This window comes from Cajanus cajan, chromosome 2 (assembly GCF_000230855.2).
Source record: "Cajanus cajan strain Asha chromosome 2, NIPB_CcT2T_4, whole genome shotgun sequence".
NCBI lineage: Eukaryota > Viridiplantae > Streptophyta > Magnoliopsida > Fabales > Fabaceae > Cajanus > Cajanus cajan.
In genome coordinates this window covers 13,678,624-13,741,632 of record NC_138518.1, presented here as the reverse complement: position 1 = coordinate 13,741,632, position 63,009 = coordinate 13,678,624, and the positions used below count along the sequence as shown (strand labels likewise).

Sequence of the window (63,009 nt, the reverse complement as noted above, 5' to 3'; positions counted from 1 at the left end):
TGTGTATATTATTTTTATTATATCATATAGATAAATAATTTCATCTATCATATTTAGTGGATCTTTTATAAATTTAAATTTGATTTTTTAAAATAAATACATTTTTAAAAAAACTTAAAATTAATTTTTTTTTATTAAATAAGTCATGTCATATCTACCTTTAAATAAATCAAATTATAGAACTTTATTTAAGAGTTAAGCTATTTTCATCCGCGGCCAGGAATGTTCGTGGCTTCGACAATCAGGTGTCTGGTTTATATGAAAGAGTTGATCCATCAATACTCGATAGAGTGTGTCTAACAAATTTTAGATATAAAGTAAACAATTTTATTTGAGTTCTACTCTCATTTAATTAAATATTTTTATTTTTATTTTTATTAGTAAAATTTTTAATTAAATTTAATAATTAAGAAGTTTCATCATTTCACTCAATAATAACTCATTCAATTACTATTTTGTGACGTATTTTATAAACATACAAGTGCACACATTTAAGAAATTAGTTTTTTAAATATATTTAATACTTCTAATAGAACACTAATTTATTTTGTTAGTGATTTTTAAAATTTTCAAATTAGAGAAAGAAATTCATGATCACTAATTTAAAATTAAGTCAAATGAGTTTTAAATTCTTTTAAAATTTGTAGATTTAACTTATGTATTAAGAACTTTAAATTCAACAGTTAAATCATTAAAATTTAATATAAAACATGAGTTATTAAACAAAGTAAATATAAATAGATTTACTCCTAAAATAAATGAATCCATTATATATATATATATGAACTTGGAACAAGGGACCTAAGGCAATGGCCTCATTGGCCTTGCCTTAGCCATAACCCTGATACCCTACTCTTATATTTTTATTCAAAACTCATTCCCCTTTATTCCTCAATGTGGTTTTGGGTGAAGTTGGGTTACTCTCCTATGTAAGTGGAGGAGGCCAATGGGCATTCAGGTGCCATTTGGGTGTTGGTGGAGACAGGGTGTGTTTACTATCTTTTCTATTATGAGGGAAAATTCCATGGCTAAATGCATTAATCTTCAGGTAAACCTTGTTATTTGACATATGTTATAGAGTTCTCTACAAGACTTTGGAGGAGGATTAGTGGCTCTTGTATATTAGTTGGGTTTTAAGGATATCCTTCTACCCTCCAAACAACATAGTGGGGTATTATCTCGTTTTTGTGTCTCCAGTTTTGCTAACTATTTGGATGCATGTTAACTCATGTCCAATAATCAACTAAACACAACCTTGTTAGATTTGAGTTTAAATGTCATGTCTCATGAGGCCAAGATGAGTCTCCTCAAGCTTGTTATTAAGGATAAGGTCTAACAAGCATTGATGGCGATGCGATCTTACTTTACTCTAGGATAGGATAGGTTCCAACTTATCTAATAAGATGAGTTGATCATTCACACAATAAAAGGGTTTGCATGTCTTAAGGGAAATCACTATTATAAAATTGCAAAATAGCGACCGAAATTAGCAATCGAAATTTATCAGTCGCCATTTAGCGACTGATTATGAATAATCAAAATAGTGACTGATTTAGCGACCAAAATAAGTCGTCGCTAGAAAATCGGTCGCTAAATAAGAAATTTTGATTTTTTAGCGACAGAATTAAATTCGGTCGTTATTTCGATCGCTAAATTATAAATTTTAATTTTTTAGCGACAGAATTAAATTTGGTCGCTATTTTAGTCGCTAAATTATAAATTTTGATTTTTTTAGCGACAGAATTTAATTCGATCGCTAAATATTAGTTAAAATTAGCGACAAAATTGAATTCGGTCGCTAAACAGTAGTTAAATTTAGCGATAGAATTGAATTCGGTCGCTAAATTATAAATTTTGATTTTTTTTAGCAACAAAATTTAATTCGATCGCTAAATAGTAGTTAAATTTAGTAACAGAATTGAATTTGGTCGCTATTTCGGTCGCTAAATTATAAATTTTGATTTTTTTTAGTGACTGAATTTAATTCGATCGCTAAATATTAGTTAAAATTAGCGATGAAATTTAATTCGGGTGCTAAATAGTAGTGAAATTTAGCGACAGAATTGAATTCGGTCGCTAAGTATTAGTTAAAATTAGCGACGAAATTGAATTCGGTCGCTAAATTCGAAATTTGATTTTTTTAGCGACGGAATTTAGTTCGGTCGCTAAATATTAGTTAAAATTAGCGACAGAATTGAATTTGGTCGCTAAATAGTAGTTAAATTTAGCGACAGAATTGAATTCGGTCGCTGAATATTAGTTAAATTTAGCGATCGAATTGAATTCGGTCGCTAAATATAACTAATATTTAGCGACGAAATTAAATTCGGTCGCTAAATCAGAAATTTTGATTTTTTTAGCAACAGAATTAAATTTGGTTGCTAAATATTAGTTAAAATTAGTGACAGAATTGAATTCAGTCTCTAAATCAAAAATTTTGATTTTTTTAGCGACAGAATTATATTCGATCGCTATATATTAGTTACAATTAGCGATGTAATTCTATTCGGTCGCTAAATATTAATTAAAATTAGCAACGAAATTCTATTCGGTCGCTAAATATTAGTTAAAATTAGCGACAAAATTATATTCGGTCACTAAGTAAAACTTAAAAAAAATTATAAATTGCTTAAAAGTGATGATAATATTGTTGTTGAGTATCAATCCCATTTTCTTTTTTTTGTAAGAGCAAGACATTAATTTATAATAAAAAAAATATTTATATGCACTCCTACATAATTAATACAAATAGTTATTTATGTGAGAAAATATTTAGAGGCTTTTTTTTTACGATTGGATTTTTAGGTAGTTTTTTAATTAGAGTATATGAATTTTAAAATTTCTTATTTATTTTGATCCATTTTATAATATATATTTCTAACTTATGATAACTTTATTTTTAAATAAAATTTTATATTTAAATTTTAAATAAGTATTTTATTAATGGTTGATAATTAGAAAATAAAACAGGGATAAATATATTTTTTGAATTTTATATCTTAGATTTAAGATGAATAAATATATTAAGTTAATTAATAATTTATTTAAAATGTTAAAATTTAATTTATAAAAATAATATTTTAAAAGAGAAGGGTTATAATAACATTAGTGTAACTTTTATTAAGTATTATATTGCTCAATAACTTTATATTAAATGTGAATTTTATAAATTCAACTGTTAGATTGAAAGTTTTTTACTCTTAGATCATATATACAGAATCTTATATGAATTCAAAATGATTTGATACTTCATTCTTGTAAAACAAAATTGACGTAATATATACATTTCAAATAAAATATGAGCACTTTGATTACTTTTAAGTTGTTGTTCAATTTTAAAAAAAGTTGATATAAACATATAAAGTGATATGAACTTTCAATCTATCGGTTGGATTTACAAAATTCACATTTAATATAAATTTATTGAGTGGTGTAATACTTAATAAAAGTTATATCAGTGTTATTATAACCCTTCTCATTTTAAAATATATAAATTATTACTTAAACTTTTAAATTTATAATAAATAATTTAAATTGTATCATAAAATTAATTTTAAATAGAAATAAGTAGATTGTTAATTATAAAAGTAAGTATATATATAAATAAAGATTAACTAAATATAATATAATTATTATTATTATTAATATAATTATTATATATATTATTATATATTTATAATAGTCCGGATATACCAAAATGATAAGTATCCAAAAATAATCTAAATATGAGATTGGATAGCTGAGGATGACTTAAATGAATTAATTTGTACTACTTATACTAATAACATGCATTTGCTTTTCGGTAGCTTATCTCATAAGAACTTCACAGTTAAGCGTGCTTGACTTGGAGTAATATAGGGATGGGTGACCTTCTGGGAAGTTTCTAAAAATTGTGTAATTAAGGACAAAACATGCTAAAAATTTAAGTATTGTGAAATAAAATCCTTAAGAGGCTAAATATGAGTAGTTTGCGACGAAATTTACGATGTCTATAAAATTTAATAAAATAAAAAATAAATATTTAGTGGCCGATTTAGCGACCGATTTATTTGGTCACTAATTTGGTCCCATACACTTCAGCGACCAAAATCATTTCAACCATTTAGCAACCGAAATTTTCAGTCGCTAAATAGTGACCGAAAATTTTTCCGTCACTAAATAGCTTAGCGACCAGGATTTTAACGACTGATTAAATTCGGTTACTAAGGTAAATAGCGACCGATTTTTGCAATTTAGCGACCGATTTTGGTGGTCGCTAAATTGCATATTTTTTGTAGTGAATAAAACAACAAATGAGTTTGTAAACAAAGGCATAAATCAACTTTTATAAATCCTCAATGAAACTTAAAGAAAACTAAACATAAAAAAAAATTGAGTATTTTTTATAATAGGAATTATTGAGAAATAATAATCAAGGCTCGACTCTTACTGCAAATCCAATGCATTTCTGAAACGTATATATACTCACATATATACTTATATATAAGTATATATATATATATATATATATATATATATATATATATATATCTTCAGAATCACTTCATTTTTTAGAAACTTAGTATTTTTATTAAAAGAAACATCTTCAGAATCACTTCATTTTTTAGAAACTTAGTATTTTTATTAAAAGAAACATAATGTGTAATGAGTCTAAAAACATGGTGAATGAAAAAGAAATAACATCAATTATCCACTAGCCTTGATGTTACACTAACTAGAGCATAATCCATAAAACCAAATTGATGTCTTAAGCTTCATCTCCCTCGAGCTCAACCTCATATACCTTATCCACTCCTACATGCATGGAGTTCGGCTCATCCAAGAAAATAACAACACAATAGGTACTACAAGAAAAACGCAAATTTTTAACAAACATAATTCATTCGTAAAAAAGAATATCCATCAGAAATAAAGAATTTTCGATGGATTTCCAATGGATGCAAATCCATCGAGAGAAAAAAAGTCTGCCAAAAATAATTTAATCTGTCAGAATTTCTGACAAATATATCTGTTAGTAATTATCCGCCGAAAATTGTTTGAAAATCTTTATGTGATTCCGACGGATAAATCTGTCAAAAAATTTCTGTTTAATTTTTATAAATTTATTAATGTAACACTCCTCATATTTGATCTCTCAAGGGTTCTATTTCACGACACTTCACTTTTTAGCATGTTTTGTCCTTACTATTGCACAATTTTTAGGAAACTTCCTAGAATGTCATTTATCCCTATATTACTCCAAGTCAAGTACACTTAACTGTGGAGTTCTGATGAGATAAGCTACTGAAAAGTAGATACATATTGTTAGTATAGATTGTACAAATTAATTCATTTAAGTCATCCTCAACTATACAATCTCATAGTTGTACTATCTCTGGATCCCTCTCATTCTGGTGTGTCCGCACTGTTATAAAATATAATAATATATATAATAATTATATTACCAATAATAATAATTATATTATATTTAATTAATATTTATTTATATATATACTTACTTTTATAATTAACAATCTACTTATTTCTATTTAAAATTAATATTATGATATAATTTAAATTATTTATTATAAATTTAAAAATTTAAATAATAATTTATATATTTTAAAATATTATTTTTATAATTTATAATTATAATATAATTTATAAAATTATAAATATTTATTTATTACATACTTATAAATTAAATTTTAACATTTTAAATAAATTATTAATTAACTTAATATATTTATTTATCTTACTAAGATATAAAATTGAAAAAATGTATTTATCCTTGTTTTATTTTCTAATTATCAACCATTAATAAAAACAAATTTAAAATTTATCTAATTATATCTTAATATTTTCATATCAAATTTAAAACCAGATATTAGTTATACAAGAATATCAAGATCATATAGTAAATTGTCAATAAAATTCTAGTTAAATAACTTAAAATAATTAATTTTTCAACTATATTTTTAGGAAATAATTTATTCCAAAGCTAATCAAATTTTTTCTTATTAATTATTAGTAAAATTTAATAACTTTTAATTTAACAATTGGATCGATAAAATTCAACATACAACATGAGTTATTGAACAGAGTGACTTTAAAAAGAGTTACTTTGTGAGACATTTGATTCCTTCTCTTCCTCCTCCTCTTTCTCTCTCTCTCTCTCTCTCTCTCTCTCTCTCTCTCTCTCTCTATATATATATATATATATATATATATATATAATTTTATTGATGTTTTTTAATATATGATTCTCAATTTTCTTCAAAAATTCTTACATTTTCGACAAATATAAATTTGTTGGAAATATTTCATCAGTAATATAACTTTTCTTACAATTTTTTTTTATCAAAAATATAAATTTTCCGATAGATCTGTATCTGTTGGAAATTATCGACACATATATCCGTCAAAAAAATAAAATTTTTGACAAATTTGTATCCATCGAAAATTATCCATCGGTGATATAACTTTTCCTACAAATTTTTTTCTTGTCAGTAAAATCCGTTGGAAATATAAATTTTATGACGGGTTTTTATTCGTCGGAATTTATCTGTCGGTAATTTTCATTTTTCTTATAGTGAAGAGTGAGACTATATCTCACACATATAAAGGATGAAGATAATAATATAAGAAGCAACACATAATATCACTAATTCTAACTCAACGTTCGTAAGTCATTCTCATTCAACACACCAACATCAATCATCCATTAACATTCCTCAAGAACTCATGCAGACTCATATATCACCAAAAGCACCTTGAATACGAGGTAAGCTAGGAGTATATGGACTCGATCACCACACACTAGTTGACCCTCTCAATCTACTCTTAATTAGGGGAATATCTATCATGAGCCAGTTTGGGTATCACCGTTGATTGTAGCCACCTCCCATTCGACATTGAAGGTTTACCACCATAACATTCCTAGGGCTAAGGTAGAAAATCATAAAGACTCTCTTAGATAGATTCACAATCACCCATAAACAAACTATGCATGATTCCATGGACTCTCACACAACATCATGAAACACAATAAGAAATACAAATATATAGTGCCATCACCATCATGTGCCAAACCTCTATGTTTGGACTTCTCCAATGACCAAGCTTTGCCTTGATTTCTTTGTTTCATCACCAAAATTATCTCGAATTCACCAAACGTCTCAGTTAAGCAACAACATCTTTTACCTCATTAACATCTCAAGAATTCTTTTTTACATCTATTGACTTTTATCATTAATTCTCCTATTTAATACTAGATCACAATTTTGTCCCATATCCTTATCTTCTTTTTAATTAAGCAATTATGGAAACTTCTTATATTATCTCATATTTTCTTAATTACTTTAGTGTCTTATTCTTCTCAATTATAAATATTTTTCCTCTCTCACTCCTTTAATTCCTAATTGTAACTCTCTCTCACAAGCTCCTCAACTAATTGCTCTCCCTCTAGCTATCTCTTTCTCATTCAACAACACAATACCCAACAAGATAAACCTCTCACCCAACATAGAGAGGTCCTTGACCTCTCTATCACATTCGTGCTTGCATAGCTTCTCCCATGCCTAACACTAAGGGAATGAGGATCCTTAAGATACACTCATGCCTAACATGACCCTAGCAACGCCCAACATCATGCATAAGAAAAATTGACGTCAAAAGGTGCCTAGCGAGGCACCTCCTGCCTAACATCGATAGGCTAGGGACCTCTTTATGGATCTTGTGCACAACGTCCCAGTAAGGAGCACTCACCATGCCTGGCACTTTTAATGTGCCTAGTGTCGCTGTAGTTTTTTGCACTTTGCAAGCAAACATCATGAATTAAGGTTCTCTAACCCTTTTGAATTCATTTTAGCATCTTAATACTTTGATCAAATAATATAAATGTCTAATTTTGCACATATAACATACATTCACCATCAATCCACTCAAATTCATTCAATTTGCATAAAACCCCTAAACCATCATGCAACCTTAACCTTTTAACATTTAACACATCACAATATATATAATTCACCACAATTACAAAAATGCACACCTTATGCATTCATGCAACAACAATAATCTCATATAATTAATGCATGCACTAAATGAATTCCAACCAATTTTCCTTAAAGGCTAGGTGTGACACCCTTCTACCCCATAATAGATAAGTAACAACAATAAGAATAATTCAATAAATATAACATCAAGAAGGGTCCACATATTTTAATAAAAACTCATAGGTTCACAAGTCTTGAAATAAATAGAAATAATAATAATAATAATAATAAAGTTTTACTCTTAAAAGAAAATTATCAAGGTCTCTAAAGAAAAATGAAAGGGATCCAGAATTTACAAATATAAGGTGAATATAAAACTCCTAAAAATAAGTCTCCTCAAACGACAAATAACAATTCATAACTAAAGCATCCTAAATTCATGCCCCAATGTCACATCCTATCAGAGCAGAACCCTTTCCCTTTAGAACTCAACACTATGAGTGCCTTCATCTTCACCTAAAAGAAAACCACATAAAAACAGGACGGTGAGAGATAGATAACATCATATATGAACATAGAGTTATCCAATTCCCACCCCACACCGTGCACCAAAATATCATCATTAACTATAAACAACAAATACATCTCATATAATTACCAAACATCATTTTTTTTTCAATCATACAAGCTTTCATACACATGCTCACTATATGCTCATACACATCTCCTCTCCTAAGAGTCTCAACTTGGCACTCCGCACAATGGGCGTACCTCGTCAATTCCCTTAGTTGTTGCCAATGCGGGCATACCGTTCTCACACCCTTCCAGGGCCGGTATGTTGCACGGTTAAACACCCAGCGGCCCGTGCAAAGGCAATCCACCCACCGTTAAACCCTCTGCGGCCAGTGAGCTGCGCAGTTAAACACCCAACGGCCCACGCATGGAATGCCTCCCGTCATGGTCCCCCCTGTCTCAACCCCTCTCTGGGCCCAGGGTCCAATGCAATATAGCCACGTCTGGCTTCTCAAGCACCACATGCAACTCATAAGTCTCATGCAACTCATGCATCCCACGTAACTCATAATTAATGCATCTCCATTATATAACATCATCACACGTCAATAACAATCCATGCAATATCATCCTCACATGCTAGGTACCTATCATTAAGTTATCAACATCATAGATCACAAATTTCACATAATTCTTCACACACATCACAATATCTATGACATTCAGTTAATAATTTAACCATAACTCGAGATATACATATCCTTTCTAAGTGATCCCAACTCCATTAGAATCCTAACATCAATATCTACAACTTTCATGAAGAATACAAATCCTAATAAAGTCGTTTAGGTTACCATTCAGGGCTCACAAAAATTGATGTTGTGGTTCGCACACAGATTGGAAGGCTCAAATTGCAACTCACATAACTTGATCAAATATTAATATTTTTACACGATTCTTGTGTCTAAATGGTAGCCCCAGATGTCTAGTTTCTAACAAAACAAACGGAACTCGATTTGGATAACTACACAGAAAGATATCGCAAAATTACAAACGTATGTCGGGGTCCCGACGCCCGACGCCCAAAACTGGCGCTGAGCGCCCAAATCTCTGCCCAGACTCCCCTCGGTGAAATTAAACCTGCGTTTTACGAGTTTCAACAAGGTTTTTACCAATTTTCACTACTTCTACACCCCGTTGGTTCAGTTTAACTCCATTTATATTCTTCATTCGTTTCAAATCAATCCATACACATCTCAAGCCTCAAAAATTGGTTTCCATTGGTTTTACAAAAAAAAATCTAAACTCTTCTTAACACATAAAATTCAAGTCATCAAATTTAAGGATAAAGAATTAACAAGAAAGCCCCAATGGAATTCAAAGACAATTCAAGAAATAAGTTCTTCCAAATGAATTAAGAATTTAGAACATCGATTGCACAGATAATCGTTCAGAATTTTAAATAGAGTTCCTAGAGGGACTTAGGGATTGCCCTCACTACCCGAATACCCCTATATTCACATATGAAGAAACCCATCTCCCCCGTACCTGGATGAGCAGAAGATGAATGGTCTTGGTGTGATCTAAGATCGTTCCTGAGTACTCTTTCCTTAGAGCTCTTTTTTTCTCCTCTTTTTTTCCCTAACCCTTCAGAACGCAAATGAGGCAGATAGGGTTAACATCACTTGACTCCTTTCTTAAAATTAATCCATTGGACTGGGTCAACCCAACCCATTTTCCTTCTCTTCTAACCCACTTCTAATTTTCCTCAAAATAATTAAATAAAATAAATACATGTATATTATAAAATATTTTTTCTCTATAATAATAATATATTTCTGACCCTAAATATAATAATATAATTTCAATAACAAAATATCATATAAAATCAACCTTCTCTTAAAACATATAAATATTTATTTAAAAATGCTAATAAAAATACTTATTTAATACGTACAAAATAATTGTCCAAAATAATAATTATTTAAAACGTACAAAATAATATTCCTCTATAATTATTAAAATAATTATGACCAAATACCATCTAATAATAATAATAATAACCTTTTTGAAAATTGGAGTGTTACACTAGGGGTCACCTATACCCCTCAAATGGGGATCTCCAAAGCACAGGCATGATTATTTCTTTTGTTAATTAAAATATAATTATTTTATTTTTTGTTAGTAATTTCTTTTATGTGTTACTAGTAATAATATGAAATTTGATATACATGAGCTTAAATATAATATAACAATTCAATTATTGGATTAATTAAATTTGTATTATACAAAAAGTTGTTGAAGGTAAAAGATTTTGTGTAAGTGTTTAGAGTATATAAGTGTGTGTACCACATGCACACTCTCACCACACACTTGTTTGCACCACCTCCTTTCCTCTGAAAAAAGTCTCCAGCAATATTAATGACACAAACTATCACTAATTTAGTGGTTATGATGTGTCATCCTTCTACCTCAAAGCATAATAATTACATATTTATAATATAAAAATAAGGAAATTAGAATCATTATAAGATACTTAAACTTGAACTTTTAGTAAAAGGGTTCACAAAAATTTCAAATAAAACTCTTAAACAAAAAATTAAATTACATTCACACTTCTTGTGTTTGTTTAAAATTGTACATAATACCTCTCTGTTTTTTGAACCCATAATGAAACTTCATAAAAGTTAAAAAGATGTTACATTGTCTCCCTAACTCACAAACAACGTCAAGTCTGTTAACATATTTGTATCATGTGACCTGCACATGACTTTTTAATGATTTTTTCTTCTAAAGATGCCATTCTTTTGGAACAAAAAATTCATTAAAAGTGTGTAGGTATTTTTGAAAGAAAAAAATTCATTAAAAGTTATATGCAAATCACATTATGCAAATATTTTAATAGACTTAATGTTGTTTGTGGGTTGGAGGGACAACATAACATCTTTTCAACTTTTAAGGAGTCTCATTGTAGGTCCAAAAAATGGAGAGGTATCAAGTTTAATCTCAAAAAAATATAGGAAATGAAACTGTAATTTATTCTAAATAAAAAGGTAACCAAATAACAACATAAGTTCAAAACAAGACACAAATAGCCTTAATGCACAAATCCAAAATAAAACATAAGATGCCATAAATAAAATCAACTCTAACTACAACTGCAAAATTATAAACTCTTTGTCTCGATATCACATTATTAGAGCAAAAACCTGAAATAACCAAAGAAACTTTAAGCTTTGCCTCCATCAAATTACTCTTTCTCTTGTACCTGGTTTACTCCTATAAATGGTGATTATCCCAAAAACACAAAACAACAAACATAAGGAGTGAGAATATATCTCATTCGTGTACAAGACATATAAGGCGTATGAACAATACTAAAGACATGCATCATAAGCATGTTTTCATACATACATTTATTTTCATGTCCATTATTCAAAGTCATACTCAACTGAACACTTCTATCACTCTACATTCATTCATGAACAACAACCATTCATCTCATTCAAAATATCTCAATCATAAAATAAGACTCATGGAAATGCATGTACTTGACTCTATATGCACATGGTACCAACACTACAAGAAAAACTGTTATTATCTACGGAATATTACCTACGGAATTTTTTTCGTAGGTAATATTTAATCATCTACGGAATATTACCTACGAAATTTTTTCCGTAGGTAATTTTTAGTTATCTACGGAATATTACCTACGGAGTTTTTTCCATAGGTAATGTCTGGTTATCTACGGAATATTACTTATGGAATTTTTTTCGTAGGTAATTTTTAGTTACCTACGGAATTTTTTCCGTAGATAATTTTTAGTTACCTACAGAATTTTTTTTGTAGGTAATGTTTAGTTAACTACGAATATTACCTACAGAAATTTTTCCATAGGTAATATTTAAGATTTTCTACAGAATTTTTTATTATATATATATTTTTTTCTTTTAATACAATGTAGAAATAAAATGCGTATATTATTTTTCTTTTAATATTTTAAAGTTTAATATTAGTAATAATTTATTTTATTTTTTAAAAAAATTGTAATAAAGTATGTAAATAGAATACGAATTTATCTTTCAATAAACTTATAAATTTTACTTTATTATATAAATCAACAAGTTTAATATTTAAAAAGATAAATAAAAGTATATATAATTTTAATATATTATAGTAAATTTAATATAATAATAATAATAATTATTATTATTATTATTATTATTCATTTTTATTCAAATAGATCAATTTGTAAGTGTAATATAAGTTTTTTTTTTAAAATAACTTGTAGCGTATGCTTTTAAACTAAATAGATTATAGTAAAAAATAAATATTATTAAAAATTATCAGTTTAAATTTTTTATTTTTATAAATTAATGATGATAAAAAATAACATACTAATATTTAGTTTTAAATTTGATATGAAAATATTATAATATAATTAGATAAGATTTTAAATTAGTATTTTAATAATGATTGATAATTAGAAAATAAAACAAGAATAAATATATTTTTAAATTTTATATCTTAAATTCAAGATGAATAAATATATTAAGTTAATTAAATAATAATTTATTTAAAATGTTAAATTTTAGTTACCTACGAAATTTTTTTCGTAGGTAATATTTACTTACCTACAGAATTTTTTCCATAGGTAATTTTTAGTTACCTATGAAATTTTTTCCGTAGGTAATGTTTAGTTATCTACGGAATATTACCTACCGAATTTTTTTCTGTAGGTATTAATTAAGATTTTTTTTCTCACAAATTTTATTATATATTTTTTTTCCTTTAATACAATGTAGAAACGAAATGCGTACATTATTTTTCTTTTAATATTTTAAAGTTTAATATTAGTAATAATTTATTTTCTTTTTTAAAAAATTGTAATAAAGTATGTAAATAGAATATGAATTTATCTTTCAACAAACTTATAAATTTTACTTTATTATATAAATCATCAATTTTAATATTTAAAAAGATAAATAAAAGTATATATAATTTTAATATATTATAGTAAATTTAATATAATAATAATAATTATTATTATTATTATTAATATTGTTATTCATTTTTTTTCAAATAGATCAATTTTTAAGTGTAATATATGTTTTTTTTAAATAACTTGTAGCGTATGCTTTTAAACTAAATAGATTATAGTAAAAAATAAATATTATTAAAAATTATCATTTTAAATTTTTTATTTTTATAAATTAATGATGATAAAAAATAACATAATAATATTTGGTTTTAAATTTGATATGAAAATATTTAATATAATTAGATAAGATTTTAAATTAGTATTTTATTAATGGTTAATAATTAGAAAATAAAACAAGAATAAATATATTTTTTGAATTTTAGATCTTAAATTTAAGATGAATAAATATATTAAGTTAATTAATTAACAATTTATTTAAAATGTTAAATTTTAATTTATAAAAATAATATTTTAAAAGAGAAGGGTTATAATAACACTAGTTTAATAATAAGAGTTATTTACAATAGTGTAATAATAAGAGTTATTTACAATGTTAAAATTTAATTTATAAAAATAATATTTTTAATGTGAATTTTATAAATTTAACTGTTAGATTGAAAAAAATTTACTCTTAGCTCATATATACAAAATTTTATATTAATTCAAGATTATTTAATACTTCATTCTTGTAAAACAAAATTGACGTAATATATACATTTCAAAATATACTAAAATATGAACTCTTTGATTACCTTCAAGTTGTTGTTCAATTTTAACAAAATTTGATATAAACATATAAAGTGATATGAACTTTCGATCTAACGGTTGGATTTACAAAATTCATATTTAATATAAAGTTATTGAGCGGTGTAATACTTAGTAAAAATTACACCGGTGTTATTATAGCCCTTATCATTTTAAAATATATAAATTATTATTTAAACTTTTAAATTTATAATAAATAATTTAAATTCTATCATAATATTAATTTTAAATATAAATAAGTAGATTGTTAATTATACAAGTAAGTATATATATATATATATATATATATATATATATATATAAAGATTAATTAAATATAATATAATTATTATTATTGGTAATATAATTATTATATATATTTTTATATTTTTATAGCGGTCTGGACATACCAAAATGAAAGGGATTCAAAAATAGTATAAGTAGGAGATTGTATAGTTGAGAATGACTTAAATGAATTAATTTGTACTACTTATACTGATAACATGCATTAACTTTTCTGTAACCCATTTCATTAGAACTCCACAGTTAAATGTGCTTGAGCTGGAGTAGTACAAGGATGGGTGACCTTTTAGGAAGTTTCCCAGAAAATGTGCAGTAAGGACAAAACACGTTAAAAAGTGAAGTGTCATGAAATAGCATCCTTGAGAGGCCAAATATGAGGGTTGTTACATTAATAAATTAAAATTAAAATAAAATAAAAAAATTTGTAGGTAACGTTACCTACGAAAAATTCCGTAGGTAACGTTACCTACAGAAAATTCCGTAGGTAACGTTACCTACAGAAAATTCCGTAGGTAACGTTACCTACTGAAAATTCTGTAGGTAACGTTACCTACGGAAAATTTCCATAGGTAACGTTATCTACGAGCTTATTACCTACAGATTTTTTTTCGTAGGTAATTAACAGTTACCTATGGATTTTCAGCATTATCTACGGATTTCTTCCGTAGATAATGCTGATTTTTCTTGTGGTGCAATCTCTTCATCATCACCAACACAAGGCAACCTAAGAGTCATAGAATGGAATCACCACACATTAGGTGGCCCCCTTAATCCATTCTCAACTAGGATTTATTCAAAGCATTACAATCAGTTATAGTTACTCGCACCCACGTTAAAGGCTCCCCCACCACAACACCCTCAAGGTCTAGGTAGATGAACATAGAGACCCTTCTAGATATACTCACACTACCTTGTAAATAAAGCATGAATGCATAGATTCTACAAACAACAACAACACACCACAACATATGCAATGACCATTTGGTGATACTTTCCAAACCACGACTCTAGACTTCTTCGCAACATACCAAGTTTTGCTTGATCTCATCATTATTAGCCGCAATTGGACTTACATGTTTAACATCATCATTATATCTCCTCAATATGCATCATCATAATTCATCCTCATCTCATCATCATTCCTTTATTCATCATATTTTATGGTAATCAACATCATCACATCATTATCATATCATTACCAATATTGATCACACTCTCATCATCATCAATTATTATCATCTCACATAACATCATTCATCAATGTTTCAAATGTTGCACACAACATTCTCAATTTAAACATCAATATTTCACATCATATCATGCACAATCATCTCATATCACATATAGACACTTAAAGAATAAAACAACTCACTATTGAAATGCACAAATTATTTCTTCTTATCTTAAGCTTCTACGACATCATGTGATCTAAACATGATATCTAGAGTTTTATCAATGTTATCAAGTTTATCTTAATTTTATTAGAAAACTAAGATAATTATCTACAATTTCTATGATAACCTCAAGAGTTAATTTTACTATTTACTATTTTTTAAAATCACAAAACCACAATATTTATGCCAAAACCACAATATTTATGCCTAATTTTGACAACTTGACTTATTCTAACTAATTTGATCATAACTTGAGTTTTAAACCTCCTTTTTGGGTAATTCTAGTGTCATTGAAATTCTAACATCTAAAGTTACAACTCTTATGAATACCACGAAACTTAATTCGGTCATTCAATGGTCCTCACAAGGCTTACAAGTTATAGACATTACTTTTCACACACAGAATATGTGACTCATCCCTAACTTACATAACTCGATTATTTCTTAATATTTTTATATGTAACTTTCGAGTCTAAACTATAGCCTCAAATATCTAGTTTCCAACCCAATAAATAGAAATCTATTTGGTTGATCACTCAAAGATAAATCACATAATTATTGAGGTATGTTTGCTTAACATCAATTAACACCAAATCATCCATTTCACACAAAACCCCAATTCATACAAACCTCCCCAATTATCACATAGCCCTAACCCTCATATATTCAACACTTAATAAAGTTTAATAATTAATTTTCATAAAACAACATGAATTGCATAATCTCAATTAATTCATCAACCACATTCAATTACAAATCCTAAAGAGCATTATGATTCACCTCACTACCCATACTCTTATACGTGCTCACGGATAAAACATCTCCACTCTCCCTTATCTCAAGTGATGATCTCGTAGTACAAGCATGGTCTTCGTAGTGTTAGTAGCTACTTTGTACTTTTTCCAATGGCCCTCGCTATGTTCTCCTCTATAGGCATTCTTAGGATTCAAAATAATGTGTAAAGAAAATATAACTTTTTTTTTTTTTGTTTTTAATAAGTCTTCAAGTTAAACTCAAGAATCCAACCCAAACTCCTCTCTCAACCCACAATATTTTTTATTTTATTTTATTTAATAAAAACAATTATTTATATTATAAACATAATTAATTAAATTAATTAAGTCTATAATATAATTTTTTATTAAAATAATTTATTTTATTTTATTTTTAAAAATTGAGATGTTACATATCACATTTACTGACTAACACTAATTGCTACTAAAGATAACCAAGTCGAGCTAAACCCAATAATTCAAGTTTATTTGGTTTTGCAAAAAAAAAATTGATTTTAAGATTGATTCATTTATCTAAATAAGCATAACCAAAAGTTTGAGCTTGTTTATTTTTTAATATTGATTTTGGATTTTCAGCTCATGTATAACTTACTTATTCTTATTTTTATGATTTTTTAAACCTAATTTTAAATTTATTGATTTAGTATTTAGTAAATATTTTAATACAATTAATCAACTTATAAAAATACACACTTGACAAACATTTGATGAAATCTCACTAACATCGCCACATCATCATACGTCCTTCGTCTCGTTTATTATGTGCTACCATAGAACCCCATCATCAACTTCACTCTCCTTCCCTTCTTATTCCAGTATTCTCATACTCCTTTTTTTCACTCACATTTCACCATCATTATCAAGGTCCATTTTTGCTTGCATTGCTACCTCTCATTAGATATGAATGCCAACACTACCATCGCTTACGACCTTCCCCATGCCTCACATTGTTGTTTCACACGAGGCCTCTACATCTCTTCATTTCTCGTTTCTAATCCAATACCTCAATTTAATCTTATTTTGTGTTATTTTTTTGTTTTTAATAATTACATTAGATGGACTTTAGTATTTGGTTATGTTACATGTTTCAAGGACATAATCAACATGTCATTGATTTCAAGTAAAACTAGACAAGTAATCAAATCTTGTGAATAGAAAAAAAATTAATTATATTCTTTGATTTAATTAATTAAATTAATTGGAATAGTAATATAATTAATTTTTTTTTAAATAAATAAAATAAAAAGGCCTATGGAGAAAAATAGGAGTTTGGATTAGACTCTTAAGTTCAACCCAAAGTTTTATTAATAAAAGAGATGAGGAAGGGTCATATCATATATGTCAATTTTTAAATGTTAAGTGCACTTTCATTGGAAAAATCTAGAGGAGAATCTCGAGATCACGTAGAGTAGTCTAAAAATAATGGAGATCATGCTTATCGCGTTGGAGGTTGTCATCTAAGGTAAGAGGGAGAGTGAGAATATTGTCTTACCTCTTAAACGTATATGAAGGGAATGGATACTGAGACAACCCCTAATTCTCTTTAAGATTTGTAATTGAATGCATTTGATAAATTAATTGAGATTATACAATTCATCTTGTCATATGACAATTAATTAAACTTTATTAAGTGTTGAATATCATAGGGTTAGGGATATACAATAATCGGGGAGATTTATATGAATTGGAGGTTTTGTGTAAATTAATTGATTTGACGTTAATTGATGTTATGTATACATACTTTAGTAATTAAATTTAGAAGAGAAAAATATTAAATTTTTTTAAAAATAAGTATATAATATTTTTTAAATATTGAAGTCTTGATTTTGTAAAAAAAAGTATTGAATTCTTAGATTTTTTGTGAAATAATAAAAGGTTATCTAAACTTCATATTATATTGACTTATGATAATATATGGAGTTCTCAAATTCATCATAGATTAAATTTAATATAATATTTTATTTACTATTTCTTTCTTTCGCCAAAAAAAATCATCAATCTCCACCTTATATTGAACACATATTTGTTTGGCCTTTTGGCTATAATAAATAATAAAAAATTATTGAAATAAATTAATTACAAAGAGTGAAGAAAACATCACACTATATGGTGCGTTCAATACATATATACAAACAACTTGAAAGCATCAAATTATTTGACGTTTTGTGCATAAATTTTCAAAATTAAAAACATCATGCTGTTTGACGTTTTCTTTATGATTTTGCACTATGACTAGCAGATAAAAAAGGGCAATGCACGAGTAAAAATCACTTTCCTTTCCAAATTTATTGTGAGCCACAGTTGGAAAATGTGACCTACGTATACAGTGCCTTCAACCAAAATTGTTAAATATTACGGTGGCTGAAAAATTTCCTTCCCAAATTTATGTGCATGATAAGACCATTTTCACTCGTATGATCTTCTTGCGCGCTTTGTCTTCTTCCTCTCACAACTTTCCTTTTTGCTCTCTATATATTTATGAAAACCAATTATATATTAATTATGGGTTACTGTCATGAAATAATAATTAGATCAGTTTGAGAAAAGTAAAGTTTGACATCTGGTACCACCACCAAAGAATCAAACAATTATTGGTACCAAATGGGTATTCAAAAACAAAGTAAATGAGAAAGGTGAAGTGGTGAGAAACAAAGCAAGAATAGTTGCACAAGGTTACAACCAGTAAGAAGGAATTGATTATAAGGAAACCTTTGTACTAGTTGCAGGACTTAAAGCAATAAGAATATTGCTTGCATATGATGCATACCAAGATTAGTTGGAAGACTATTCTTGATTGTCAACTATCATCTTAAAGATCAAATCTTGAGAGATAGATTGAAGGAATAAGGATAAGGTGTGCATTCAAAGATATGTATCCTATGCTTTGATCTTAGAAATTGAGTTGAAGACTATCGACGAAGCTCTCAAAGACAACAAATGGTTTCTAGTTTTGAAATAAGAACTTCATCAGTTTGAGAGAAATGGTGTCTAGATACTTGTTCCCAAACCTAAACATCAAAGTATCATTGGTACTAGATGGGTTTTCAAAAATAAATTGGATGAGCAAGGTAAAGTACTAAGAAATAAAACTGGATTAGTAGCTCAAGGCTATAATCAGCTAGAAGGTATAAATTTCACTAAAACCTTTGCACTATTTGCTAAACTTGAAGTTATTAAAATCATGTTAGCTTTTGTAGCTTATAAATATATTAACCTTTTTCAAATCGATGTAAAGAATGAATTTTTAAATGGGATCATTAAAGAGGAAGTCTATGTTAGAGAACCTTTAGGTTTTGAAAACCCATCTTTAAAAGACTATGTTGTTAAACTCATAAAGACATTTTATGGTTTTAAGCAAACTCCTAGAACTTGGTATGAAATATTAATTAATTTATTAATCAACAATGGTTTTATGAGAGGCAAGTTGACACAACTCATTTTAGAAAAAAATTTGATACAAATTTCATAGTAATTCAAATTTATGTTGTTGATATTATTTTTGGTGTTATTAATGAATCTTTGTGTAAAGATTTTTCTAAGCTTATGTAGACAAAGTTCAAAATGAGTATAATGGATGAACTTAAGTTTTTTCTTAGACTACAAATCAAGCAAACAGATAAAAGAATATTTATTCGCCAGTAAAAGTATGCAAAATAACTTTTGACAAAGTTCAAGATGAATGACAAAAAACCTATGCCAATACTTATGCATCCATTTGTAGGTTTATCAAAGAATTGGTTAAACTAGTAGATTAAATGATCCATAAAGGTATGATTGGTTCACTATTGCATCTCACTATTAGTAGACCTAACATCGTGTACATTGTATTTCTAGCTTGTTTTGTCTTCTCACGCACTTTCTGAGAAACTTTCCAAAAGGTCACCCATCTCTAAATCTCTCCATGTCAAGCACACTTAACTATGAAGTTCTTATATGATGAACTACCAAAAAGTATATGCATATTGTTGATATAGATGGTAAAAAATAATTTCTTTAAGCCATCCTCAACTATACAATCCCACATATGTACAAATCTCTAAATCTATCTCATTCTAGTGTATCCAAACTATTATAAGCCCCTAAATTTTGCGTGGTTTGTCTGTAAACCACAATGTACTAGGAGAGAGAACTTGCTCTAATACCATTTGTAACATCTCACACCTCTTTTCTTGGTTGTGTTTTGGTGTATGTTGTTGCAAGTGAGGGTCATCATGAGGTTAATGATGTTGGAGATGGGGCTTAGACGTTGTGATGAGTTTTGTTCTTTGATAGGATGTTACATAGGGGTAGCGTGAGTTGATATTGATACATGGTATATTAATGTGTGTGAATCCTATGAGGACATGCAAAGGGAAGTCTAAGTCAAGACTTAGCAATAATATGAGCAAATAGTATGACATGAATGGTGTACAGTGGTAAATGTGTATTGTGATAACATGATATTGTATTGGGTACCCCACACATTAATATAAGCACATAACTTGAAATAAAGAATAATATGTTCAAAATATAAGGTTTTTTTTAATAAAACAAAGTCCTTAAGAGGGATATCACAAAACAAACTAGAATTGAAACAATGTGCCAACATAAGTATTTAATAAAATAACATTAATGAAATCTAACATTACATCCTAAGCATGAATAAACAATAGAAACTCAAATCCTAACTACCTCCCTAATGTCACATCCTATTAGAGCACAAAATCCAACACAAGGTCTAAGCCTTTTTTTCAACATCACCAATCTCATTATGACCCTTACTTTCAACAACATACACCAGAACACAATAAAAAATAGGGGAATGAGAAACATTTTACTCTGACTCTTAATGTAGGACATAATTGAATGGCAAAACACTCACCAAGATATAACGATTCAAATATAACAACATATTCAGCCACAGAGTCACAACATAGTTTTAACACACATTTACACATTAAGATACATGATGTAATGAACATAAAATTCAACTACATACATAATGTATTCAACATATAATATTCCTTAAATACAACAACCAATACATGCATTAAATATCCTCCATAACTATTTTATTTAAGAAAAATGAATAAGCAGAGGATTCAAGGTGATGCTCAATGGTGACTACCCTGCATTTGACACAAATCACACAAAGAGCACATATTACTCTCTAGATAGATAGCACCAAGTGTAACCAAGCTCACGCATGACGAGTTTACAACAAGAGCCTTTAGAGCTCCCACACCTGGCATGGACCAACCCATACTCAATGTAAGTGATGTATAGAGAAACCTATACTCTTTATCACTCTTGCACCCAACAACCCATTGTGGCACCCGATGTCATACCAGCAAATCCCATAATGTAGATAAGCAAAAATTCATACAAAACACATACAAATCCAATTCACAAATCCCAATTGGTGAAAACATTCTACATGTCAAAACATGCGTTCATAAGCTGACAATTTCATACTTCACATTATTACTAATTATTCCATGTAACTAAGATTATTTTATTCCTAGAGTTACCATAAGAACCCATAGACAATCACAAATCCACAATATTCAAGCAATTACATATAATTAAACATAACCACCAATAAATTACACACTAGTACAAAAAATACATTTTCTAATGCACTTTCGATATTGAGTGTCTTCCACATGACATAAAAAGTGACAGTGGTGTACTTTGTATATATGTCCAAATATTCTATGATAGGTGTTGACTTACCCATCATAGAAAGTTTACATTTTATGATAAGTGAATCGTCACATACCATAGCATATCTTGTTATTAGGTTAAGAAGATGCAAACCCATTTGTGCTCTCTACTATTCTTTTTCTTTCTCTCCAATGATGTTGTTACTTTGTTCAACTACCCTGTTGAGTCACTCCATCACAATGACCATTATTTTCAGCAACCCTGTTCAGCGAGCATTTTTAGCGACCTTTGCAATCTTGCTCCCCCACCATAGTGCTTTGTCTTCCAAGTTCATCCCGTCTCATCTCTTCTTCATCCAATTTTTTCAATGCAATGTTAGTTGGTTGGTTTATGCAATATTGGTTTATTTTGTCACCCAAGTTCTTTAGTTCGATGAGGTTGTTTAGTATGACGAGGTTTTTTAGTTCTTTGTCAGACGCACTCCAAGGTTCATTCTCTTTTCTTTTTGTGTAATGCTAGTTTATGTAATGTTAATTTGTTGGTTTATGCAATGCTGCCAAGTGTTGTTGAAAGTTGTCCTATTTTTTGAGTTTTTTTGTGTATGATTTTTATTGTGTTGTCAAGTGTTGTTGAGGTGCATAATAAGGAGGTTTGGGTGTTGTTAAGTGTTATTGTTTGGGTGCATATTTTGGTGCTTGAGTATTTGTTTAGTTTGCTAGTTGGTGTAGGTTTGAGGTTCGGGAGCTTATATAGTTTAGTTGATTTGAGTGCTTGAAAACAAGCCTGTATTTAGACTTTAATATACTTAGTAATTTTATTTTCCATAAATTAAAAAAATAACAAAATGTTAATTAGGCAATATTAGGTGTATTAAATTAATTAAAATTAAAAATTTGTGAGACAATGTTAAAAATTTCAATTCAATTAAGTTAATAATAATTAAAAGAATATTTTAATTATTACTAATTTATTTTTTAGTGTTGACATGGTCAATTACATGTGTACTATATTATATTATTTATTTTATATATGGGTTTAACTAAGCACATGTTTATGCTTAGTTATCTCAAATTGTTCTATTATAATTGTTAGGAATATTGATCGATTGTGAGTGAACCTTAATTTCTTGTTTGAGATTGAATATAATGATTACATAATTAATGTATAATCATTGTATTGAATCTTGAATTGTCTATTTGGACAATTTGAAAAGATATATAATTTTATAGTTGATTAATGTGTGTGTGTATATATATATTTGATAAGATTTTGATTAACTGGATTTCTTATTGTTCTCTGAGTGCATACTTAACTATTTTGAATTTGATGACTGTGAAGATTTAACGATTGACATTTGTGAGACTTTTTCCTTCTCCACACGCATGCCTAGGTTGAATGTGGACAATAATAATGACGATGTACATGTTATACACATGATCATAATGAAAGATTGTGGGAGAATATTTAAACTTAAAACTAGTAATGTATTTAATTTATAATGTTTGCATGTAGTATATTATTACTTGTTATGTGTATAATATTTGTTGTTATTTTAGTTATTAACATGATTGAATTTTCTTTTTAATAAACCTATAACTAGCATAGTTTCTCCTCCTCCTCCTCCTTCTAATGTTTGTATGTATTATATTATTACTTGTTATGTGTATATATTTGTTGTTATTTGTGTACGTTATTTTTAGTTTTATTTGTGTACATTGGCTACATAATTATGTTTTAGGTTTATCTTCTTAGTGCATATATATTTGTGTACGCTGTTTTAGTTTTATTTGTATATATTGTTCTTAATTAATGACAATTATTATTAACTTTAGTTTTATAATTAATTGTCTTTCATTGATATCAAGTTTAACTTATACATTGTTTCAATTTAAATGATAGATATTATGACACTTTTTACCCCACATACCATAATACAATGTAAAACTAAGTAACCTCAACATAATAAATAAACTCAAAGTTCATACAGGTAGAAAGGATCACATTTTAATATAAATTAGACTTAGCAGAAATAACAATTATAACAGAAATCAAAATTAAACTACTCAAAGTAAATAACAAGAATCAAATCCTAATTAGTCATAATTAATTCTTTGGTGTCATGTGTTCTATCAAAGAAAAACACAATGTTGAGAACTAAGTCTCATCACCGACATCATCAACATCATGTTGATGATTACTTGTAAAAACCACAAGAGGACAACACAAAAGAAAAAAGGAATGAGAAACATCTCACTCTAACTCATGGTACAGGAATGCAAATCAGCTAACCAAATACAAATAACATATACAACATGATATAACATACATAGTTACATATCATCATATTTAATTCATTCATAACATAATAAGTAACAACGTATAAGATTATAATGCATATGTAATGGACACAGACTACATGTTATCATGCATTTGGCACCAATAAAAATATCACATATCATACTTGTGTATTATCGCTACCAACACACTAAAGTAGCCTAGGAGTACATGTCGGGTCACACCCTCTACGCATTCTCACTAGAAGGACACTTTCCTAGCAATGTATTCCATATCGTACTCTTAAAAAACATTTTTAATGTTATATTTATATATTTATTTATATAATTATTCTCTATTTTATTATTATTATTATGGATTAACATTAATTAATAAAGTATATTTATATCTTAATATCAATTATATTGCACATTATTATTAATTTATGGGTAATGCATATTGGGCTTCTGATGAATGGTCCATGATGGGTTGGACTGTTTAGTAGCCCGTTGAGAGGTCCCTGGTCTCTACTGGTAAGGATATAGAACTGATACCCCATTAATCAGTTTATATGATGAAATACATTTTGTCTTCTACCTTTTCATCTTCTACCAGGAAGAAAACAGTCTTCTCTCACGTTGTTCAAGACCGACAAGAATGGATATTTTATTGATTTTGGGTACGCAATTATTTCTAAACCTTACTCAGACATACTATAATATTGTATCTTATATTATTCATTATTTGAGTTATCACTATGAATTTCTTTCAATTGGTATCAGAGCATTAAGATACAGATTATGGTTGTTCTAGGTTATAGAATCAGTATCCTATGTATGAATTATTCACAAATTGTATATAAAAAAAAATTAGAAATTTTTATTGTAGGATATTTATCCTAATCTGTAAATATTGTATAGGTATTGCAAATGTCATTTATCAAGTTCAATTTTGATTTTGAATAATAGAAATTTTTTTCTTCTTCTTTCGAAAAATGACAACTTAGATTATATTCATCAATTGAACATATTGTCAAAGGGGTTTTCTTTCTACATGTATTTCAAACCTTGTGCAATTTTTTTTCTGAGCTTGTTCTATTCAGTGAGCAATTTAGATTCGTTTTTCCTCATTTTTCGATGATTATTCATTGCAATTGATTGGGGACTTTTATTTACCTCTGGATGTTGAATAAATCTGCACATTTTGACAAAGAATTGATCGAAAAATCTGACAAATTTTTTGTCTCTTTTTGTCGTGGATATCTTCAAAACCCCAATTTCTTAGATTTGAAATTGTTTTCTTTGAATTGATTATTCCCAAAATTGATAGGGGGTTTTGGATTGTCGTGAAGGGACAATCATTTGGTCAGAAAATCATAGTTTGTCGTTGCTTGTAATGGTGGTTTTGCGCCGAATTTTTGTTACGGGTCGAATGACCCGTTTTCTATTTTTCGAGTGAGGGAGAAGATAAACAATAATGCGCGTGCCTATCCACTCGTAGAGTCAGGCACGTGAGACCCTATTTTGATCAGAAAATTTATATTTATATTTTAAATTTAAATAATTAATTTTCTGATTATTGGGTATATTTTTTACCTATAACTATTTTTTTTAATTATTCCAAGAATAAAACTTAATTTGAACTTTTAATTTTAAATATTGTAATCTTGGGATTTGGGTTTGAATTTTTTTTTATATATGTTTCTTGTTATCTTAGTGACATGTTAGTATGTTATACTCTCCTTGGTAGTATATATATATTTGAGTTAAAAAAAAATGACCCTTATTTGTATTAATAGTTGTTTATTTTGTACTTATTTCATATGATGTTCATGCATAATATAATTTTATTATATTTTGTTAAGCATGATTAATATAATTTTATATGATTGTGAGCTCATCTATCGTGGGTAGAATTATATGAAATTTGTGTGAATTAAATAATTTAATTATTTCTCTAATTAATTTTATATTACATTAACAATAATTGTGCCCTATTGATATTTTGTTGTTAATGTATTTTGGTATTATGATACAATATATTTTTTTAATTTTATCTTATGTCAATTATTTGTCAAGTACCCTATCTGTATTAGATTTTTTTTTCTTCTGACATAAGTTATGCGTTGTATTTTGTATTTCTTATTTTATATTTCTTATTTATTATGGTTCAGGAACCTTAGGCGGGATCATAATGAATGAGAAATTTTATATTATAGGCATGTTTGGTTGTGTATTCAGAAGTATTTTTTTTATTGCACAATAATTGTGCATAATAAATGTTTCTTTGTTGTTTTGATACGGGCTTCTTTGCTTATACAATTGACTTCAGTCAAAATATTGAATGAGACAAATTTTGAGGACCAAAATGAATCTCTGGACTTATATATGACAATTACTAATATGGACTTTTTCTAAAGAGAGAAAGAGCCTCCAACTCTTACTCTTAAGTCCACTATTGTCTAAAGAATTTCTCATGAGAAATGGGAACACTCAAATAGGGTGTGTCTGATGGTGATGAAATACACCATGGAGAAGTCTATTCGACAGAGCATTCTAGAAAATGATAAGGCTAAGGAATTTTTGAGGTTAGTTGGTGAGAAATTTAAGACTTTTGACAAAATTCAAAAGGGTTAGTATTTGTCTTTTCTTAAGAAGACCAAATATAATGGTATTTGAAATTTGATCAGGTGTTCACTTCTTTTGGCTTCAAGGAAAATGCCTCAGATCAGTGCATTTACTTGAAGACTAGTGGGAGTCATTTCATCCTTCTTGTCTTCTATGTTGATGATATTCTTCTTGCTAGTAGCAGTGTTAAACTTTTGACTGAGACAAAATTTATGTTAAATAGCCACTTTTATATGAAGGACCTTGGTGATGCCTCTGTTGTTATAGGCATTTAGATTTTCCATGATAGGTCATGTGGCATTCTTGGATTGTCTTAGAGAGGGTATATTGATAAAGTCCTCAAATAGTTTAACATGCAATTTTTCTCCCCATGTGTTGCACTTGTTCAAAAAAGGTGATAAACTCTCTAAATCTCAATGTCCTCAAAATGATAATGATAGAGTTGAAATGGAAAAAGGTCCCATATGCTTCCGCTATTAGTAGTTTGATGTATGCTCAAGTTTGTATTCGTCCCGATATTGTTTTTGTTGTTAATGCTTTAGGGAAATACTTGAGCGACCTGGGTTTGGGTCATTGGAAAGCCGTTAAAAAGGTATTTATATATCTGTAGGGAACCAAGGATCATATGTTGACCTATAAGAAGTATGATCAACTTCAGGTCATTAGTTATACTGATTCTGATTTTGCTGGTTTCCCTATCGACCAAAAATCTACTTTCGGCTTTGTTTTTATGATGGTAGGAGAAGCTATTTCTTGGAAGAGTGTTAAACAAACTCTTATAGCTACTTCTACCATTGAGATAGAGTATGTCTCTTGTTATAATGTTACTTGTCAAGCTGTGTGGCTTAAAAATTTGATTTCTAACTTTCATATTGTTGAAAGTATTTCTAGGCCACTTGTGATATATTGCGACAATACTACTGCTATGCATTTCTCTCAAAACAACAGAAGTTCTACGCTCAAAGCATTTTGATATAAAATTTCTGTTTGTTAGAGAGAAAGTTTTGGATTTTCATACTCGAATTGAGCATATTGCTACAGAAAATATGTTAACAGATCCACTGACTAAAGACTTAGCTATTGGAGTTTTTCAAAAATATGTAACTCATATGGGTGTGGTTAAGTTTTTTGATGTGCTAGGTTAGTGGGAGTCTGAAATTTACATTTTTATTATTATGGTTTTCATGAGATGTAAATTTATCAATGACGTCGTTTTCATTACATCTCTTTTAGCATATAAAATTGTTTGGACCATTTTTGGGATCACATATTTTATTATGTTTTTCATTATCCATTATTTATGAAATATAAGCATAAGGTATGTATCCCTATCGGAAACTATCTTTGTGGTTCATGTTCATATTTCTTATATTGTTAATTGATATATGTACTTGTGTTATAATTGATATATTTAATTTATTGATTAATGTTATCCAAGTGGGAGAATGTTATATTTATATATTTGTTTATATAATTATTCTATATTTTATTATTATTATTATGGATTAATATTAATTAATAAATTATATTTATATGTTAATATCAATTATATTGCACATTATTATTAATTTATGGGTAATGCATATTGGGTTTCTGATGAATGGTCCATGATGGGTTGGACTGTTTAGTAGCCTGTTGAGAGGTCCCTAGTCTCTACTGGTAAGGATATAGAACTGATACCCCATTAGTCAATTTATATGATGAAATACATTTTGTCTTTTACCTTTTCATCTCCTACCAGGAAGAAAGCAGTATTCTCTCACGTTGTTCAGGACCGACAAGAATGAATCTTTTATTGATTTCGGGTACGCAATTATTTCTAAACCTTACTCAGACATACTATAATATTGTATCTTATATTGTTCATTATTTGAGTTATCATTATGAATTTCTTTCATTTTATGCACATAATGCATGTCAAACATACTCTATGCACAACATTTCATATGACCTCATTAATCATTATCAACTAATCCTATATCATAAAGTCATCAACCATTCTCAATATAGTAAGTAACAATTCAACTATATCAATTAAATGTTAGCAATCAATGGCATAAGGGATCACATTACTACAACTCATACATAGCTCACAAACATATCAATAGCACACTCACATACTACATTTTCATAATCTTTTATGATATCACATGGTCCAAACACCTTAGCTAGAGCTATATATATTGTATTAAGTTGATCTTAATTTTATTAGAAAGCTAAGACAATTATCTCCAACTTCTATGTTGAACTCAAGAGCTAAATATGCCATCTACTATTTTAAATAATAAAAAATTATAACATTTCACATTAAATTTGACAGTCTAACCTTTGCTCACTAATTTGATCATAACTTGAGTTCTAGGCTTCCTTTTTAGGTTACCCAATGGAATTTAAAAGCTAAAATCCAAGGTTACAACTTTTATGAAGGTCACAAAACCTAATTTTTCCATTTAAGTACTCGAAAAAGCTTACAATGTATGCATGTTATATTTCGCACATAAAATATAAGTTTCGTCTTTTAACTCACATAACTTGGCCATTCCTCAACATTTTTATATGATTCTTGAGTCTAAATTGTAGCTTTAAATGTCTACTTTCTAACCCAACAATCAAAACTCAATTTCATTAATCACACATAGAGAAATCAAATAAATATCAAGGTATGTTCATACCATAATTTTCAAAATCTAACATAATTCACACCTAAACTCTTTTCTTTGAATCCAATTGGTAAGAACTCTCTATAGGTTATGTTAAACTTCTAAAAGACACAATTTACACATATAACTACATACCCAATCAATCTCCTCATACAATCATTAATACATTTCTTTAAGGTTTACTAAGAAATTCATAGAGATCTCAAATCATACAATTACAATCTCAATACATAAAATCAATCACCCATTCAAGCAATTCATACCATTAATTACTTGCAAAAAAAACAAAATGTGAAATAGACACAATTGGGAAAAACCCTTATTACATGAGCATACAACAAATACATGATTATGGGTCAATCTCAGTAACATACAAACTCACACTTAAAGTGAGGTTTCTCACTCCCCCTTACTTGGATAAGCTTTAGATGACGGGTGCACAACTCTGGAGTAATTTCCTTCCTACTCTTATTATTCGAGTTCTAAAGCACATACGTGAAAATAGAGACGTAAAAAAGGTTTGATTAGAAGACTCTTTTTTTTTTTGAAAAAAAAAAAAACAAACCTCCCTTTAACCTTTTAGTTAAAACATATAACCACAATTATCCCAAAGATCCTTTCTCTTTTTAATAAAATACTATACTATTTTTTAATAAAATATTATATAATATATTACATAATTAAAATAAATATTTAACAGTCCTTATTAATAACATAAAAATATCATAATTATTAATAAATCATTTATATTATATTTTATGAAAAACAGGGTATTACATATATTGTATATTATATAGTTTAGTATAGAACTGGATAGTAATATGCTAATTTGAATTGCTTGGAATGTGCTAGAATTCATTTTTGTTGTGTAGGTTTTAAAGAATTCATAATACAAACAAGATATTAAAAAAAATCACATTATATGGCGGATTTGATGTTACCTTTCATAGAATGTGAACATTCTATGACGGACAATGCCACACCTGCCATAGAATATGGTGCCAATGAATCAAATCACCAAATTTTGTAACCCCTACTATGGCAGTCGTTGACCATTTAACATAGAATGTGAACTTTTTATATAAGTTGTGTGTTGACCCATCACAAAATGTGCGGACATTGTATATTGTGTCTTGAGCTAACATAGAATGTCTAAAACACTCATTATGAAATGTCTCGTCTGTAATAGTGACATCAATTATAATACCAAAGAATCACATATTGTACAAAAACATAAGATATGATCAAAATTTGGGATTGCCCCCCAATACAACATATGTACAGAGAAGGAGATTGGGGGTCAATTCCATTACCCAACATACGTTCCATGCCCAAAACAAGACTACTCACTCCTCTCTTTACCTTAATGAATGCTAGACATAGGGTGAGGATCTTTGTTTTACTTTTCAACGATCTTTAATTCTCTTAATTCTTCATAGCATGGAAACGTAAGAGAAATAATGAGAAACGTAAGATGTAAAAATTAATGTAACCCTTTATAAACTTTTCAACTCACTTTTAACCCTTTAGTTAGTCAAATAAATCAATATTATACTTTCCTTCTCACACAATATTTAAATAACACAGATAATTAATTTTAAACCATATTTTCCATTTAATAAAAATACTCATATTATAAATATAAATAGTCTAATTATTAAAAAATATTATTAAACATTTAGAAAAATCTGGAGTATTACAGTAATATTGTTACAAACCTTAACAGAAAAAACGTAACATTATTACAATAAAATAATATTTAACAATTTTATTCCAAAGTTCATGAAAAAAAGTATTGAACAAGAATATAAAAATGGAAGTAAAATGTGATACACCTTATTATTTATATAGTTTTCAAATAATTAACTGAATATTTTAATTTTTAAAAATTCAAATATCTCTAAAACAAAATGAAATGTAATAAATATTATACAATTTATCTTTAAATAATTTCATCAACTAAATTAATTACTTATTTTAAAAAAGTAAAAAAAAAATCTAATATCTGAACTTTTGATAGCTTAAAGTTTTTTTTTTTCCTACAAAAATATGATTAGCAAAATACATCTTAATTTAATTTAAAATTTATAAACGCAAAGAAAGGTAATATATTGAAAATTAAACATATCAAATTTTATTATTTTAAAAAATAGCCATACATCACAATCTTTATTTATATATATATATATATATTATGTTTATATAAATATACTATATTAAGTAAAAAAAAATTGTTTAAAAGAGTACATCATCATAGTCTCCTACATCGGTTGGTCGAGGGAGAACATTTAACTACGGATGGTGAAATGAGCTGTGACTTGCAGGTAGCTCGTTGGCCCACCAATTTTTGGCGGGCTGAGCCTATTATTTTAACCCGCCAAACCCGCCAACCTGTTGGGCCAAATGGCGGGCTAACTCGTCACAACCCGCCAACCCGCATAAGTAATTGGGCTTCAGTTGCTTTCATAAGTAATGGACTTGTTTTGTGAACTATCAAAAAATTTAGATTATTAATAATTTGTAAGTTTATAATTTGATTTTAATTTTGGTGTAAGTAGACTAATTTCTATTTGATTTTGTTCTAAGTTTGTAATTTGTTTTTGTTGAACATATATTATATACAATATGTATGCATTTTTAATTTCATATGATTATATTTATTTATTTGTAGCAATTTTTTTTATTTGAACATAAAAAATATATTTTTTCCCCATTTTTTTGCAATTTTTTTGTGGTATGCAAGCTGGCACGCTGACCCGCCAGCCTGTCCTTAGGCGAGACGGGCCAGCGTTTCCAACCTATTTTTCATTGGCGGGCTGGCCCAGCCCAACCTGTTTTTAATGGGCCATTGACAGGCCGGACCAAAACGGGCTAGGCTAGCCTGTTTTGTCACCCCTACATTTAACATTGTATTATAAAATACTTGACATAATATCATCATTTTTGTGTATTTTTTTTCCTCGTCAATCTATGCAAAGCATAATAATATAATTTTCTCTGGCTTAAATGAAATGTTTAGGGTTTAGAGTTTAGGGTTTAGGATTTAATAATAATAATAATAATAATAATAATAATAATAATAATAATAATAAAAAAGTGATTAGTAGTAAGACTTTTTCTTGTATATGTCATAGATTTAACTAATGTTATATTTCTTTATTTTTAATATTATGTAATATTTTGGATTAGTCACTCAAAAATTTAATGATTGAATTGTAATTAAATCAATATTAATAAAATAATAATAATTGTTATTAATATAAAAGAAATAAAAATATATAATATCATGATTTAATAATATTAAAAATTAAAATAAATTTATTTATAGGTTAATATACATAAAAGTCTGAACTAAATATAATATAATATTTAAATTTAAATTTTAATAAAAATATAAAATGTTCATTAATGATAATAAAGGTTAATCTCTCAAGTTAAAAATATCAAATTAATATATCTTAAATTATAAATGTTCAAAATATAAAAAAAATGTAAATTACAAAAATGAGTTATTCCTATTTATATTTTTTATTAAATATATATTTAATTATTTGATATAAATGAAGATGATTGATGTTATTATTCGTGCATGCATAGAGTTAGATACGAATATTATTTTTAAATATGAATATTATATAAATTGAGTCTATTGTTATTCCAATGAATAAACTATAAAAAAAACTTTTTTTTATTAAAAAGTTATATAATAAATTATTTTTCAATATTACTTGAAGTGTCATTCAAAGTATTCATATAACAAATTAAGAAATGTAAATATAATGAATATAATTAATTAAAATCTTTCTTCATGTGTAATTTACAAATCTAGTATTAAAAGTATTCCTAATTATATGAAATGATTGAAATCTATTGTAAAAAAAAGCAAAATCCAAATTGAAAAGACAACTAAATGATTTTTTTTTCTTAGTATAGTTTTTGACAAATACCAAAAGTATTAAAAACCAAAAACGTCGTTTTAGTTTTAGCATAGGGTAGTGTTCCTTATTTTGTTGGGATCTTTCCCCCAAATTCAATTCTTCCCGGAACCTACTCTCTACTCTCTAGGGTTCCACCTCTCTCTGCTGCAATTTCTCCGCCACGCCGTACGACGTCGTTCGCCGTAACCTCTCTTCGTTCCTCTTAGGGTACGTTTCTCTTCCCAATTCTCAATTTATTTATGCTGTTTCTTCTACTCGCACTACACTCACTGCACACAGATAGAGGTGTCTTCAGTGTGTTTATTTTGATAAAATTTTAATCTTTTTCCATAGAAGAGAAAAGGGTTTGTTTGGATATGGCTGGTGACGAGCCCATGGGCGAGGTTCCCTCTGAGAGCAGCAGAGACCCGAACTTGGGAAGTGAATCTTTGGATGAGGAGAAGAAATTGGAAGATGAAAAGTGTTTGGAAGAATGTTTGAAGTTGAGTGTGGTCACTGAGGAAGTGAGTGGCAGGGTTCTTGCTGAGAATGGTTTTCTCTCTCTTGAGGAAGGGAGTCCCAAAAGAAGCATTGAGATTGATGAAAGATGTATCCTTATGTGCCCCCTTTTGAGGCTTTTCTAGTTTGCTGCTTGGCAACACTGCGGTGGAAACTTGAAATCCTATGTGTGAAATTTACTTTGATTAGTAGATTAGAGCTTTCATTGATTGTGTATTATGTGCTTGTGAGTTTTTTTGCAACAGGAGTTATCTAAATTGTGAATATATGAGTAGTTAAGTTAGCTAGACTGGTGAATTTCTATTCCTCCTGGCCGTGTGATATGGTGGTCTTTGCTAATTTCTGTGCCATGATTGGTTTAAATTGGTTTAGAAAAGTGTAGTTAATAGTGCGCGAAAATGGCGCAATTGCGCTGTCACGGTGTGGATCTGCCTCTGGCTGCTACACGGATGGCTGTTGCGGAGGGTTTCAGTTTCATGGCTGATTTCATGGCTGGAAAGGTGTAAATCAGTGTGTTGGTGCCGCAGACATGTCCCTGAATCGTGTTCTCCCTCTCTTTGCCCTATCTGTTTGACTGCATATCTTGTCCTTCTCTATGCAAGCTGCGAATGGAAGTCTGTGACACGCAGCGCCGTCACTGGAATAATCTGTAATCTCTGTCTTACCACTGCATCTCTGCCTTTTTATTTGGAATGGGTGGCGGCACTTAGCTAGCTGCTGAAGGGGTCTTGGGGAGTTAGGTTTTAAGGGGAATTGGGCCATGTGCCACAACGTTTTTGTGTTTTACCTTCTCTTTTTTTGTTTTGGTTTGTTGGGCCCCATTGTATCCAGTTTGGTTGTTTTTATGAATTTAAAATGTAGCATATAGTATAATAAACTATAAACTAAATAATATAAAAAAAATTTAGAATAGCAGCTGTCACACTATCCACTACCTCGGTATTGTTTTGGATTCGGCTGATATGCGGGATTCATTACACTGGTATAGAACAATGGATCTTAGTAAAATATCTTCCATCTGTGATGTGGTCTTATGTAAAAGCTCTGATTGAAAACAAATGGACTAAATTGCTCTAGTAAGCAAAATAAAGTGGCCAAAAGTGCAATAAAGCCTAGACTTTTATTAGTTTTATACCCCCTTTAAAAAAAGGTGTGTAATGTTTTTGCATCTTAATTTTTAAAATCTGATATATCTATTGGTTAATGATTTGATATTACTTGCTTGGATTAGTTCTATACAGTCAATGTTCTTTGTAGTTATTATACATCAATATGTTTATATCATTGACACTGACAAATACTTTGGATCAGTTGTATATCCAGTTATTATGCAATCCCTAATATCGTGTTTCCTTAATAAGACATGCTAGCTGTATCAGGTGCTAAAAGAGCCCGGATTACTGTTGATGAAAACCAACCCTCAGTTCATTTCACGTATAATTCCCTATCAAGGTATCTACAAGTTGGTCAGACAAATTATTCTAAAGCAAAACCATGATGGGGCATTTATCTATGTGTGCAAACTAAAGAAATAGCTGTATTTGTTATTATTTTGATATTAAAATTAAAAGCTATCATGCAGTTCAGTTTCACTGATTGTAATTTTTGACTTATGTTTGAACACTTTCCAGAGCTAGTAGACACAAGCTTCAGGAACTTCTTCAGCAATGGTCTGAATGGCATGCTAAACATGTTTCATCATCCAATGTAAGGCCATTTTTGTTTTGATAGTGAAAGAAGATTTCCATTAATAGTAAATAAAGAAGTAAATAGATGATTGAGAATAAAATATCATGAAAAGAAAACATAAAAAGTGAATGGAAATATGAAGGTAAGGATTTGATATGATGTTGGAGTCTGTCTGCCCATTTTTCATTGTTGAGCTGTAATCCCAATAATGACCAATGATTGTCTAAGATCCAAAATGCAAATACATGTTTTACTCTTCTCTTAAAAATCATAGAATTATTAAGGTGAAAGTGCTTTCAATTTCAAACTAAGATTGACTTTTGTTTTTGATGAATAAATAATTTTGACATTGATGATGCGTTTTGAATATCTGTCTTGAGATATAAAAGGCCTTGTTAAAGTGTCGCTATCTGACAAATTTTTAAGTTTGGATATGATTTCTTCATATGGGACAGAACAAAATTGTTTATAATTGAATTGGATTTAGAATTAGGTTTGACAAAATATTGTACCAAATGACCTATAGACAACTCAGGTGATATAGTGAACATCCAGTTAAAGGATTCTTTGACGTTTGGTATATCTGCAAGGAAATTGCTGGCAATTGTGCCATTAACAAATGCAGTTTTGCTTTTGTAGTTTTCTAAAGAATGATAAACACTGACAATGTCTTTCTTTTCAGGATGCTAGCGAAGTGTTGGAATCTGGTGAGGAGACATTTTTTCCTGCTGTGCATGTTGGACTTGAGAAGACATCTGCTGTGGTGAGTTTCCCAAGTCTGTTATGAGAACATGAAAAACTGCAGGTTGTGAAACTTTCAATTCCACTGCTAGGAAACTTTTCTTAATCACTAGTATTAAGGGTTAGGATTACTGGGATTGATCTTGGTTTCTTCAATTTCAGTCATGGTCTTAATCTAGTTAGTCCCAGAATAAAGGTTTTAGTTGTGATCCTCAAAAGCAAATATGTGCAGATGGTTGTGGTAATAGGTCTAAGGTTACAAAATTTACTGCAGTGTGAAGTCTGCATTCACTGCATTTTGTAATAATTGCTTTGTCTGTGATCATTTTTGTTTGTTTTTAACTCTTCAAGTGTGAGATTTGCTACATCATTTTTATCTATATCCATTTTTTATTTGGCATACATGCTGCCTTTTTCCATGTGCCTTTATTTATAATTTATAATTGCTGCATTGTAAGAAGACTAGGGTGGTTGTGGTTGTGAGAAGCCTTTCTGAGTCATAGTTAATATGTGCAGCACAATATTATATTAGTTAATATGTGCAGCACAATATTATATTAGCTAATATGTGCAATTGTTGTTTCATTTTTGAGGTTATTTATCTCGCAACATGAAAAGGGAAAGATTATTTTTGCAATAACAAATATTTTTTTTTTCTATTTCCTTAAATTTCAGTCATTCTGGATGGAGAACCAAACAAGAAATGATAAGAACAAAGATTTCATTCCTTTAGCTGATAATTCTGTGCCTCTATATGATCGTGGATATGCTTTGGGATTGACTTCAGCTGATGGTTCAAGTAATTTGGATGGGTATACACTATTACTTTGTATTATTTAACGATGAAACTGTTAGTGCACTTAGCTTACCATTTGCAGATGGTTCATGCGATTGTACATTGTTTGAAGTATAGTATTATGAAGAAGTATGATTAGAAGTGTCTATCTTTTTATTATCACAATTAGTATGCTGACTTGTTTCTTGGTTGTCCAATATCGTGTTGTTGCACTGCACTTAAAAATCTTTGTTCATAATGGCTACAGAATTTGGTATTTCAATAATCATGACTTAAATCCAGTGCTGCTAAAATTGATTCTGTTAAAGATATGAAAAATATGTAAAGCTAAAAAATTAAAAATAAGGGATTACGGATCTTTTTCTGGTCTTTCTTTCGTGATTTCCTTGATTGTCATTCATTATTAAAGTATGATATGTGTGGATCAACACACACAATTCCTACAATTCTCCTTTAGAGTTTAGATTCTTATTTAAATTTTCTACTTTAAGTAGAATAAGCATTGAAGTACACCATATATTTGATTAATAATGCCTTTGACAGGTTAGGCTGTCTACTTTATTAAATTTTTAAAGTGGTTGGAAGAATTTCAAAAGTAAATCTTATTTCAACTCTTTGCAAAAGTATCCATTTTTTTTATGCGAAATTTGAGTTTTTGGTCCTGCAAACAATTGATAAAATTAGTATCTCCTGCTTTTTTTTTTGTTGCTCTACTTTCTGTTTTGTGATATTGAGAAGTTTGCTTAAGTTTTCTTAATGGGAACTGTATTCTTATTATGTTGCTTTTAAAGATTGAGATATAGAAGTTAGATAATAGCACTTAACAATTATAATTGTAGAACAATGATATTGTAAGAGCAAGGAAGGTAGTTAGAATTTTTTTTACATAAACACAATGGTGAAACACTTTATCCTATGCTTATTCATTGTCCTGTTCACTCATTTGTTTTGGTATCTTTTACTTTGTATCTTTGTAATGCTGTGGCTTGTATCTACCATTTTAAAGAGCTGTTTTTCTTTCATGTTGAAAGAAGTTCTGGCTTTAAGCTAAGGTTAAAAAGGGGATAAAAATGTTTTCATTAATTACAAGCTCCAAGCTTGGGATTATAAGAACTTCTCTGGATTTGTTATGGTGGAATTGAATTTCATAGATCTTTCTAGATTGTTTTGATTTCTGATATGTATTACTTTTTTCAACATCTTGAGGTAACATTTGTTTTGCATGCATATTGTGTTCTGTGGTATGTTAATAATTCTTCATAAAATGTTTAATTATTTATTTCAGTGTTCTGTTCATTAGTGAAGCTGCTGTTTATTTGTTTCAAAATAAAATATACTACTAGTTCCTGTTACAATGATGTGCCTTTGATTTTTTTCTTTTAAAATATTTTAGTGGTCTGGAGATTATTGATGATGCTGCTCGGTGTTTCAATTGTGGTTCTTACAACCACTCTTTGAGAGAGTGTACAAGGCCTCGTGACAACGTTGCTGTCAATAATGCCCGCAAGAAGCACATGTCCCGACGGAACCAGAATTCTTCTTCCCGGAATCCAACTCGTTATTATCAGAATTCTCCCGCTGGAAAGTATGATGGTTTGAGGCCAGGTGCTCTGGATAATGTAACACGTCAACTTTTGGGCTTGGGGGTAAGTTAAATATTAAAATGCTGTTTGGTGTTATTATTAAAATACATTTCCAACCTTGAGGTCTTTACTTTTTGTACCAAGAAATAAGTTTTATTAAAAAGATGTGAGGAAAATTTAACTAAGGATAGATAGGATATCTTCCAAAGTCCAGAGTAGGAAAAACCAAATTATAATCATCTCCAAAAGAAATCAACAATGCAGCAATGTTGTTCAGTGTTACGGCATATTGGACATAGCCATTCCCAACAGCGTGCAGAACACTAGAGAGAAGCATGTACACAACCTGCAGATGTCCAAAAAAACGATTCCAATTTAGTCCAAACTGAATTTTGTGTAGTTTTATGAAATTAGCTCACACTAAGATATTTATAAAATTACTAAGCAATTTATTTTCTCTATGATGTTATTAACTAAATTATGTATTATTATTTAATATTTTTATAAATTTATAAACTTATTAATTTGAATTAGTTTGAATTTTGTTTTTTATCTCTGATTTTTTTATGTGTATATATATATATATATATATATATTATTTATTTATATAATTTTGTGTTTCAAAAGCTTTTAGTAATTGGCTTATGAGTCGAGATATTTGATACTCATGAATAAGTGCTTCACCATACAGAACCTAAACCCTCTATAGTAGAGAACTTGACAATCAAATGGCACTTGTACACTTTGGGCTTATTTGGATAAACTTCTCTAAAAACACTTCTAAAAGAGAAAAATAGGAAGATAATTGAAATAAGCTTCTCCACAAGCATAAAACTAGCGTATGTATGAATTAAAAAAAAAAAAGATTTTGGAGAAGTTATTAAGGGAGAGCTTCAACAAATTAGTTTATGCATAAACTAATTTTAACCCATGGAAAAACTTATTGCATTTTTTCCCCCTATTTTTCTATCATAGGAATTCTGCAGAAGTTTATCCAAACAGACTCTGTTTTAGATTCACAAGAAACCCTTCTTTTAACCCTCAAGACTTACCTAAAATATTTATGCATGATGGTCATCTGTATGGCTATGTAGACAATCTTATATCTATCGAACAAGATCATGTTACTCAATATCTAAATTGATAAGTGGCTAAGTGTGAAAGAAAAATATTGGAATAAACATATGCTTCGAATGTATTAGGTGTAATAAATGATAATTTGCGTGTTCAACTGATGGTTTCTAAGATATTAAATTCATAACCAAAGTGGCAGGTTGGCATAATAGGTTGTATTGTGTCAAGTACCAAGTAGTTTGACGATTGCACTTTTCTGCAACTAAGCCATACAATGAAGAATTTTCAGATTCGGCAGGATTTTCAGTTTTTATGAAATAATAAGGTTTTGTGTTATGCAGGAGCTTGATCCACCTCCGTGGCTTAACAGAATGCGAGAAATAGGATACCCACCTGGATATCTTGGTAAAATGCATTTCTTTCACCTCAATCTCCTTTTCTTTCACAATAATTTATAATTTAAATATAATGCTATAAGGAACTAGACAGGTTTGAGAAATCTGCTGAGGTTGTAACACAAGTGTCATTCTAAATTAATGAACTCGTACTGTTATTTAGTGTTTTTAAGTTCATCATTTGTGATGCTATTTACTGTATTCGTTATTCTCCTTTCCTTTCCATTTTTTCTTAGTCTTTGTATTAAATTAGTTATCTTCATGATCTATGTTTGGTATTTAGATGTGGATGATGAGGATCAGCCTTCAGGCATTACAATATACACCGATAAGGAGATTGCAGATCAAGAGGATGGGGAAATTATGGAAGCTGATTCTTCAAAACCAAAGCGGAAAATGACTGTTAAATTTCCAGGAATAAATGCTCCAATTCCAGAAAATGCTAATGAGAGATTGTGGGGCACTAGGGCTGGACCCTCAAGTTCAGATATTTCAAGAAACTTGTCATCATCGCAGCACAGGTCAAATTATAATAATGATTATGACAGTCGAGGATATCCTCGCGAACCAAGATTAGCTGATCTTAGGGATGATGATCCACCAGGGGACCCAGGACATAGTTCATCAAGGTTTAGTTTTCATCCTAGGTTTGGTAGCCATGATTTTGTACCACCAAGAAGTCCTACTCTTGCAAGGTCCCCATATGGGAGAAGCCCAGTGCATGATGAAGAATCCCCAAGACCTTTTTCTTTCCATTCTCTTCATTATTCAAGTCCTTCAGAGAGGCTTTTTTCGCCATCGGACCAAGATTATGGTAGACTAGGGAACTGGACTTCTGACAGCCCGTATGACAGAGACCGTGATTTTTCATCTCGGTTTCGGGACTGGTCAGAAGACCGGTACTACCGCAGTTGGAGGTGAGGTTGGCGTCAACAGGATCAATCATATTGGTTGGTTCTGAAGATACATTTCTGTCATTCTTACATTGAGATTGTTCACCATTACCCTTTTAGGGACTAGGGTTATCCAGAGTTCTAGCAAAGCTGGCAGATTTAACCATTTTTGTGGTATAGTTTTATTTGTACTTCTTAATTTGATTTTAGTTTATAGCCTACTCCTTACATTGACTTGCTTGTAGAATGAATGTTTAGCCCGTTAAAATATTTGCAATAGAATATGTTCATTTGGGAAAGATGAATTTTTCAATACATTATTATTTTTTCTTTAAATGTCTCTATTACACCTACACTTAATGAGGCTTCATCAAAATTCTCTCAATACTCATTTCTTTTTATTATACAAGTTCTCTTGGTTGTTTGAAAAATATACACGGATATTTCTTATACATTACACGAGCCTCTTTAATTATTTGAAAAATATGATACACCTCCTTACAAGGTGGTACGGAGCAGTAAATGTTAAGAAAGCATGAAAATAGTGTGCAATCTCAAGAACATCAGGAAGTGATAGTATTTTGTACATAAAAAAATATGGTATGACTTTGAAGGTAATTATAAAGATTAACAAAATTTTCATGTTAATTTATGATTAGAAGATAGGATACAAATCTTTTATTTTGTTGGCGTGTGAACCATTTTCTCTGTACAATGACAAAGTTTAGTGTCTTCAATCCCAAATATTTTTAGTGTTGGTGTTTGCTAATTATTGATTTGACAAATAGGAAGGCAGTTTGTGATCTTGTGGGGAATGTTAAGTCCCATTTTTGAATAGTCATTAGATTAATCTAATGTACACACTATTATCCTACGCCCTCTCCACTGAAATTATTTCTCTAGTTCTTCACTTTCTACAAGTAGTTCACTCTAGAATCTCATTTTTGAAGCATAATTAGTAGGAACTCATGGAACCCCTGGTGCGTGGATTGCGGAGAAGCAAGCTAATCTCAACTAGGACGAACTCATTATAAATTAGGGAATATTTCATCAATCTTAAATATAAAAAAATTACAAACTATGAGCGCCCTTGTTTAAATTTAAAAAAGAAATTTTCTTATTTTAAATAAAAAGTTTAGATAAAAAATATTTTATTAAATTAATACTTATTAAGCCACTATTACAATTTGTGCATTTCATGTGTATAGTTTGGCTCATTATATATACATCTCTATATTAATATTACATTTTCATTATACTTTTTTCTCCCTCTAAAATATCATTAATATTTTTTATTTTTTAATTTCTCGATTTTACAAATCCTAGGCAAGATTCAAATTCTTTTTTCCAAGCATTCACCAATCCTGCTTCCTTTCACACACCCTTTTCTAGTTAGTCATCTTGTTAGTAAAATTTTATGATCACATCTAATTTCATAGGATACCATTCAAAGGATCTTAGGTAATGCAATTTCGAATTTTCTAATAAGTTGTTTTCCTTTCTCTTATTTCCTTTAATTGTTTTCTATAATGCTATTGAAACCTCTTTAATTGATTCTTAACAATTTTCTAAGTTTTTACAATTTTTTCTATGAAAACAATTTTTGTGAAGAAGGGTAAACGGATTTCTTGAGAGAGAGACAAAAAAAGAAGTTATGCTAGTTAATAAAACTATCTTAACTTTCGTAAGTTCATTTAACTTTCGTTTTTCAAATTCTTTTTCTTTAATGCCAAAATTATCTTTTAACGAGGCGAGAACGGAGGGAACTAATTTTAATAATTTAAAAATAATTTCCAATGACTCTTAATATATTTTAAGTTTAACAACTATTATATAAAACATCTTTTCATTAAAGTCATTCCTTAAATATATGAGTCAAAATTAGATTAAATAATCTAACATTCTCCCACTTAACTCATGTGATGACTTGAAGATTTAACACTAAACTATAAGAGCACACTATATATTAAAATTACAAGTCAACATCCTTAATTAAATTAAAATGATTGAATCATGACAATTGCAAGTTATATTAACTTAGTTCCTTCCATGTATCATAGATCATTCAATTCAACTCAACTTTAGTTAATGCTATAATATATGTCTATCGTCCTTTCTAAGACACATTTTATCATCTCACTGAAATAATAATGTATAACATATAATGTGAATGACAAGATAAACAAAAACAACTATAATTGAATTCACAAGTGTCATACAATACGATCATTATAACTATATATATACACACATCACACTACATCATTAACAAGGACTTCACCCATCTTTTCCACATGTTCAATGAATACTTCAATCTCTCAATTTTCCCCTTAATTGCATTATTTCTACTATATGCAAGTTTGGCAACCTTTTCAGAAGATTCTTTTTCATTGTTGTAAGTTTTTTTCTTAAAAAAAAAAAAAATGATCATGGCAAGAGTTCACAGTTATACAAATTGAAGTGGATACTACACAATATTAAATTCTAAAAAGATTTTAAAAAAATATTTTAAAATTTTCAAAAAGTTTTTTTTTTTTAATTCAATTATGTTTACTATTTTTTAATATTATCTTAAATTGAAAACTGCATTTGTGTTAATTAAATAATAAAATAAATGTGTTTCTCAAGTTTAGTTTTTTTTTTAATGAAATTAAGTTTACTTATTTTTTTTAAAAATCCAAATTTAAGATATGACGGATTTTGGATTTCATTTTCTTTAAAATTTTAAAAATTTATTTTAAAACTTATTTTTAATATATTTAAAATTTTAAATATATTTATAAACATTTAATCTTATTTCAGTAAATCTTATACATAAAAATATTACAATTAAAACATGAAACATAGAACTTGATTTATTTTACTCAAATAATATAATCACCATGTTAGAGTGAAATTAAACGTCTATCTTAAATTTAGTCTATTATTTTTCAATAAAGTAAAAAAAAAAATAAGTTTAGTCAATTTTTTTAAAAATTAAATTAAAATTATGTTCATTTATTATTTTAAAAATTTATTTTCTTTTAAAAATTTTAAAAAAATTAATCGATATAAAAATATAATTGCAAACTAGGAGTGAATATATATTATTGATACTAGGAGAAAGAGACACTTCCTACCTTTAAATATTTTTAAAAGTAAAATAAAAAAAATATATAATAGTATGAGCGATTATTTAGAGTTGGTTAATGATAGTTACTAAAATTATTTATTTATTTATTTTTAAAAATTAAGGATATAATTGTGTACAATTGTGAAGACGAAAAATAGTCACAGGAAGAATAATTCCCTTTATCTATTAGAATCTATTAGAATCTTTTAGTATTAGTATAGTCTTTAAAATTTTAAAATTTTATTTTAAAACTTATTTTAATATATTTAAAAATCTAAATATATTCATAAATATTTAATCTTATTTCAATAAAATCTTATACATAAAAAAATATTACAATTAAAACATGAAGCATAAAACTTGATTTATGTTACCCAAATAATATAATCACCATATAAGAGTGAAATTAAAAGTTTGTCTTACATTTAGTCTATTATTAATTAAAGTCTATCTTACATTTAGTCTATTATATTTTAATAAATTTATGTTTACAAAATTATTTTAAATAAAATAAGTTTAGTCAATTTTTTTAAAAATTAAATTGAAGTTATGTTGATTTATTATTTTAAAAATTTATTTTCTTTTAAAAATTTCAAAAAATTAATAGATACAAAAATGTAATTATAAAGAATATATATTAATATACAATTATTTATATCAATAGACGAAACCGCTAGTTAATAATAAAAAATATGACAACCTGCAATAAGGGTTCATCTCGCGTTTATTTTTTCCCGTGAACAAGAACCGTTCTCTTTCTCAATCCGCGAAGACATGTATTAACTGTCCATTGGTCAATGATTTTCCTGAAAATAGTAACTGTCTTCAAGTCTGCCTTAACTGTGACAACACATGCATGTTTCTGCAATGCGCAATGACCCACTTGCTTGTCGTGTTGTTGGTTGCTATGTTCTCTTTTTCTTCTTCTGTCTCTGCATATCACTGGTTTTCCAAACCTCTTGTTGGAGATGATGGAAGGGTCTATGTTTGTTCTGGTAACAACTTTTTTGCGTTTGAAAACAACGGTACCATTGCATGGACCATGCATTTAGACTACAAATGCAACCTTGGTACTGCCCCACTTCATGGTGGCCATGGGAAGGTGATTTAAATTTAGTGTTTTTGAATTTCACTTTCATGTTTGTGACGTTGTTTTCAATTCACTTTCACCATTCTTTTCATATATAAATGTTGGGAAATTGAGAATTTTCTTGCTTTCTGCACTAGTGCCCAGTTGGGTATCCCTTGATCTAAATAACTTTTACACAAGCATGTTTTTTTGCCATAGTTAACCAATGCACTCGCGAGTCTCGACTGACATGAATCTTTATGCTAAAATGTATGGGAAATCAACATAAAAGTGTGAAGAAATGGGCAAGAAATAAATAAAACAATAATAATTTCTACACGGTGTCAACCAATGAAAAATGATAGATCATGATAGATATATCACTTTTAAGGTGTTATTATAAATGTCAAACAATTTACCGTATATAACAATTTGTGATTGGATATCAGTATAAAAAACCTTTACTTTGTCGATGTATGTATATTTTCTCAGGTAAAAATGATGTGAAACTGTCACATGTCTAGTCAAGGTATATATATATATATATAGTCAATAGAATAGGTTATATAAAGGGTGTCATTTGATTCATGTAACCCTTCAAACATGATTAAAAAAGGGGAAGACTTTTGTTTGTAGTGTGGCGGTGTAGGTTACTAATTTTTGTGAGGCAATTGCAGGTATACTTGGTAGCTGATAACAGAATATTGGTGATTAAATATGGAAGCATGGAGCCTGAAGCAGAAGTTTTCTTTGGTCCAGGACCAGGTAAACCTGCAGAAGCTGAAATTATTGGGCTCTCAGTGAGCACATTAGGCTCAAATGTTTACATCAATGTCAAGAATCGAGGACTCTTTGCATATCAGCGGCATGGTCGTTTGCTTTGGAGTGTGGGACCTGTGCTTTACCAATTTGGCTACCGGCAAGGATGCAGGAAAAATCTTACAGATTGCTACTTTGCTTCAGTTCCTGTGCTTGATCAATGTGAGGCTAGTATATATGTAAGGTTTGCTCATCCTTGGTTTATGGGTAATATTTGTTCTGCACGTTGGCTTTAGCAGAGATGTGCATTTTGAATAATGTTTTTTTGCATCAACTTAAGATGTTGAAGGCTGTGAATGTTTTTTTTATGTGATTGATGAGATGTAGGCTCAGGAAATGTGGAAGAAGGTAAGTTATAATTCACTACTGGTAATTAAAAATGTACTTGAGTGAATAATGGTAATGGCAAAGCTGTTTGGTTTTTGACAGTATTTAGGGTGTTTAATAGTGTTTTTGTTTTCAAGTTGTTAAAATCTATTTTATAAAACAGCTTTCAGAAACTAAATTTTAGATAGTAGGAATGAGGGAAGAAGATAAGATAGTGTAAGGAAGAATTTGAATAACAGAAAACTGAGTAGAAAACTGAAACAATTTTAAGATGTTATAGTTTTTTATTTTAAAAATTGACAAAAGATATTAGTTTTAAAAATAATTTTCAAAAACTACTTTTATCAAATGAGTTTTTTCTGTTTTTGAAATCAGAAAACAGTTTCCAAAAATAGAAAACGAACCCTAGCTGAATTTGTGATGTATAGTTTTCTTATGTAATGAAATGTTCACTAGAGCATGTTTGGTTTTCCATTCGAGATTGACATTTAGTGCAAAATCATGTCAAAGACATTGCAAAAACAACTACCATAGCGTGTTTAGTTTCACATTTTGGATGTACTTTTCTATGTCTTGGATGTGATTTTAAGAAACTAATAGTTATAGCCTTCATGACTCAATCACGATTTCTTCTTTCTCTACTGTTTTTCAAACATGCTATTAGTTGCATTGAAGATCCACATCCAACAATGTCCATTGTGTTTCCAAAAGCATTAATATGACTTGTTTGAAAGTATGCATGTTTTTGCACTTGCAGATCTCAAACACTGAAGGTGAACTCTATTGTTTGTCTGTTCGTAGCCGTTACTTTAGATGGATACAGGATTTTAGTTCATTTGACAAGAATTTCACCATCACTCCCGGAAACAATGGTCATCTTTATGTAACAGTTCCAGCTAAGGCTCTTGTATTGGCTCTAGATGTCTTTTCAGGTAATGTCTTGTGGCAGAGAAGTATTGGGCCATTAAGCAAATTTGACTCTGCACCTGTAGTGGACTCTAATGGTAAGTCCTTCGCTGCTAAATTAGTTTTAAGCCTCTCATTAGAAAAATATAATTTCACTATGAATTATGACAAGCTCTATATGGGGTGTCTCAATTAGTAGTAGTACATGCATGATCAATGCTATACTAAATACATTAAATTTTCTTTACTTGCAGCAAATAATATACTTATGATACACTTTCTTCTTCTACATTTTCTTCTCAGAAAACCTTTAGTTTCCTTGATCTCACTCTCTTTTTACACAAATTCCTTTTTGTGAACCACTGTGTGCTGCGGAACTGTATGAAGATCTACCTTTATCTCCATTACATACATAAATTAATGTTTAAATTAGAATTTCATTCTATGTTGATGTAGGAGTCTTTTCTAATTTTTCTTCCAAGTGTTTTCTGGTCTATTGGACAATTTATGCCTAATAGAAAAACAATCATATTGCCTCATGCAGCCATGCTTGCACGAAGTATTTTAATGTCTCTATCAATTTTAGACTTCTGCATTAATCCGAAATAATTTTACAACCAATGGTATGGTTTGAGGTGTATGAACTTACTTTACTCGAGCACATTTGATGTAACAGGATGGATATCTATTGGTTCATTGGATGGGTTCCTATACTCATTTTCACCAACTGGGGTTCTTAAGAAATTCTCAAGAATGAATGCAGAGAACTCTATGGTTCAAGTTGGTCCTTTTCTTGATTGCTCTGGTTTTGCCATCTACATTTCACAGATAGAGATGGAAGGAAAAGTTAGCCACGCAATTGGTGAATACACTGTTGTTTCAGCCATTCGATCAAAAGCAGCATTATTCACTATGATGGTTCCTGCAACTGGGTCAATCTATTGGTCTGAAAGCTATCCTGGTACATATTTCTCAGTCATTTCCTCATGTCACTTAGCATTGGAAATGATGTTTCCATAGCAGCAAGCTAACTATTTTTCTGCATGGTTGATTCAATCAGGTAAACATTCTACTTTATTTTCTGAGAGTGATCTAAGTCATTATGTCATAAATGAGGAGATTCTTCTTGCTTTCCTTGCTGCCTCAAGTAAGAGTGCACTCTCTTAACTAATCATTTTTTTTTTCTTTTGATAATATTGAATAAGGATACTCAACAACTTTTTCCCTCAGTTAAGGTTGCTCCTATTCAATCAACAGATCAGAAATTGGACACTTACCAGTGGCCTTTTGCAGAATGTTGATTGCTCATTTAAGGAAGTGCAAATTTGATAGCTAAAAAAGCTCTGGAATATTTACTTTTGGGAATTATATTTTTGATATGAAGTAGTTTGTTTGAATGAACTAATGGGTTGGTCCTGATATTCAAAGCAGAGATTGGCACCCCGCTGCAATGCCGCACTATAGGTACAAATCTTTTCTTCACCTGAATTTAGATAAATAACCAGTATTTTTTAACCAATACTATGCATGCGAATATGCCATACGACAGTTACATCACATTATCAAATCATTTAAATGCCATCTATTATTGATGAAAAATCCGTCTTGCTTGTATACATTTTAAGATATTATTTCTTGATATGTGCCAACCGGGCAAGGATGTCAGGCAATTGTTTTTCTATGTGCAAATATTCTTTAGCTGATAACATTTGAATGCCAGACATCTGCTTTTCTAAAATCAATGTTGGAGTGTGTTGTGATTCAGGAATTGTGTGTATTGTTGTACACATACCAATCTTATTTATAGAGTGAATACAATAAATGATAGAGATACTAATCTCTAATATTATGGAAACTAATCTAATCATATCCCTAATTGATAGTGAGGATAATAACCATAATATATGTATCCACAATATCTGTAATATATTCACAATATCTGTAACACTCCTCCTCAAGCTGGAGCATATATATCATATGCACCAAGCTTGATACAAATGTAATCAATCCGAGGTCCTTTAAGCGATTTTGTGAACACATCTGCTAACTGGTCACCGAAGGCAGTTGGAGGCAGCGGTCGGAGGCGGCGACCGGAAGCGACGGTCGGAGGCGGCAACCGGAAGCGACGGTCGGAGGCGGCGACCGGAGACTGTGGGCGGAGTCAGCGACCGGAAGCGACAGTCGGAGGCGGCGACCAGAGACGGTGGTCGGAGTCAGCGACCAGAGGCGGCGACCGGAAGCAGCGATCAGAGTCAGCGACCGGAGGCGGTGACCGGAAGCAGCGGTCGGAGTTGGCGACCAGATGCGGCGGTCGGAGTTGGCGACCAGATGCGGCGGTCGAAGGCGGCGACCGGAAGCGGCGGTCAGAGACGGCTATCAAAAGCGACAGTCAGAGTCGGTGACCGGAGGCGATGACTGGAGGCGGCGGTCGGAGTTGACAACCGGCTGTGGCAGGCGGCGCAGCGATCGGAGGCGGTAGCCGCCGGCACGGCGGCCAGCGGCAGCCGATGGTGGCAGCAAGGGCCTTTGCAAGAAGAGAGAAAAATATATTCTAAAAGAAAAACCTAAGCTCTGATACCATGTTGTGATTCAGGAATTGTGTGTATTGTTGTACACATACCAATCTTATTTATAGAGTGAATACAATAAATGATAGAGATACTAATCTCTAATATTATGGAAACTAATCTAATCATATCCCTAATTGATAGTGAGGATAATAACCATAATATATGTATCCACAATATCTGTAATATATTCACAATATCTGTAACAGAGTGCAAATATTAGTATTGATTTGCACACCAAAAATCGATGGCTCTTTTCTTTGTCCAATTAAAATCAAAACAGCGTGAAAAAGCTGAATGTTGTTGTCTTCTCAACATTGGTGCTTCCGATTCCTATAATTTGGCTTAAAACTGGAGAGTGAAAAACTAACAGAGAATTGACTGCCCCTTGGGGAATTTTAAAGAGTCGAGATATGGACTCTCAAATGTTGATATACTGTTAAAAAGGAGCATTTCTAATATAGATGGAAACCAAGGCATAATGGAAAGAGATAACGCAACAATTTTTAAACATGCAAAACTACAGTTTCTTGTTTTTAGTTGAGTCTATATCAAAGTACAACTTTTACTCTCTCTCATCACTTTATAGGTCAGAAGCTTGCATCTAGCTGCTCTCAAGAGAGAACCAAGCTTGTAAGCATCTACACAGGTAATGTACAACTTTGTAAATTAAGAGAATATGGCAACATTTTAACAACTGAGTATAATTTTAAGTTCTGTGCAGGCAACGAAAGGGCGATAGTATTATTTCTGCTCTTTGAGTCTGCTCTCTTGTTGGTACTGATCGGACTTGTAAGATTCTGCTGTACATTCTGGGCAAAAGAGAAGCTTAAAGATCAAGGCCTTGGAAGCTTCCTTGGCAAGAGAGTTAGTCCAAAATTGTGTTGTTTGTTCTTTCCCTCCTTTCTTCTTATATTACTTCACCAAGTTAGAATGTACCTTCTATCATAATTCACTTATTTTTACCATTTGGATCTTTTAGTGCTCTCTTCGGCTCAAAAAGAAAGCTTTGGATAGGACAATCACAGAGCTTGAGAAAAAAGCTGCAGAGGACAATGAAGTTTTTGAAAAGTTGGGTGATATAGTAAGAGAAAGGGAATGCATAGAGAGGAAGCTCTCAACCACCTATAGCTTGGGAAGGGACAGGACTGACTCACAACCAAAGTCTATGCTTCCTGTGCATATGGGAAAAACAAAAAGCTTCTCATTTCAGGATGCAAAGCAAAAGAACATGACAGTGCTTCACACATTAAGTGATACATCTTCCAGTGAAAGCAGCACTGAAGGAGAGACTAACATGCTTGACATTGAAGGGATGGATTCATCAACCAAGGCCAAAGCAAAGACCCTTATAGTGGATACTTCAAGTACTGAATAGTTTCGTTGGAGAGGCTACATGAGAAGTCCTTCAGAAGTAACATGACTTGAGGAAGGGGAAGGAGAGTCTGCAAAAAAGGAGCACTTACAGTAAAATTGTTGTTTATGAATGATTTGGTGCCACTAACCAATTATTTATAAAACCTACTATGTATTATGTAACCAAGGGAAAATCAATTATTTTAAAAAGAAATATTTTACACTACCGATTTTGAACATTAAGAAGAAAAAAAAAATGATTTAAGACTGAAAAGGCTTGGGAAGTTTCTTGTTTTCTTTTTTGTTAAACATTTCTGTTTGAAAATAACGTGTCTCTGTTCTGTATTTTCATTTATGAATTTTTGTTTTTTAAAAAAAGTAGAGATTCAGAAGTCTCTAGGAAAAGCAATACCAGCAAGGGCTGCTCTTTAGAACATTTACACTGAAATTTGGAACAATATAAAAAATGTGAATAGATGAATGGATTGCAGAACCACATTTGGCCAATAAATTAGCAACTTGATTTGCTTTCCTAATTACATGAACCCAAGATATTGCTCCTTCATGATGATGAATTCCATGAATGTTGCTCACTAGTTGATAACAAGGATGAGTTAAGCAGCAATCTTTAGTCAGCATATTTATAGCATTCATAGGATCATCTAAGTATATTCTGGGTCTACAGAAACTCCTATCCCACCCAAGTTTGAGACCAAAATAAGTGCCCCTTAATTTAGCTAAAATAACTGTATAAGCACCATTATTGTTAGCAAAAGCTTAGAGAAATTCTGTCTAGTCACTTCAGACCACTCCCCCGTAAGAGGCAATCCCATTAAGGGACACTGCACCAACTGTATTAATAGCTATCTTTCCTTGGTCAGATAGTTGCAATGCAATAAGATCTCTCGACTTGAAAAATATTTGTTTTAATTCTACTCTGACATTGACTAGCCGCAAAAATAGCAAAGACATTCTTATTAATTCTCTCAACCATATCACCTAAAAGCCACATTTTATTATTATAAATGAAGTCATTTCTGCACCACCAAATATTATCAAGGATAACTCCAAAAGTCACGCTCCAGTTGCTGTATTGCACTTTGAGTTACAAATTGTGAGCAAGCCATAATTGAATAAAAGGAATTGTCCACCAAATTCTGCATATAATAATTCCACACAGGAGCTATATGAATGCAGTCTTGAAACAAATGAAAAGTAAATCCTTTTGATTTAAACAAATAGGGCACGTAACCACCGAAGCTAAGCCCAACCTCACCCTTTTCGAATTAGTAAGCAATCCTTCATGACAAACTCTCCATAAGGAAGATTTGATACGCTTAGGCCCTTTCCAATATCGAACTTCTTTAAAATTAAGGGAGATTAAGTTCATTGGCACATTACACAAAGAACAGTAAACTGATTTGCATGTAAAAACATCATCAGCTGTTTGAATCCATGCTACTTGGTCACTTAAATTCAGAGAATTAGGTGCTAAGCTTGCAGGTATTTTATCAATTTCTTCTTAAGGTACATTTTATTACATACAATTTTTGAGGATTCTCAAAGGTTTATGTAAGATTATAAAATGTCAAAAAAAAAAAAATGTAAGATGATAAATTTAAATTTCAATACCATTATATACTTTTAACTCATCCTTTAAAACACATTTAAAATCTTCAGTAAATTGTCGTGATGTTTGTCATTGCTAAATTATCTCTGTAATTAGCATACAAATGTGCACAATAGGCTTAATATTGATATATTTCATTTGTTTTATGATCTATTAAGAATAGAATTCATGTCAAAGAAAATTATGAACATGGTAAAAAAGAAACTGAAAAATAAACAGAAATATTTAGGTTTCTCAGTATTAAAAAAGAAAAAAAGAACACGCCATATTCAAAGAAAAACTATAACATAAATTAATATATAACTTCTTTCATTTTTGAAGGATCAAAATTTATAAGGAACCTCAACCTATTGCACCGAAGAAATATGGTGACTCAATGAATGAAGAGTTTGAGGTGTATATAGTATATACACGTACCAAAGCCAGAGGGAAGTTCGTTAATACTATCAGTTACAAGCTTATAGACGACAAGAACCCTGACAGTTACAAGCTTAGAAGGGACTGATCTTTCTAGCCAACTTTAATAAAATCTCAGGAACAAACCGTCTTCTTGGGGGTGCAGTGGCATCCTTTGCAAGAGCATCACTATCATTGGAATGTACAATGGCAACTACATGGTCGAATAGGTCATCTTTACCACCTCGGAGTGGATCCTGCACAGCATGGTTGAGAATTACAAGTTCATTAGGTAAAACAAAATAATAGCACATAGTTGAATTCTGACAAGAAATATTGAAAATTTGAAAAGGAAAAAGGAAAGAAGTCATAATATAGTCCAAGTATTTTCCAGTTGAAGCCCTGCCACTATGATCTTCATGAATCCCTTAAACGATCAATCGAGGATATTCTAGATGGGTAATCTAAGATACATTGCAATCAAATAAGCTATGCTCATGTGGCTATATTTTACTCAACTATCATACATTTGAACTACAATGTTCATCTTCTTCAGGTGCATCTATTAGGGAAGTCATAATCATTGTCAAGAACGATGGTATTAACATTATTTGTAGAATAAATAACTTCAATGATTTAGTAGTTATGATATGGTAATTTGGTTGAATTACTCGAGTACAAACAACATAATGGGTACGGATATGGTGTATGACTGACTTGTGTAGAACCAATTACAAAATTGACCAATACTATATGGTATGCCCTCTTGGGCAGTCCATTGACTTTTCTTCTTTTATTCTAATAGAAAATAAAACCTACATTAAGGAGAAGAAAGAAAAATTCCAAGAAATATAATACATGCAAAAACAAAAAAAAAACAAGAAGAAAAAAAAAGGACACACTAATCAATACAGGTTAAGTCTATTTTCTTGACTTATTAATAATAGAAATGCTCCAAAGGCAAAGCCCCGAAAGTGATTTTATCAAGGTTTACTTACAGGGATAATTGAAAGGCCAAATTCAAAAAATTGTAGAATTCTAAGTATTTGGATCTATGTTATTAAGTGTACAAAAATTTGAAATTGCATCACTTTTACTTACTTGGAGAAACAAATCTGTATGAGTTTTACCCTCATACAGAATCACCTCAGCTTTAGCACCTGCCCTCTTAAGAGCATCACCAAACTGTTCACTGCAAAAACCACTTATTAATATCAAAAAGTGTAACAAATGCCACTGACTTCTTGACATAAATATTTTTAAGTCTAGGGAAAACAATTATCACTGTGGATTTTTCATTTATAAGATTAAAGTATAGCATTCCATCGTTGTGTTTAATCCATACAAATAACACAAGAAAGAAAAGAAAGGAAGACCCACAAAGTCATAAAAGTTAATTAATTTTATGACAATTTCTGATCACCATACTCTGCCTGTGTTGTGCTTTGTTTCCAATCTTTACATAGTCCCAATTCCCAATTCTAGATTAAAGAGGGTTGAGTTAGGCAGATGACAGTCAACCAAAAACTCTGTTGTATCTTTATATCATAACAGTCATCGGGTTTTATTTATAGCATATTTGTTGGGATACAAACAAGTCTCGCATCGATAAAATAAGAAAAAAAATAACAACTTATAAAACACACACAAACTTCAATAATTGAGAGGCCTTTTGGGTGATGACCAAAAACAAAACTGCGAGGCTTTAGGTCCAAAACGAATAATATCTCATCATTGTGGAGTTGTGTGTGAAATAATCTTATATCCCCTCAGACAAATATCGCAAAACTGTGAGGGCTGACCTAAAGCGGATAATATTTCATTATTATAGTTGTGTGTAAAATAATCTTATAAAAATAACTTTCATAAAATATCTCTTCAGACAAATACCATAAAATAACCCCATCAATATTAGTATGAAAATACAGCTTATAAGTATATAATTAAAACCTTAAGTAGTTTCCTTCAATGAAGTAAAATAATATAACCAATGAATTTCAAGTCTATACACTAACCTGGCAACTGATGGTATGGAATAATCAGCAGTTCCATGGAACAGATATACGGGGGGAAAGTGAGGAATGGAACATTTGAGGCATGGATCTTGAATTTTAATTTCAGGAGAAAATTTCTTCAAAGATTGTTCACCTTCCATTATGCTGCAATGATAATCAAAGTTATAATGGAGGAAAAACAATAGCCTTATAGTTGTAATGAAACTTATTCAGGACACACCTTAGAAAAATCGAACGATACAAGCCACGATTGTGGAAGTGATCCACTAAATCCAATAAGTTGTATCTGCAGACACATGACGAAAGGGGTTAATAGATTATCCTCAACAAGTCTAAACCAATTGATCATGGAGCATAATTCAGAATCCGTCATAAGTGATATCTTCACACAAAAGAAGCCTGAAACCTTTCTATCACCCTCTCTTTCAATTTTAATCTCTTTGCCTTGGAAAAAGCAAAAATACAATTAAAAAATTATTATGGAATTATACAAGACATCAAACAGTACCCAAGAGACTGCCAATTTCCCGTCGCTAAGCATATCAAATAATATTTTGCAGCCTCTGCAATAAATGGGTGCAGTTTGCAAGACTAGGCCTGATGAACTTCACCGTCAGTATTATAGACCATAAGATCAACACATTTGTGAAATGGCCTACGTTTACCTTAAATACAATCACTTACCAAAAGGCCTTACTGACATTAAATTTCAAGATCCTTTGCAAAATGTGAAATTTGTGTTTTTTGTATCTCAAACTTTGTTTACAGTATTATCACTTAGTGAAGCTTCAAAGCCTAGAAATTATGTAAGATATTGCAATGTATAACATGCTACTTCCATCAATTAGGATATGAAGCATATTTTTTGAAGGTATGGTTCACAATGATCATTTCCTTCAAGATTTCTTCTTTAGCACAAAAATTGAGGACAAGTGGACAACTGTCTGCTAAAAGATATTTGGATGGTAAATCAAAAGCCCACTCTAGCAAATCTAGATAAATGGTAGAGATTCTATAACTATTGCATTATCATGTAATTTAACAGGAAATTGGAGAATGACACCAGTTATCACAAAACATAAGGCGTGCTAGTTATATTCAACCAACAAAAGTTACCACCACTGTTTCTCATCAAGGGATGCATTCTGAATATATTTTTAGGATATGAAGCTTCTTTCCAAAGAGGAAAAGGAACGTCAACAAAGGCTTTTTCCTACTAATTGAAGTTGACTCATGGATCAAATAATGCCATTGTGTTTTGTTAAAAGCTAATCCTTCAAACAGTTCATTGATTTCTAAATCCTTTTCAATGGTTTTCACTCGTGAGTTTTTCTTAGTCTAGTCTACCTTTTATTTTGCTATCCTCAGTTTGATAAACTCTTCTAATTGGGCTTCTATTGGTCTTCGTTTCTTGGGTAAAGACTATTCTAGGCAAGATTCTACCATTTTTCCTGAATAAAAACAACTCTTAATTTCTCACTAATACATTCATTTCTCATCTTATCTTTTCAAGTGTGACCTCTAATCCAATGCATCATTTTCATCTACGCAAGTAATGCAACGCAATGCTCTTGTTAGCCATTTATTGCCCAACATTCAGCACCATAAAGCAATATGGTTCAGCTAAATGTTCCGTTTAGCTTAAGAGGCACCTATGTATCACAAATAACATCTAAAGTAAATGACTGCATCAATATGTTTTAGACAATCTAGAATGAACAGCGTTATATTATTGAAATTGACCATTTCCACGCAATTCAAGAAATGCCCATGAAACTCTAGCCACAATGTCTTACCCTCCAGATAAACCAAAATAAGCCTTTATCTGGGAAATGCTCCAAGAAACACTGTCTACTTTTCCCGATTCTCTGGTTGCTTGCTCCAGTAAAGCACAAGAAGATATATGAGCACCAGCAGATTGCCCCATTAGATAAATCCTATTAGATAGTTATTAACAAGAAAAGGAAAACATCAATCTCATAGTTGAATGTCTAAATATGTGATGAAAAGGAATCTTGTATCATAGTAGCACGCCACCTATTGGGGTCACCTCCATAATTAGCTATGTTGCTGATGACGAAGGAAATTCCCTGAGAAGTATCATTTACCATGTCACTGATGGTCCCTTGAGGAAAATTTCTACAATTAAAAATAAATGAAGATCTGTTAAAAGCTAAACATAACATTAATTTTGAAAATAAAATGTAACAAATATGTTTGTTTCTACCCTTGAAATTATAATATTGCATAAAAGAAAGCTCAATTACATTAGGAACAACTTTAAGATTAAGATATCAATTATTGAAATGCTTATACCTAGTGTGATGTACTATATTTTTAACATTTTAAAAAAATAAATAAATTAAGATATGCACCACTGAACACCATTAAGTTTAGGACATAATGTGATGCAAGAGCATCCTTGTAGTTATGATTATGAATTTCCCAGACTCAACGTCCTAGATACAGACTATAAAAAACACTCAATTTGTCCTTCAGAATACCTCATACATAGAGCAAGTCAGACCAAAGGTAAATTGTAGACTCAATCTTGCACTGCTTGAACTGAGATCAGGTACCTGTAATCAATGCATGCCACTATAATGCCTCTTTCTGCCAACTGTAGTCCTAAAAGGGAGCCCCATGCTTTATACCTAAATCAAAATACAATTGAAATCATTTCAATTTAAAAGATAAAAGATTGATGAATTCAGGTGTACACACACACACACACAACTAAATTGTAGGCTGTCTCTTGGTGCTGGAGACCAATTGATTTTTGACAACAGAAAGTGAGAAGAATTTAGATTGACTGTTACATTACACCAGCCAAATCCTACAAGTCAGCCAGCATTTTTAAAATCCAATTTCATACACCTCACCTGCGATACTCTTTAATTGTAGCAACAATACACAGACAAAACTACTTGCCACTTGGAAAAAGGTTATTTTCCAAATTTGAAATAGTAATTAGTAACACATGGTCAGTTGAGGCATTGTTCATTGTTATGAATTCATCTGCAAAGTGCTATTGCAGAGATAGAAAGGTTTCATATGAAAAAGGAATTACTATTGTACGTGCTGAATAAAAATCAATACTGTACATACAGAGTAAATTAACACATGATTTCAAGCAAAACCACGTAGATATTTCAAACCACTCACCCAATAATCCATGCTCCCCCAGTTACAAATATCAAAACTGGCTTAGGTTCACTAACTTCGGCAGGTAGATACAGATCCAACCTGCAAAACCACAATTTATAAGATTAGTACGCACACAATACATGAAATGACCAACCTGAAAACCACAATTACCTGTTTCTAGGCTGTTCCCCATAAACAATGCTTCGCTTTACCTTGTTTGAGAGGAAATAGTAATATGCAACTGCAGAAAGTCAACTGTAAGAGAGAGAAAACAAACAAACGAAATATCCATTTTCTATAAATGCTGCTTGGTAAAATATGTGTGCGAAGATTTCCCACACCTTCCCAAGTTGAAGGAGACACAGCAGCATGTAATATAGAAGAACCAAGTATCAGGATGACAATCAGATTGTCATTGACCATTAAGTAAACAGAATGCATAAAAAAATATATGATGAGCTATATGCATGAATCTGAAAATTCCAAAATATAATTTACAAACCTTAACATTTACCATTACTAGACATCAAGAAAGGAGAAATGCACAATTATATTGAACAAACCTTGTAAAAATCCGGGAGTTAGTAGCAATGCATAACATCCAAGGGCAAGTAATTGTGTAATCCAACGGTAACCAATCCTGAACAATGCATCAATAAAAAAATCAGACATGCCACAAGGCACAAAGCACATTAGTGGGTCTTTGAGAATGGATTACTTTTGGAAAATAATCATTTTTCTATAGGTCTTTTACAAAAACTAGAAAAAATAAATAATTATTTATCTAAAATAAACTGAACCAAGCACTCGTACCAGTACATACAGATGAGCTTATATTTAGATTATTTGGCCTAATAGTTACAAAAAAATGCAGTACAGGTAAGGGTACACAGTTTCTCCACTTTTTGTATTATTAAGACAAGACTGCTAGGTTGAGAACTAAGCAATTATATGAGCTTCTCAAGTGGTATAAGCACTTATAACGCATTTTCAGAAACCTCTACTAGTTATTTTTTCATTATTTTAGAAACTGAAGCTTAGGGGAAGTGTGATTTGAAAAATCCTTTTTTTCCCCACTTGATTTCCTATTTTCAAAATTTTATTCAAAATAGCAAAAACAACCTTTTATTGTTTCTTGTTTTTAATTTTTTTCTTTATAAATTTAAAAAAAAAAAAAAGGAAACAAAATAAAAATAAAAAAATGAAAACAGAAAACATTTTTTCAAACCAAGCGGAGAAAACTTATATGTTATAACAGCTTAGGCAATTGATTTTATAATTATTTTAGACTAATTAATTAGGATAAATTATTAAAATATCATTCTAGTATAACCACTGATTAAAATGTTCACCCAAACCCGATTCAATTAAATCTATTTGGGATTGCTTAAATTCTAAAAGAATATTTTTTTTATTACAAATCTAGATAGAGTCTTGAATAAACAAACAACAGCAATTTTCAAATGAATAGTCCCAACAAACCACGCACGCACGCATTCATGACAATAACTATCTCCAAAGGAAAGTACATTCTTCAACCTCAACGTAATTTTTGGTAAATTCGTGGCACAATACAACGTAAACAAATCAAGCAAGTTGAAAAGAGCGATGTTATTTGCCACAAAAGATAATTAATTCCACAATTAGTTAATTTACTTGATAAAATTATCATTTTAATTCTTCAATTTATCTTAATGTCACTAAACAACATTCTCGTCTCTAAAATTACAAAATAGACACTATTGTAAACGAAAAAAAAAAAAACAAAAAACCTTAAAGAGTTTAACATTCCTGCATTTTCAGAACTCCAATTCAAGATTATTAATTAAGTTGAAACAACTTCGTATAACGTTGGATACTAATTAAACACCAACATTGTTTTCTTACTAACCATCATAATTATGACTTCTGGTTCCGTGTTAGAATCTTATCTCTACAAGTTTCGGTCCTTTGCGTGGACTAAGAGACTAAAATTAAAATGCATTTTAATTTTAATAAAAACTTATATAATCATACTAAAATGCGTTTCAATAAGTTTAGGAACTAAATTAAACATCTTCGTTAATTCAACTACCAATTTATCATAAAAATAAAAATAAAAAAATAAAAAAATACCGTAGCTGGCATGGAAATTAAAATATCAAAAGAATAGATTTATATATACATGTAAATGATGAATCAAAGAGCAACGAACGAATGAGTGAATAAACAACGTTTGATGCACGCACTTACCCGAGATAGCGAAGAAGCGTGAAGGCGAGGCGAGTAATGAGGTAGGTTTCGGAGGCGACGTGGCCAATACCTCTACGCAAAGATTCTTGCCGCGCCATGCGGTGGCGAACGGCGTTTTTTCCAGCGGAGCGCCGGTGCATCTCGCGACGGCGATCGGAGAGGACGGCCATCGCCGGCGGAATCGGAGATTGTGTGGTATCCAACGAAATAAATTATTGCATGCCTCGGTTTGTGTAGCGCGAATATTGTGAGTTGCAGAGAGAGAGATATATATAATATAATATAAGGCGCTTCAAAAATGAAAAAGGAATCATCGGCCATTTTTTTTTTAGCAATTTTTTTTTATATTCCAAATTTGTTGATGATTTTGTGTCTGAGAGGGATAGTGAGTGGTGAGCTTTATTTATTTATTTATTTTTATTTTATTCTTTTAGAAAGAAACGTATTTTTAATAAATATTAAATAATATGTTTGAAAAAAATTAACAGGACTTTTTTCGATAAAAGCAATTTCGGATAAATTTGATTTTTACGTATTATTTTTATTAAAATTTAATGCATGTGTAAAATTTAACGAACTGTCAATTCGTTGAAAATTAGTTTTGGGATGATTATAAACTCCGCATACGCGTCCGAATAAATAAAATATTAATATTTTTAAATAAATTTATTATAAAATAATTATTTAATTTAATATTTTATTATTTAAATCAATTTTTTATTCATTTGAATTAAATTCCGGAACAAGTTTTTGGAAGAAACATTTTTCTTTTTAAGATGGTTAGTGTTGGAGACAATAAACTTATCAATTATAATAATAATTTGTTAATAGACAAAATGTAATATATATATATATATATATATATATATATATATATATATATATATATATATCATACTGTCAGTACATTTATTTTTTTTTCTAATTTTAATATGATTAACTAATTCAAAATTATGTTAAAAATGATAATTATAAAAGTCAACAATGTATTAATATAATAAACTTTTAATTAATTTTTCTTTTATATATTCAATGGATAGACTACTTATTCTTTTATTGAATAAAAAATGGAATATAAAAGATTATTTGTTTTTCTAAAAAAAATAACTAATAAAGTGAGTAATTATGGAAAAAGTGTAAATAGGTTATTAATTATAACAGAAAAAAACAAAGACCTAAATGATTATAAAAAGAATATCTCTTTTTATATATTTGTATAAATTTTAAATAAAATATTAATTATCATAAATATTTTAATATTTTTCAACTTAGCATATAAATAATTTTTAAAAGAAAACAATAAAATTGGTTATTTTTATTTTTAACAAATATAATTTATACATAACCTATTTTATATAATTAATTATAAGAAATGAAAATTTAATTTAATAAATTCTTTTTTTGAATAATTCAAACATACCACAAAAATTATCCAAATTTTTATTTAAATTATTTAGAGATTCAAATTAATTTTTTATCATGAAGCTTTTGCACATATAAAACTATATTGGAACCGTAAGTTTATAATTTTACTTGACAATAGAGATAATTTTAAAATATAGAAAAATCTTCTTCTATATTTGAATTTAAATCCCTTAAATAATATATTAGTTATAATTTTATAGATAAAAAAAGAAAAACAAAGTTAAATAATGAGAGTGCTAGCAATACATTTTTTTAGTTGTTTTTTCTTTAAAGTTAAAATTTATTTAAAATCAAAAAATTAAGAGAGAATCATTAAATAGGATGAGATATCTTAATTTTTATATTTATAATAAATTTTAACCGATAAAAAGAATATATATATATATATATATATATATATATATATATATATATATTGGGATGCGAGCAAAGTCGCACAATTGTCTTCATTGGTAGAGGAGTCTTTTGGGTAATGTCCAAAAGTAA

The 63,009-nt window shown here is 29.8% G+C and overlaps 4 protein-coding genes across 9 annotated transcripts; 3 read left to right on the top strand and 1 right to left on the bottom strand.

Annotated features, from left to right (window-relative positions):
* The first annotated feature begins 27,688 nt into the window (after nucleotides 1–27,688).
* On the top strand, nucleotides 27,689–28,228 carry LOC145954738 (secreted RxLR effector protein 161-like). Its single transcript, XM_083069429.1, has 2 exons — nucleotides 27,689–27,847; nucleotides 27,914–28,228. Exons 1-2 carry the CDS (start codon nucleotides 27,689–27,691, stop codon nucleotides 28,226–28,228), a joined length of 474 nt encoding a protein of 157 aa, XP_082925555.1.
* Nucleotides 28,229–33,897: 5,669 nt separating this feature from the next.
* Nucleotides 33,898–41,821, top strand: LOC109804879 (uncharacterized). 3 transcript variants are annotated; one of them, XM_020366781.3, is made up of 9 exons: nucleotides 33,898–34,060; nucleotides 34,190–34,441; nucleotides 35,722–35,803; nucleotides 35,983–36,058; nucleotides 36,723–36,803; nucleotides 37,457–37,593; nucleotides 38,971–39,223; nucleotides 40,576–40,639; nucleotides 40,913–41,821. In XM_020366781.3, the coding sequence occupies exons 2-9, from the start codon at nucleotides 34,210–34,212 to the stop codon at nucleotides 41,548–41,550; spliced, it is 1,563 nt and encodes a 520-aa protein (XP_020222370.2). In that variant the 5' UTR covers nucleotides 33,898–34,060; nucleotides 34,190–34,209; the 3' UTR covers nucleotides 41,551–41,821. The 3 variants fall into 3 exon arrangements, with proteins under 3 accessions (XP_020222370.2, XP_020222371.2, XP_020222369.2); XM_020366782.3 differs by having other exon boundaries at nucleotides 34,187–34,441; nucleotides 35,731–35,803; XM_020366780.3 differs by having other exon boundaries at nucleotides 33,899–34,060; nucleotides 34,187–34,441.
* A 3,553-nt stretch (nucleotides 41,822–45,374) lies between these two features.
* Nucleotides 45,375–51,974, top strand: GEX3 (gamete-expressed 3). Of its 2 annotated transcripts, XM_029272698.2 has the most exons (9): nucleotides 45,375–45,736; nucleotides 46,381–46,701; nucleotides 47,607–47,853; nucleotides 48,432–48,716; nucleotides 48,816–48,902; nucleotides 49,187–49,219; nucleotides 50,912–50,971; nucleotides 51,047–51,189; nucleotides 51,305–51,974. In XM_029272698.2, the coding sequence occupies exons 1-9, from the start codon at nucleotides 45,491–45,493 to the stop codon at nucleotides 51,698–51,700; spliced, it is 1,818 nt and encodes a 605-aa protein (XP_029128531.2). In that variant the 5' UTR covers nucleotides 45,375–45,490; the 3' UTR covers nucleotides 51,701–51,974. The 2 variants fall into 2 exon arrangements, with proteins under 2 accessions (XP_029128531.2, XP_082924064.1); XM_083067938.1 differs by having other exon boundaries at nucleotides 50,912–51,189.
* Nucleotides 51,628–61,357, bottom strand: LOC109804917 (isoprenylcysteine alpha-carbonyl methylesterase ICME). Of its 3 annotated transcripts, XR_003804700.2 has the most exons (12): nucleotides 61,099–61,357; nucleotides 59,430–59,506; nucleotides 59,038–59,107; nucleotides 58,885–58,965; nucleotides 58,299–58,373; nucleotides 57,757–57,858; nucleotides 57,516–57,656; nucleotides 55,940–56,005; nucleotides 55,720–55,863; nucleotides 54,806–54,896; nucleotides 53,726–53,961; nucleotides 51,628–51,767 (listed from the first exon to the last, which is right to left on the bottom strand). XR_003804700.2 is itself a non-coding variant. In XM_020366838.3 (11 exons), exons 1-11 carry the CDS (start codon nucleotides 61,266–61,268, stop codon nucleotides 53,800–53,802), a joined length of 1,179 nt encoding a protein of 392 aa, XP_020222427.2. In that variant the 5' UTR covers nucleotides 61,269–61,357; the 3' UTR covers nucleotides 53,577–53,799. The 3 variants fall into 3 exon arrangements, 2 of the variants coding, with proteins under 2 accessions (XP_020222427.2, XP_082924065.1); XM_020366838.3 differs by lacking the exon at nucleotides 51,628–51,767 and having other exon boundaries at nucleotides 53,577–53,961; XM_083067939.1 differs by lacking the exons at nucleotides 51,628–51,767; nucleotides 59,430–59,506; nucleotides 61,099–61,357 and adding an exon at nucleotides 59,208–59,335 and having other exon boundaries at nucleotides 53,577–53,961.
* Between the last annotated feature and the right edge of the window lie 1,652 nt (nucleotides 61,358–63,009).

Excerpts from the sequence above, each read along its gene's own strand:
- LOC109804917 (XM_020366838.3), bottom strand. The coding sequence starts at position 61,268 with ATGGCCGTCCTCTCCGATCGCCGTCGCGAGATGCACCGGCGCTCCGCT. Across the intron at positions 59,108-59,429 it reads AACTCCCGGATTTTTACAAG|TTGCATATTACTATTTCCTC; the intron begins GTTTGTTCAATA and ends GACTTTCTGCAG. Across the intron at positions 55,864-55,939 it reads TATCGTTCGATTTTTCTAAG|CATAATGGAAGGTGAACAAT; the intron begins GTGTGTCCTGAA and ends TTATCATTGCAG.
- GEX3 (XM_083067938.1), top strand. The coding sequence starts at position 45,491 with ATGTTTCTGCAATGCGCAATGACCCACTTGCTTGTCGTGTTGTTGGTT. Across the intron at positions 47,854-48,431 it reads ACCTGTAGTGGACTCTAATG|GATGGATATCTATTGGTTCA; the intron begins GTAAGTCCTTCG and ends TTGATGTAACAG. Across the intron at positions 48,717-48,815 it reads TTGGTCTGAAAGCTATCCTG|GTAAACATTCTACTTTATTT; the intron begins GTACATATTTCT and ends TGATTCAATCAG.
- LOC109804879 (XM_020366781.3), top strand. The coding sequence starts at position 34,210 with ATGGCTGGTGACGAGCCCATGGGCGAGGTTCCCTCTGAGAGCAGCAGA. Across the intron at positions 34,442-35,721 it reads CATTGAGATTGATGAAAGAT|CTGTATCAGGTGCTAAAAGA; the intron begins GTATCCTTATGT and ends AAGACATGCTAG. Across the intron at positions 37,594-38,970 it reads GGTTCAAGTAATTTGGATGG|TGGTCTGGAGATTATTGATG; the intron begins GTATACACTATT and ends AAAATATTTTAG.
- LOC145954738 (XM_083069429.1), top strand. The coding sequence starts at position 27,689 with ATGATAGAGTTGAAATGGAAAAAGGTCCCATATGCTTCCGCTATTAGT. Across the intron at positions 27,848-27,913 it reads ATTGGAAAGCCGTTAAAAAG|GTCATTAGTTATACTGATTC; the intron begins GTATTTATATAT and ends GATCAACTTCAG.